This window comes from Cryptomeria japonica, chromosome 5 (genome assembly GCF_030272615.1).
Source record: "Cryptomeria japonica chromosome 5, Sugi_1.0, whole genome shotgun sequence".
NCBI classification, from domain to species: domain Eukaryota; kingdom Viridiplantae; phylum Streptophyta; class Pinopsida; order Cupressales; family Cupressaceae; genus Cryptomeria; species Cryptomeria japonica.
The window spans coordinates 426382588-426454676 of record NC_081409.1 but is presented as its reverse complement, the minus strand read 5'-3'; positions in this window follow the sequence as shown (position 1 = coordinate 426454676).

Sequence of the window (72089 nt, the reverse complement as noted above, 5' to 3'; positions counted from 1 at the left end):
CCGATTAAAGACTTTACAATAGGTTCTGTTAGGAACCGATCTTTCTAGGGATCACTCGGTTAAGGGATGGCTAAAATACCCGGTTAAGGGTTAAACCATGTTAAAGGTTACCTTGTTAGAGGATTTTAAGAACTCAACGATTTTGAGTCACCCTGTTAAAGGATATACAACAAGCCGGTTAAAGCTACCTTGTTAAGGGATTTTCCAACTGTTGAAGTGGTTAGAGATAAATAGGTATTATAATAATCTGGTAACAACAATTCAATGCCAATGCAGATCCGCTTTAGTTCCTTCCTTCTGCAATCACACTCTGCAGGTATCTATTCTCTTATCTGGTCTGGCAAGAATCACGTATCTCTGCACTTAGATACACACACAACATTTGCCAACAACCTCAACATGAAAAACAACATCAACCTTATAGGAAGCAGATAGGTCGGTAGCATAAACCCTAAACCATAAACATTTAGGTTAAGCAATTAAGTCGGTTCAATCCTAACCATTGAACATATTACATTGATTACAACAGTCTTGAACAGATCTCAAGATGTTCTCCATCATTCATTCTTCACCACTTCTGGGAGGCTGATAACCCATCACACATTCTCCACCATTTACAGAGACTTCGCACATTCCTGAGGTAGATAGGATCAACCTCCTTCATGCAATATCCTTCACGCGCACAGGGCTGACATGGCAACACAGTCTGTTCTTCATTACAATGCTAACTCATCACATGATATCATCGGTTGAATCACATAGGCATAGAATGCTACAATCGGAAACCCTGAAGCTTAGACTACCAACTGGTAGTCATACCATATGAAACCTTGATACAAAACATTCCATATACCGGTTCACATTTTGACATATTGGTTCACTTGGACAAACATACTGCTTCACTTTTTCACATAATTCGGTTCACATTCCAATATACTGGTTCACTTGGACAAACATACTGCTTCACTTTTTCACATATACTGGTTCACAACATCATACCAATTCTCTTGCAAGTTGATTGCTTCAATATACCAGTTCACTCTTTAGCATATTGACATCAATGACAACATACAATATCATCATGTCATCATACTCTGCACATATGCCAACAATCTCCCCCTTTGGCATTGATGGCAATATACAAAGATATCTCTCTGCTTCACATCTTCTCCCCCAATGCTACAAAACTCTTCTTCGCTTCACATCTTCTCCTCCTTTGACAACAATGCCAAAGTGAAGGCATAAACATCTATGTTCTACTATGTTGCTCCCCTAAGGAGTAGCATCCTTCAACACACCAATCCTTAAAAAAAAAATATCAGTGTAAGTCCTGAGTGCTGTGGAGCACACACCTTTAGTTTAACTCTTGAAGGGGCAACACCCCTAATTCACCTCTCAAATAGGTAAAGGTAGCCTTTGGTAGAGGCTTGGTGAATATGTCTGCTAACTGCTCCTTACTGGAAATATGTTCCAGTACAACTTCTTTGTTCTGAACCTTTTTCCCTTAAGAAATGATACTTAAGCTCAAAGTTCTTGGTTGTAGAATGTAAAACCGGATTCTTGGAGATGTTAATCGCACTTGTGTTGTCACAAAATATACTTATCGGTTCAGATACAGGAGCTTTGAAGCCATTTAATACATGCTTCATCCAAATTTTTTGGGTGCAGTTCATAAATGCTGCAACATACTCCGCTTCAGCCATAGACTGAGAGATATAGCTCTACTTCTTACTCATCCATGAGACTAGTCTACCACCAAGAAAGAATGCACCACCAGTTGTTCTCTTTTGGTCATCCACATTACCAGCCTAGTTAGCATCTGTAAACACATTCAAGTTGAAATCATTACTATATGGATACCATAATCCATAGACAATAGTTCCCTTCAGATATCTCAGAATCTGCTTGACTGCTACCAAGTGGGATTCTCTTGGGCTTTTATGGAACCATGCAGTAATTCCCACTGCATGTGCAATGTCCGGTCTGCTATGTCCTACATAGTGCAATTTACCAATCATTAATTGGTATTCCTTCTCATTTACCAACCTTGAGTCATCCTCTTTTGATAATTTACAACTAGTCACCATCGGTGTACCAACCAGTTTGTTGTCTTCCATGCCAAAGGTCTTCAAAACCTCTTTGACATATTTGGACTAAGTGATAAAGATTCCATCTTTCATTTGTTGAATTTTATCCAATGAAGAACTTAATCTCCCCTATAAGTGACATCTCAAACTCCTTTTTCATCTCATCTGCAAAATCATGACTCATCTTGTCATCTCGTCCAAATATTATGTCATCAACAAATACCTCATAGATTAGAATCTAATCTCCTTCTGACTTTAGGTAGATATTACTATCCTCACTTGTTCTCTCAAATCCAATCTTCACAAGATGGGAGTGCAAGCATTCATACCATGCTCTAGGTGTCTTCTTTAGTCCATACAAGGCCTTATGTAGCCTACACACTATGTCATTGTCTTCTGATAGGGAAAACCCATCTGGTTGCTCTATATACACCTCCTCTTCTACTATTCCATTCAGGAATGCAAACTTTACATCCATTTGATATACTTTGAATCCCTTGAATGTTGCAAATGCAAGAAGCATATGAACTCCTTCCAATCTAGCTACTGGAGCAAAGGTTTCTCCATAGTCTTCTCCTTCTTCTTGGGCATATCCTTTACACACCAATCTGGCTTTGTTTCTAACCACTGAGCCATCTTCATTCAGCTTGTTTCTGAAAACCCATTTGGTGCCAATGACATTTTTATGCTTTGGTCTGGGTACCAAAGACCATGTACCATTCTTTTCTATTTGGTCAATTTCCTCTTCCATTGCCTTGATCCAGTCTTCATCTTTATGAGCCTCTTTGAATGTTTTAGGCTCAAATTCAAAGATCATGCAAGAGTTTTCTCTGACCTTTCTTCTTGTAAGAATTTTTGCATCCTTGTTTCATATTATTTGCTTTGGATCATGATTTAGCTTTACATACCTAGGAATGATCTTGGTTGTTCCCTCTTTATTTTCTTCTTCATTCTCATCTTCATCAGCATCAGCATCTACCGGTGTAGGAGCACTATTACCGGTGCTAGGCTACTTTGTAACTGGTTCCCAGAAGGTTACTACTAGTTCAACTCCTACTTGCTCACTATCAGTTTCCTCAGATTTCTCAGAGTTTTCATCAATTCTAACATTGATGCTTTCAACAATTCTTTGAGTCCTATTGTTGAAAGATTTGAGAGCTTTTCTCTTTGTGGAATACCCTAGAAATATTCCCTCATCACATTTAGCATCAAAATTTCTTTGATGTTCACTCCTCTTGATATAACATTTACTACCAAACACTCTGAAGTAACTTACCACTAGTGTCTTACTAGTCCAATACTCATAAGGTGTTTTATCCTTACTCTTTTTGATGAGTACCCGGTTCATTGTGTAGACTGCAGTGCTCACCGCTTCTCTCCAAAAGGTGTGAGCAACCTTCCCTTGGATCAACATAGTTCTAGCTGCTTCAACCACAGTCTGGTTGTTCCTTTCTGCTAGGCCATTCTATTGTGGAGTCTGGGGGGCAGACAGTTGCCTCTTGATGCCATTCTCTTCACAGTATTTGTTGAATTCACTGGAAGTGAATTCTCCTCCTTGATCAGTTCTTAAGCACTTAATCCTCTTATCACTTTCTTTTTCTACTAGTGCTCTGAAGGCTTTGAAATTTCCAAAGGCTTCAGACTTGTCCTTCAAGAATGTGACCCACATCATTCTTGAGCAATCATTAGTAAGAATCATAAAATACCTATCTCCCTACACACTCCTAGTTTTCATAGGACCACACAAATCAGTATGCACAAGATCAAGTAAATTGTCTATAGTGAAAGGTTTACCTTTGAAGGTTGAGGAAGATATTTCCCCCCATTAACACTCTCTACACAAAGGATTATCTAGTTTGCTCAGCATAGGTAGTCCTCTAACTGCCTTGTTCTTACTGGCCTTCACAATATTATCAAAGTTTACATGGCAGAGTCTCCTATGCCATATCCAGCTATCCTCAAACTTAGCCATTAGACAAGTACTGACATTATCATTTAGCTAAAATAGGTTAACTTTGGTCTACATACCAGTAGCCATCAGTTCACCATTCTTTCCTTTGATTTTGCACACTCCATTTTTGAATTCCAGAGTGATTTCATTATCATTCAGTTGAGAAACACTCAAAAGGTTGTGTCTAAGACCTTCTACCCAATACACATTGTCAGCACTGCTTCTTCCATTCAGAGAGATGGACCCTCTACCTTTTACCATACATGGTGCATCATTACCAAAATGAACCACACCACCATCATACTCTTCCAGAGATAGAAACTTACTTCGGTCACCAGTCATATGGTGAGAACAACCACTGTCAATAATCCACTCATTGGAATTATCAAAGCAGGAGACAAGAGCCTTATTGTTTGACACATCTTGCTTAACTGCTACAAACACAATAACTTCATTTTCTTCATCTTTTGATTCCTCATCAATGACACCTTCATCAACTACTACAAAGCAGTTTCTCCAGTTTCCTCCTTTGAACTTCTTGAACCTCTCTGGTTTGTCCTTGTTGTCACCATTAGGGCAGTTTACAACAATCTGTCCTATCTCATTACAAGAAAAGCATTTCAAAGGAAGCTTACCTCTATATTTACCGGTTCCCTTGGGAAGTCTCTTAGCAAGAAGAGCTTCAAATTCCATCAGGATCTCCTCATCATCCATTTCTCTACTTTGTCTTGGTTCACCACTGGTACTAGCTTCTTTGCCTTTTCTAGATGGTGCAGTAGATGCTGTGAAGGTTGATTCCATCTTTTGAATACTGCCATCATAATTATTTATCTCATACACTATTAACTTTGCAATGATGGAGTCCAAGGATACCTTTGTCTTGCCTACAGACCTCAACTCCTGAATAGCAGCAACCCTTATTGCATAGACCAGTAATAAGGATCTCAAAACGTTGCTAACAACAGTGGAATCTTCCATTTTGCCACCTACACTCTTGATATCTCCAACAACAGTTTTGATTCTTATTCCATATTTCCGAATGGTCTCTCCTTGAACCATCCGCATGTCTTAAAACTTTCCCCTAAGGCTTTCTTCCTTAGCTTGTTTCACATGCTCATCACCGCCATAGATATTCTCAAGGGAATCCCATACTTCTTTGGGGTTCTCTTTATCCTGAACATCAATAAACTCAATGTTAGATAAAATACTGATTAGGGCTTCCATGACTTTCCCATTCTCCTGAATCTTTCTTTTTTGATCATCGGTGAGAGTACCGGTGGGGATAACATAAGCATTCTCAACATAGCTCCAGTATTGAGCACCCATGCTTCTGATGTTATCTTCATTATGTCCTTCCATATTTTAAATTTATCTTTGTTGAACTTTGGACCTTCCCTCTTCATTATTAGAGTAGGATCTTTACCTCAAGCAGTTAAGCTTACAACACAGAGGACCTGGAGGATGCTCTGATACCAATTGATGAATCAATGATGAACAATTAGTACCAAACTGGTAGTGAGAGGGGGGGGGTGAATCAGTACTGACAAAAACACTTTTCCTTGAATCGGTTTGACTGAGAACACTGCACTTGACTGGCAAGCAATAGCACTAGTCTTAACTAGATTACTACCGGTTCAACATAGTAAGAATGTGAAAGACATAAACCAGTAACTCTTGGCTTTCTACACAATCTAACATCATATTTCCACTTCACCCATATGCATACACTTGTAACACATCAACAGAAATGTAAATACTTATTGGTTCAACATGCTTTACCACTTGATAGAGAATAACAAAGCATCACATGAAAAGTATCACACATAACACACATATTTTTCACATGGAAACCCAACTGGGAAAAGCCAGAGTGGGGATGAATACCCACAAGCCATTCTTTGAACCCTTTTGAAGTTCGCTCTGTTAGGAGCCTAGTCCGGTTAAAGAATTTACAATATGTTCTGTTAGGAACCAATCCTTCTAGGGATCACCCTGTTAAGGGATGGCTAAAATACTCGGTTAAGGGTTAAACCCTGTTAAAGGTTACCTTGTTAGAGGATTTTAAGAACTCAATGATTTTGAGTCACCCTGTTAAAGGATTTATAGCAAGCTGGTTAAAGCTACCCTGTTAAGGGATTTTCCAACTATTGAAGTGGTTAGAGATCAATAGGTATTACAATGATCTGGTTACAGTACTTCAATGCTAATGTAGATCAACTTCAGTTCCTTCCTTCTGCAATCACACTCTGCAAGTATCTATTCTCTTATTTGGTCTGGCAAGAATCATGTATCTCTGCACTTAGATACACACACAACTTTTTCCAACAACCTCAACATGAAAAACAACATTAACCTTATAGGAAATAGATAGGTCGGTAGCACAAACCCTAAATCCTAAACATTTAGGTTAAGCAATTCAGTCAGTTCAATCCTAATTGTTGAACATATTGCATTGATTACAACAATCTTGAATAGATCTCAAGATGTTCTCCATCATTCATTCTTCACTACTTTTGGGAGGTTGATAACCCATCACATGTTCTCCACCATTTACAGAGACTTCGCACATTCCCGAGGTAGATAGGATCAATATCCTTCATGCAAGATCTTTCACGTGCATAGGGCTGATGTGGAAACACAATATGTTCTTCATTATAATGCTAACTCATCACACGATGTCATCAGTTGAATCACATAGGCATAGAACACTTCAACCAGAAACCTTGAAGCTAAGACTACCAACCGGTAGTCATACCATATGAAACCTTGATACAAAACATTCCATATATTGGTTCACATTCCAACATACCGGTTCACTTGGACAAACATACCGCTTCACTTTTTCACATATGCTAGTTCACAACATCATACTAGTTCTCTTGCAAGTTGTTTGCTTCAATATACTAGTTCACTCTTTAGCATATTGACATCAATGACAACATACAATATCATCATGTCATCATTCTCTGCACATATGCCAACAATACATCCACTGCACTCTTGAGGATCTGGGTACTGAAGACATAAAAAGCATGTATCAATCAGTTATGCTGGGAGACACCAGAAACATTAAACCAAAATTTAAAGCAATTGAGGATCTAGGGTTAACTGGTATTCTGTACATACTAGAATTCAAGGATGAGATGATCAGATATGCCCTGAGCAGGGTTCACAACAAATTCATTTGGTTAGAGAGACCCTACATGATCACAAAGGAAGACATACAAGTTGTCACTGACTTACTTAGGGTTGGACAAGAACCTGGTAAGAAAGTCTCCAACACAGAAGTTCAAAAACTCACTGGTTCCACACCAGATAACAAATCAATGAGGATAAGCACAATCACCAACTCAGACATAAAATTCACAAGCATGATCATAGGATATAAGGTAACTCAATCAAACTGATTGAATTTTGTTGCAATTTCATGCATTCATGCCGCATATCAAATGTTAAGAAATAATGTGAAGTATGAATTATGTGAATGGATGAGGAGTGAGTTAATGTTAAACCTTAAAAAGATCAAAGGAACCAAAAAAAGGCACATTCAGATATGGAAACTTTATTGTTTGTTTGATGCTTTATTTCCTAAATGAGCTACCCAGTTTAGGAAAGAAGCAATGGGCTCATGACATATCAGTAGGTATGCAAATCAAAATGGCTATCACTGGTCTTGGTACCAGCAGGGATGAGAAGCACTGGGGTTACTTCAAAACATTTCAGGAGAACATGAGGCAAAGGGAAAGAATTTCTAAGAATATTATGGAGAAGTATTCCACTGACATATGTTTCATGGTGAAAACTGATGAAACACTCATGGAAGTAGTTTAACCCAGGAAAATCTAGATCACTGAGCTTGGATATGAGGTAGATGATAATATTTTTGAGCTTTATGCAAAAATGTTGTTAGATGCCCCTTCAGATGACAAGACATAGTGCTTCAGTACAACAGGAGAAAAGGCTCTTGAAGTGAAAACAACTTTCAATATAAAAAGGAGAGAGAAGAAAATTGATAAAATGTTTGCATAAGTGCATAATGTGATTTACAAGATAGATACTTAGCTAGGTTCCAAATCTAAATAGGCAGTCAAACTAGTAGAGGTTGCTACTAAAGAAGTGAAGAAACCACAAGTTTACATTTCCCCAATCAATTTTGACTTTGACCCTGAGCATAATGAGCCTTTGGCTTTCAGAAGGGTACAAAGGAAGGATGTGGTAAAACCATCGGTAGAGAAACAAAAGGAAGAACCAAGGAGGAGACTTGTCAGAAAGGCAGCTCAGCCTATTGCACCTCCACCACCAGTAAGGAAGCCTATATAGAAGAGGAAACCAGTCACACTGCCAACAACAAGAAAAAAGAAGAAGGGTGATGATACCAGATCTGGTAAGACAACTATGACCTGTGTTAAAATTATTGATGAAGTTACAAAAGATGGAATGTTGAAGAATATATCTAAGTATTATGAATATTTTGAAGAGAGTGAGCAAAATGAATTAGAGGAAGCTATTTTATTGTATATAGATATCTATAAGAAGGCATTAATTGAAATTTTGAAAGAGATACCTTTATCTCTATACAATAAACTTGAAGCTAGGAGACTTGATTCTATTAAGAGGGATAGGTAAATCAAGGAAGTTGCACTTTTGGAACAATGTGGCACTATAAATAATGAAGAGATGAAAAGATGTATAGATACTACTAATAGGAAACATTTTAGTAGTAAAAACCGACAGATAAGTCTTATGTTGGGTAGAGTGAATGAGGTGGTAAATGAGACAAGGGGCGGACTAAATTCTTTCAGAAAAACCCAGACTTACTCACATCTCAAGAAGAATTTGCAAAGGCAACATCCCCTACAATTCCTGACAAAACAAAAGGAAAGGTCATTTTAGGTAGTTCTACTCCAATTTTGACACAATCACAACCAGCTGTAACTAACACTAATACATTTGGACTAGATTTTTTACTGAGCTTTCCAATGAAGAAGGTATATTGTGGCCAAATTTGATTTTTTTTGAAAAAATGCCTGCATTAGTTGTAATTCTGATAGAAATTACCCATTTGGTTTCGACGAAGAAGGCATTAGCAATGAGAATTTTCTTTTTTTCAAAAAAGTGCTCGAGTTCATCGTAATTATGATGACAGTAGCCATTACAAAATAGAAAAAGAGGCGGGGAATTCATTTGTGAATTGCAATCCCGCGTAGGTGTCCATGGTGACTTCAACCCCCAAGAACATCAAACCCATGTCGAAGGCAATCCCATGCAGGAGGTAGATTCAAATTGCCCTAGTTTTTAATTTCATGTTGCAAAAAATATACATATGGTGGTTAATTGTCCTAGTTTAATCTCGTAAAACAATAGAACTATGATTGAGGAGTGAGCATTCAATTTTGTATCAGTAATCCCTTCCTCCTGTATACGTGCGTGTTGATTGTTCACATGAGATCACATCTCTTTGCGGAATCGTATCAAACAATTCACGAGACTTGTCCATGTTTCCACATTTTGCATTCATGTCAAGCAGGGCATTTGCAAGTACAACACCTAACAAAATTCCTCTATCCTTTATGCTTTGATGGATGTCCATACCCTATTCCAAAGCTCTCATTTTTGCATAGGCAGGGAGGATGCTGGCAAAGGTTGTGGAATTTGGCTTTATGCCTTCCAATTTCATTTGCTTGAAAGTGTCTAAAGCCTTTTTCGACAAATCCATTTTGTTCATATCCAACAATCGTTGCAGTCCATGAGACAACATTTCTTTCAGGCATTCTATCAAATAGTTCATGTGCCTTGTCTATGATTCCACATTTTGCATACATGTCTACCAAGGTAGTTACAACTACAACATCTGACAAAATTTCTCTATCCTTTATGCTTAGATGAATGTCCATACCTTGTTCCAAATCTCCCATTTTGGCACAGGCAGGGAGGATAGTAGCAATGGTCATGGAATTTGGCTTTACACCTGCCAATTGCATTTGCTTGAAAGTTTCTAAAGCCTTCTCAACAAATCCATTTTGTGCAATTGCAACTACATCTGACAAAATTCCTCTATCTTTTATGCTTTTATGGATGTCCATACCCTATTCCAAAGCTCCCATTTTGGCACAGGCTGGGAGTAGGCTAGCAAACGTAACTAAAGAAATGCAATGATCAGCTCCAAAGACATCAAACCACTACTAACAAAACCAAGAGTCTAAAATATGATAGGGAATAGTGTGAGCTATCTTGAAATAAAATATTTTATTTTCAATTTCAACTAAAACATAATTACTCAGCCATTTAATGTTATTAATAAGTATTTAATTTATGAAAGAGATAAATGGTTGGCCATAAGTACATGAGTTACTAAATGCACACAAATAAGTGAATTTGATATTCAAAACTATCTACAATGAATTCAATTCTTGTCCATTAGTCATTTATGTTTGCAATAAGCATCTTTCTTTGTTTTTCTTAATCTTTATTCATAGTTATGTGCATATTTCACATTCTATAATTAGGATATCAATTGCTATGGCTGAACACTAGCATGATGTTTGTGTTGTGGTATAGATGCATGGAAACATAATTATGGGATTGTTATATTATAGAGATCATAAATCTAGATATCACATATTAGTTATAGCTCTTCTTGGATTGAGTCTAAAGTTGACATACAGTCATAAAGCCATTATTAGCAGATCTATCCATTTCCAGTAAAGACAATTGAGAAAATCATTTTGATATTGAGAGTTTCTTATCTGTTTACCTATTGATCATTATTAAGCCATAATATTTAGGTCTATTTATCTCTCTTGCAAAACCTTTGTAAGTGTCCTAGATTGTCCCTACTACTCACTCTTCAATTCAAAAAAATGGATTTCTAAAGATTTGTTGCACAAGATGGTGTTGAACATATCAACAAGGCTAGCATGGAAGGCATGTTCAAGCTTCCACTTGTACAACTTACAACAAATGATTTGTTGATAGAAGAAATTCTTGAAATAGGGATACAATCAAAAGACAAGTAAGTACATACAAACCTCCTCAGTTGAAAGTAAAATCTATGTATAAAAAGAGTACATTGAATCCCAATCCATAAACATAATAGAGATACTGATGGAGACTTAATTGGATGTAGCATGTCACACCAAAGTTGTTAGAGTATGCTAAGCTAGTACATAATGTTTCGTAAAGCCACATTAGTATTTTACCCAGATCATTATCTACCAAAACTAACTATAGTAGTCCTTTTGAGGATTAATTTCATGGTGCTAGATCTTTATTTAGTTCCACTTCTTGTTGGAGAAAAGAATAGTTATTTCTTGAGGTAGATGAATATCCCATCAACAAAGGACAAGACCCTTTCTAGAATATAACAAATTCTACTCCAACAAAAGATCATGGGGGTTTCATTAGAGATATTGAATAAGAGATAGACTTCTACTGGTGCATTAAAAGCATTGGCATGTTCTTCATTTATTGATGCAAACTCTTTGTGATGCCACCACAACCAACAAAGGTGTAAAAAGTTGTTTGCAATGCATGGTTTTTTAGGATTGTCCTTTGAGAAAATAGAATTAAAGTATGGAAGCAATATCTACCAACTCCTGAGGGAAAGACCATGTCAGACAATATCAATGAACAACAAAATAAGGAGACAATTGCTAGATTGTGGTCTAACTTGAAAAGAAAAGGTGATGGAAAATGTTATTGTCTGTGAAAAATTTGTAAGGGGTTAAAGGCTAGAAGAATTCTAATCAAAACAACAAAGAAAAATTGTAGGTTGCATGGTCACATTGAAGGTGGAGATGATTATCATCCATTGGTAAGTTTTTCATTATATCATTTTGGCAATTTATATACATAATAAATCACGTGATGATGAGATCATGATCAAGGTTTATTTATGTATATCAATTTTATATAGGTCAAGCACCCCAGAGCATATGGTATGAATCAACACAACCCTGAGAATATGGTTTTCAAAGTGGATGAACATGGAGTTGTGAATATCGAAGCTGAAGATAATGATCCCATAGAAGATGACGATCATGAGCCAGAAAACACAATTGAAGATGATGGTACAAATGCATTGATCCATGACTCATTTAGTACTCGCGTAGCTGATCATGATGATGATGATGACCTTGATGTTGTTCATGATGTCCCTCTACTTGAGAAGGCATCTGAGGCCCTTTACGAAGGCTCGTAGGCAACTCTTCTCTCTATTGTATTGTTGTTGGTGAACTTGAAGGTTATGAATGGTTTATCGAACATAACAATGTCACGTATGTTAAGGCATGTCATATATGTCATAATAAATTATGAATCATGTTGTACCATTAATATTCTTTATTATAACAAATTATATTTTGTTGTTGTACATTGATAGGTGATTTTTTGTTACCACCATCAATTATTCTACCTCGCTCATACCGAGAATTATCTGCCGTTATGAAAGATATTGGAATGGAGTATCAAGCAATAGATGCTTGTCCCAATGATCATATTATATATCACAAACAACATGAATTTCGAACTGAATGCCCTGAATGTCATATCAGTAGATATCGAACAGATCAAATAACAAAAAGGGTTACTCGCAAGGTTCTTCACTATATTCCCATTATTCCATGTATGCAACGATTATTCAAGTGCACTAGCTTGGCACAATTTATGGATTACCATGCATGCAATAGAAGTCAAGATGACATTATTTGAATGCCTATGGATGGTTCAGCATTTATGGACATAGAGGAAAAGTAGCCACACTTTAAAGAAGAACCTCGTAATCTCAGGCTTTCATTGGTAGCGAATGGTGTCAATCCATTTGGAGAGATGAGATCTGTTTACTCAGTGTGGCCTGTTTTTGTTATCAAAAAAAACATTCCTCCATGGATGTCAATAAAGAGGGAGCACATAATGTTGGCAATGATTGTTCCAGGTATTTTATCATTTAAATATAGTCGTCTAAATTTAATTATAAATATTGCAGTAAAATGGTCATAATAATTATGTAATGTTTTTGTTCATTCGATTAGGTAAGTACCAAGTTAAAGATATGAATGTATATATCGAGCCTCTTATCGATGAGTTGTTGGAGTTACGGAATGGTGTCACTATGTATGATGTCTCTAGACCAATAGGACAAAGACAATTTCAATTCCATGTGATGCTTCTATGGACAATACACGATGCCTCAGGGTTAACACATTTTTGTGGTATGTTATAGTGTTTAAGTTGTGCATGAACATTATAATTCAAAAAATTATCATATTAATCCAATTATACATTATCTTGTAGGTCTTCAAACAAAGGGAAAATTTGCATGTCCTGTTTGTGGTCCAAAGATGAAATCTTATCATTCAAAAAGTTTAGGAAAGCAGGTGTTTGATGAGTATAGGCACTTTCTCCACAAAAATCATAAGTATCAAAATACTGAAAAACATCTTTTCAATGGGAAAGAAGAGAATACATTAAAGCCACAAAGAGTGACACCTCACCTATGGAAGTTGGAATATAATAGAATTAATCATCAAGGTAATGTCATTCCATCTATTGGTTTTTCATAAAACATCTTTTCTATTTTGTTTTGTTTACTGATGATGTGATTGATGATCATGAAGGCCGTGAAGGCATAAATGACCACCTTCCTAAGGGAATAAAAAGTTATCCTCGACAATTTAGTAGGTTTCCCTACTACAAGAAGTTACAAATTGTTCATTTGTTTGATAGTATGCATATTGGAAAGAATATAACAGAGACATTGTGGAAAATATTGGATGGAAGGCGTGACAAAGAAAAAATTGTCAAAATATGTAGTGACATTCAGGATTCCAATCATGCAATGATAAATGTCATTCAATCAAATAGCCATGGAGACCAGATTAATATAAGTGAGCTTCCTTGGTTATTAACAGACTAGCAACGCAATGCTATAAAAGAAGTCATACAAAAAATTTGATTTCCCATAGGATTTGCTGCAAACATAAACAATCTCATATCAAAGAAAAGTGAATTTGGGCCAGGGATGAAAACGCATGATTGACATACCTTCATTAAGGTAATTCATGTTCTTGTGTTTTTAGTATGTATTTAAGTACTGAGCGTACGTGTACTTTTCATTATGTTACAAAAAAATGAAAAGATATTTTTATAATTGTTGTAGTACATTCTACCTCTATCTCTCACAGATGACTTCAACAATAATATCAAGCAAGTCATATATGATCTTGGAAAATACATGAGGTAAGTAGTGATATTTGTTTAGTTCATTGTATAGATATTATATTTGCGATTTGTTTTACTTCTTATGTAATATATTTTTTTGCGTCTTGAATACCTTGTAGGTGGTTGTCATGTAAAGAAATCCATAAAGATGATATAAAATATTGGAAGAGAAAAATTCCTCATTTAATGTGTGAAATGCAAAAGTGTCTACCTCCAGCTTTTTTCAATGCACAAGAACACTACCTCATACACCAAGTTGAGGAGATTGAATTGTGTGGACCTTTACACACTAGGTCAATGTGGATGGTTGAGAGGCACCTGAAATTTTTGAAGGCTTTGGTTCGACAAAGAGCACATCCTGAGGGTTCTATGGTGGAGGGATATATGGTATACTAGACTATGGCATACATTTCGGAATATCTTCCTAAGTTTGCAGCAAAGATCCACATGGATCACATTTGGGATCCCAACACCATTAACAAATTCAAAGGGGAGTACTTGACAGGGAAAGGTAGATTGAGGAAAGTGAGAGGTAATTATAAGATGATATTGTAGTTAATTAATTCTTAATCTTCAAAATAAATCGATTGTAAGATGTCTATTTATTTTTTGTACAGTTGGTCGAGAGTGAGATGCACTACATTTGTATATTGCAAACAATCTTGATTGGATGATGGTATGGATTGAACGTTGTCAACATTCTGGATGCATGTTAACATGGGAAGGTGTGGCTTCATTGGTTAAAGAAGCACATCGTAATGGAGATTCCAATGTTACGCAAAGGGAAATTGATTTAGCATATGGTTTAAGAGATAAACAGGTACGTATAAATTTATTAATCACCCATATGTTTATCAACTCACAATGCAATAAATTTTACATGTTTGACATATCGTAGGTCAAACAGCACAACGCTATGTGCTGCAATGGTCATAAATTTCGCATAAAAAAGTTGGATGACACGAAGAAAACTTGTGATTATAGCATCACTGCAGTCTTTGAGGTGACAAATATCTCATCGAGAAATGACATTCATCCTCAGCAGTCTCAAAATCGATACTATGGTATTTTGGATGATATACTTGAGTGTGACTTTAATTCCTTCAAATTAGTTTTGTTCGTCGTCAAATGGTACAAGCTACGATTGAATAAAAATGATCCTGATAGAACTGTTATTGAACATGATAATGGTTTTATAATGCTAAATACAAGGTCATTTGAACCAATTGGGGATGAGCCCTATGTTCTTCCAAGCCAATATGAGCAAGTATTTTACTCAGAGGTTCCACATAAACCGGGTTAGTCATTTGTTGTTAGACATGATCCAAGAGGAAGGCCGATAAAGTATAATGTGATGGAAGAAGAAGATACCGAAGAAGTAGAAGATGAAGTGGATGATGATCATGTCATGCCCAAAATTTAGGGCAAGAACGGGATAAATTTTTTTTTTAAATCACAACTTAAATCTTAAATTGACAAATATGAAATGCTATAACATGTTTTGTCTTAACTATGTTTAGAGTTAACTTTATCTACTAGCTCAAGTATTCAAAAATAATTAAAATTAAATGCGCAATTCTAATTGAATAGTTTTACTGTCGCATCGCTCTTAATCAATAATTAAATCGATTAATTACGTAGCAGAAGATTAATCTCCAATATCCATACATTGATCTTAGGATCTAATTATACTAGTCCTAGCACTTAGTTTTATAAGTGTCTTTATTTTACTTAGCAATAATTAATTTGTGGATTAAACTAAATCAACTAAAGGGTCGATTATATTCGCAAATGAATATTTTTCTATAAAGTTTAATCACATGCATCTATGCCTAGTAGAGTTAAAAATTAAACCCTTAAGCCCAATAATTTACATTTAAAATAAAATTCCCTAATTGTTTAATTTAAAACGTTTAAATTTATTCAATTGAATTTAAATATTATATCTCAAATATTCAATCTACAAATGTCACCATCTATTTAAATTTAAAACTAAATATTAACTTTGCTAATATTTAATTTGAAACATTTCCCCCTATCTAAATATATTCGAATATATATACAACTATATATATATATATATATATATATATGTAATACATATATTAAATCAAAAGGTTTAACCCATGCAAACCCTAACCCTTATTTATGTTATAAAATAAGCCTTTCATAATTTATTTTATCTCTTTTTATTAACCACTTTCTACCCTAGCCCTAATCGGGCTAGGGTTTCTTCCCATTTTTTTTGTGTCTGGGTTTGTGCAAGGCCGAATGGCGTCCATGGCGGCGGCCATTGCAAAAAGGGTAGCAGTTTTGGGAAGGGCCAGGCATGGTGGTGCACGTAGCTCCACTAGTGGGTCACCCCACTACGGGGGTCGCGACCCACACAGTGGCCTTGGCCGTTGTGTGAGTCATGGCCCGCGTAGTGGCACAACCCACTGTGCGGAGCACGGCCCGCACAGGGAGTCGTGACCTCCTGTGAGGGTCGTGGCCCACACAGAGGCTGAGGCCTCTGTGAGAGTCACGACCCGCACAGGGGCTGTGCCCCCTGCGGGAGGTCCTAAAAATCCCCAATGCATACTACGTTTTTTTTTTTTTTCCTTTTGCTAAGTTTTTTTTTTTTTTAAATATAAAATATATTTATATATATATATATATATTTATATACATATACATATATATGTATATAAATATATATATATATGTATATTTATTTTCATAGGTATTTGTTTATATATATATATATAAATAAAAGTATATACATGTAATTTGCATGTATATAATTATAGATTTATATATATCTATATTTTATATAACAGAAAATATAATGAATAGACGAAAGTATTTTAATTACAAGTATTCAATCACAGAATCTTACTATGCAAAATACTGAAATTTTTATATATTTTTTTTTTGTCTTTAAAAATTCTATAAGTCAAGGATAAACTATGTGACTTTAGATGAAATTTATTGAATAGATGATTGATAGAATCTAATATACTTAAAACAGTAACTCTAGAACTATTTAATTCCTTTCATTAATCTCCTAATTGCTAAAGGAAATAATTAGGCTAACTAAATATGTATTTTATATTTTGCAAGAAGTAAATGACAGAGTTTTAAAAAAATTTAACAGCAAATATATACAAATGCGATTATTTAAATTAAATAGACCATCTAGTTTCTAATATTCAAATCTATGCAATTAAATAAGTGATTTTATTTTCTGCAACTTTATTTATCTAAAATCAATTCAACTTATCTTGAGAGATACCCACATAGGAAATAAACTAAATATTTACATTCAAAACAACATGCATGCAATTATTAAATCATTTCTTTGCAATAGGATATGAACTGAAACATTTATTTTTCAAAACAACATGCATGCAAGCATTAATTCATTTCTTTATTTCCTTGAATAATTTTATATACATAAAAAGGGGTAACATAAATTTTATAGCTTTTCCAAATAATATTATTTACTAAACAAATATTAAAATTAGAAGAACTTTTAAGGAACTAAACCCAGATTTATTCATTTCCTTTTTTCTTGCATTATAGCAAATAACAGATTGCATCTCTTTAAATAACGTTTAAAAGACACTATCGTCATTTTACAAATAGGTCTCTCATTATTAAAAATGAGGACTTTTAAAAACAAGATAATAAAAATATTTCAAATCAGATTTCTGCAACAAATAACTCCAGCCATATCCACATGTCCTATTCCTTTCTTCCAACAACCTACATTAGATCAAAAGCTATGACCATGGAGAGCTCACCTCCCAGTCTAAGCTAATTGATAGCCACCCCCGAGTTTGGAGAACCAAGCCTTAGACATGTAACACACATGAAAACACAAAAGACAAGGGAAAACACAATCTCAAACGCAATCCCAAACCCAGGCTACACTGCACCACACATTGTGATGTCTTTTCAAGGGTGGTAGTGGACCAAGTACCCTGAGGAGACTGCAAGTATGGTAAAACATATAGCCACCTCTGTTACTAATTATCAAATTGCCATTAGTTTTTTGAATTCAAAGTCATACTATATTGTAGTTGGTTAGTATTACTGAATCATCCAGTCAGTACACACAGAGAAGTTGGTACGAATAGTCTAGTCGGTTACAGAAGAAAGCAGTCATAAAACGCAGTATTTACCGAGCTGTTTACCAAGTATTGTTTCATGGCTACCGAGCAGTAAAGTTAAATCACTAAGTTGATATTCACCAAGTGAAACATTTTACCAGATACACTGAACCTGGACATGCACATGAAAACATGTTACAAGATCAAGGCACATCTAACCATTATTACATTGGAAATTGCACTAGAAGATTGTGTATGATTTCAAGGTCAATCTAACCAATGAAATATTTTGTTTAGTTATTCATTCAAGGAATCTTTTTTGTAAGATTGAAGCAATGAATTAGATCACTGCTGTAAGAGATCTATTTATACAGCATGGGAAGAGAGAAGTGAATATATATGTGTGTATGTATGAAGGAAGACTATTACAGAGACACAAAGAGGTCACCGAGAAGGTTATCAGTGAACAGTCGAAGAATAGAGTAAACAAAAGGATTTACCGAGTTACTTTATGAGTTACCAAGGTATGCTATAAGCAAGGTAATCTTATTCTGAGCACATAGAATCTGCTATAGCATTTCAGATGTAAAGTTACAGATATTTGTAAAGTCTTATTGTAATATTTTGAAGTTGTAAGAGAAACCTTTAACAGGGTAAAAGACTCTAAGGAAGTCTATAAATTGTAAATCCTCTAACCAGGTGCAACAGTTATATAGTGTTGTAAAATCCTTTAACGAGGTAGATCTAACAGATCTTGTTACTCCTAACAGGGTAAGCTAACAGAAATAGCTAAATGTAGCTCTAATCGAGCAATCTTTATTATTGCAGTAGTGAAGTTGTGGGTGCCATCTCCACCACAGTTTTTCTCTCTAACCAAGAGTTTTTGTGTGACCAAAATATATGTGTTATGGAGTGAATCATGCATGATTGTTATCTATTTGTTTTAACTTTATTTTATGTTATTGCACTATTTTGTTTATGCATAACAGTAAGGTTATTATTGAAGAAAAGTTTTGGAGTACTGATTCACCCCTCCCCTCTCAGTACATTAGCTTTCCATATTAGGCCTAACAATTGGTATCAGAGCTCGAATCTTGGAAAAGGGTTTAACTACCTAAAGAGAAAGATCTTATCAATGGAAGGCTACAAACAATCTCAGAGGATTGTGTATCTACAAGAAGAGCTGGATAATGCAAATCAAGTGATTGCATACATGCAAAGGCAAATGCAAAAATCTCTAAAAGTAAGGAGAAGATTATCTAATGACTTGTAGGATTCTCAAGAGTTAGTGGAACAAATCGAGACATCATCTGAGAACAGTATATCTGAAGAGACTGAAGAAATGATTGGAATGTTGAAAGAAAAGAACAAGGCATTGGCTGATCAACTAAAAACAATGAAAAGGGAACATGAACATTTTAGTACACAGATGACTAAAAATATAGATGCATTAAGGATAGCTGAGGACAAAGCAAGAGATCTACAAATAGAGAAACATCAACTTGAAGCTCTAGTATCTGATAAGAATGATGAAATCATAAGGCTAATTAGTATTCAACAAAATATGACAGATCAACTAGGTTATGCACATCATGGAGCAATTCTAAAGAATGATGAAAATCAATCATTGAAACTTGAAGTATCAAGGTTGACTAGTGAACTTGAAATAGAGAAGAAATCCAAGGAAACACTGAAGAAGAGTTATGAAGCATCAAAGATGTTGGATAAGCAACTGAACACAAGACGACCCTGCAAAGAAGGAGGACTTGGTTACAAAGGAAAAGAATCAACTGAGAAAGGAATTCATACTACCGAGAGAGGAGAATCATCAAAACAAGCTGTAAACAGGAATAACATCAAAAGGAAGAAGCCTATTTGCTACTACTGTGGAAATTAAGGTCATACTCCCAACATATGCCAGATCAGAAAAGGTAAGCAACCGAATATCTCTAAGTCCAATGGATATTGTTACAATTGCAATAAATATGGTCACACATCTAATCAATGTAGGACAAAGTCTGTTAACAACTATCGGAAGGCAAAATTCAAAGGGTTTTGTAGAAACTGCAATAGATATGGACATAGTACCAAGAAGTGCTGGTCTAAGCAAAAGAACTACATGTGGTATCCACACCGAGCAAACACTAGAGGTTACCGAACTCACACAGATCCTTACCGACAATATGCAGTAATACCATGGGATTACAATACAAGGATATGGTGCGAATGTTGTGGAAGATATGGACATATTAGTGCCAATTGTTTTATAAGGTTTGGAATGAACAACCGAAGATCATGGAGAAATCTTGGTATGGCATGTTTTCATTGTCACAAAGTTGGACATTTAGCTGGAGATTGCAGAGATCAACCTAGAAGAGACACTAAAGAAATAAAAGGAAAATTCAAGATGATTTGGAAAAAGAAGGAAATTATGTCAAATGAAGAAAGCACCTTACCTACCAAGTTAGGTGCACCTATTTCAAATTAGTCAGGAAAAGGTATGAAGGGACTACATTCTCTAAAGGTTAAATCATAATAGTTCCTATTCTATTATGTACAAAATTCAAAATCTGCATAGTGAAGATGCAATTAGTCAGTTTGAAATTCTATTAAAAATACTTTACAGGAAACCTATCAAGTCGGCTAATAAAGGAAATTTGGTTACTCAGTTAAAATGAAAAAAAAAGAGTCAATCGGTAAAAGGTGAACCGAGTGCATTTAATGTTTTTACCTAACTTGCATGGAGCCCGATAAGGTATTTTTGAGTACTTAAAAGTATTTTCGTGGTCATTTTCATTCACCAAGTTTTCGAGAAGTAGAGCAGAGCGAAATCAAGGTGATCAAACTTCATTTAAAGCGAATTTCAAGGTATTTACATCAAATCTATTCACACTGTTAAGCTGGTTTCTGATCTAGTCAAATTGCTATTATCTACCAAGTGTGAAGCATCATTTGTTTGGCAACCCTAAGGATAATTTGCTAAATTTTACCTGAACCCTTCAATGGTGCCCAAGATCCAAGATCCAGTAGTTGTCAAAAATGTGGAGAAGCCCTCACTGAAATATTCTTTAACTCCCAAAGTTGCCTCTGAACCGGATGACAAAACTGCATTTTCAATCATCTCAGATCGAGTCTTGTTAGTTGAAGATGTTAGATTCTTCACCAAATGCCATGTTGAGGAACTCGGTCATGTCAAGATTAGTGACACATATGATGAACTTTGCACTAATGGCAAATTGGATAGAAAATTTGAGCATATCAAAATCAAGGGATTAACTGAAGCTTTAGTCTATCCCCATGTGTTCAAACCCAAGTGGGTTAAGTTTGTCTTGAGCAAAGTACATGATGATTTCATGTGGCTACAAGAGCAACCATTTAAGATCACTAAGGAAATCATTCATTTGATCACCGGGTATCCTATCTATGAGCATGCATGAGCACAGAAAATGATATCACAAAAAGAGCTAATCAGTCTAACTGGAGTAGAATCTGATTACCAAGGACTGAAATTGAATAATGTCACTGATGCAGAACTCAAGTTTGCAATTAGAGTAATTGGTTACTATTTCTTCCAATCTGCAAGGGAAAATAGTGTACCATGTGCTGCAGTTGACTTGGCCTACAAAATAGTGAAGAAGGGAATGAAAGTAGATTTATGTGAAGTGCTACTAAAGAACTTGTTTGAGAACCTGAACACAATAAGGAAGTTGAAGAATAACAACTTGGCAAATACACTAAAGTTTGGTTCACTTCTTGTATGCATGTTTTTCTACTTTGAAAAGTTCTTTCCCTCAGTCGGTAAAGTAGTATGGGAGCTATACCGACCTATCACCCATCAAATCAATGACTTTATCAAGAAATTGGGAGATAACTTTAATGATATCATGGATGACTATTTCTGCAAATTTCAAGAGAAGATGCACAATAGGTACAGGATTCCACCATAGCTGGTAGAAAAATATAAGGATAATATATGTTTTTAGGTAGACACTGATTATTGTTATGTGAATGCTATTGAATCAAGGACTCAATATTTGCCACCAATGGGTTATGAGATTGATTATGATATAACACAATAGCAAATTGATGCCTATCTATCATTGCTAAGGCATACTACCAAGCTGAGGTATGGAACCTATGAAGAGGTGAAGGAAAAAGTAAAAATGAGCATTGTAGTACCTAAGGCTACAAGAAAAGCTACAAAAATGATAAAGGTTTTATCTGAGAAATTTGGAGAAGAATCCTCCTCTACACCTGTCAAAGGCAATCTTGCCATTACCAAAGAGGAATCAGAAGCTCAAGAGGTAGCAATAACATTAAGTACAGAGTTGCCTAAGGGTAAAGTTTTGAAAAGAAAGAAACAAGACATTTCAAAGGCCCTACCGACTCCACCAACAAAGAGACCCAACACTAGAGCATCAACTGCATCACCAAGTAAGAAACAAAAGAGTTTTACTGCACCCAAGGTAACCAAGACCTATAAGAAATCTACTTGGAGACCCATTTTGGCAAAAGAGTCAAGTGATATAGAATCTGATGATGCGAACAAATTTCAGATTGTAAAAAGAAAAAGGTAAATATTCATAGTGTTGAAAATTTTTGTGCCAATCTTAAAGAATATAGTGGATTTGTAGGATTTAGATATGTTAAGTATGAGACTAGGAATAATGATGAGAAGTGACAAATTGAAGAAGTTGTCATTTGTACACTTCTAAAGTTTCGGCTAGCTCCATTAGAACTAGTAAAGTCACTTTCGAGTGAATTATACTTACATAGTGATAACAGATGGAAATATGCAATGGACTCAGAGAGACAAATAAGAGAAAGAAGTCTAGTCCATCTATTCCCTGATATGTCTATAGCAGAAATCAAGGAGCATTTGACCACATACAATTCTAAATTTCTTGTCAAACAAAGAGCCTTAAAATTGATGAATGGGCTATACATAGATGTGGAAAATGAGACAAAAGCCAAGTGGCAGGAGATCTTCAAATAAAAGGATGTTAGTGAACAATCTCAAATTGAAATTGTTGATGTCACCGAGCAAGATCCAGATGTCACTGAGCAAAGTCCAGACCTGGCTGACACTGTTCAAATTGATGAAGATGTAATGGATGAAGCAGCACCAGAGCAGGAAATGATTGAAGGCACTACCTATGCAAAACTTGTATCTAGTGAATCTATTTTAGAATAAGTTCAGCCTTATCCACTGGTGAAGCCACCTGTCTCAACCAAAGCTCCTAAGGACATAGAGCAAGGTACCAAAGGTAACAAATCTGAAGCAGCAGAAGATACAGCCAAAGATCAGACGTCTCAAGCACCATCGAGCACTACCAATGTTATAGCTGAGACCCCTTGTACTGAGACACCCAAGGACACTACAATGGCTACAAGAACCGACCAAAGTGTTGCATCTACCGAGCAACCTACCGAGGGTCAGCAAGCCTCACAAGCACTTGCCTTAGTGAAACCGACCAAAAGAAAAGAGAGGAAGGTGAGAAAGCATAGTTTCAAATTTGATTTGACTAAACCAATAGTGTTGCCCAATGTAGACATCTCCAAATTGAAAGGGCAAGCACTACTGAATTTGGTGAACTATGCAAAGCAAAGGCCGAACCGGAGAAGCAACTAGCCATACAGAAGAAGAATAAAGTACTTCAAAAGGTTAAGACACTACTAATAGAAATGCTACCTTCAGCTACAGTATCAACTGATGCAGCCATCCATATTCAATTGGATGAACTCCTAAATCAGATTGAGACATCTGGAGTAGATGCATCCAAATACTTGAGCAAACTAAAAGACAAGGAACTAACTGCTAAAATGATAGAGGAATTACAGAAATCCATCGCTATTGGCAAGGTAAAACTTGTCAAATTCATTGTTGAGTTGTCCCCTCAACTCAAGCATATTCTTTATTTATTTTAGAAACTATGTACATTTTCCTTATTCATTAAAGATATCAAGAATAAAATTGATGCAATTGAGAAAGAGATCACCGATCTCTCAACTAGGTTGACCACCAAGCCTAATTCAATTCAAAAATTTTATACAAAGCTTCAATAGCTCATGGCTCAACAGTTAGAACTTAGTAATGAAGATCATAAAATCAGGATGGACATAATGACCCTTCAGACATTATTCCTTCCTCATCTCTCATCAGTACAGGAACAGATCCACAAAGCTACATGCCTATCAACTACACAAGAGGGAAGCACTCTTGATGGCTTAATATCACTATTAGCTAATATTCAGGCACAAAATTCATTAATGGAAAGTGTAAAAGATTCACTCTCAGTCGCCCTCACCAATGCCCGGACCAAGTATAAGTCTATTTTTTATCAGTTACCACCTCCGGATGGAAATTAAGTTTTTGATGTTTGTCAAAAAGGGGGAGTAATATTATAATACTACATAGAGGAAGTAATACCCGACAAAGGGGGAGTAATACTATATTTGGAGAGTGATACAGTTTTGGTAACATAGTTTTGAGTATTGTATACAAGGGGAGTATACCAAGCAAAATATACAGAGCATTCAACGCACAAGCATAGAACAGAACTGAACATGCAAAATTTAGAGTTATGTATAGAATAATGATAAGGGGAGTATATCTACATATACTATTTCATTGACTATTGTATATATTGTCAAGTGTAGTCATTTTGCAAGTATATAGTTTTTGAGTTATGACTTTGAAAGTAGTTTTTGTCAAACATCTCAACTAATGTCAAAAGGGGAGATTGTTACTACTTATCAATTTGCCATTAGTTTTTTATATTCAAAGTCATACTATATTCTAGTCGGTTACTATTACCGAATCATGGAGTCGGTACATACAGAGAAGTCGGTACGAACAGTCTAGCCGGTTATAGAAGAAAGCAGTCACAGAACGCAATATTCACCGAGCTGTTTATCGAGTATTATTTCATGGCTACCGAGCAGTAAAGTTAAATCACCGAGTTGATATTCACCGAGTGAAACATTTTACTAGATACATTGAACCTGGACATGCACATGAAGATGTGTTACAAGATCGAGGCACATCTAACCATTATTACATTGGAAATTGCACTAGAAGATTGTGTATGATTGCAAGGTCAATCTAACCAATGAAATATTTTGTTTAGTTATTCATTCGAGGAATCTTTTTTGTAAGATCGAAGCAATGAATTAGATCACCACTATAAGAGATCTATTTATACAGCATGGGAAGAGAGAAGTGAATATATGTGTGTGTATGTATGAAGGAAGACTGTTACAAAGACATAGAGAGGTCACCGAGAAGGTTATCAGTGAACAGTCGAAGAACAGAGTAAACAGAAGGATTTACTGAGTTACTTTATGAGTTACCGAGGTATGCTATAAGCAAGGTAATCTTATTCTGAGCACATAGAATCTGCTATAGCATTTCAGATGTAAAGTTGCAGATATTTGTAAAGTCTTATTGTAATATTTTGAAGTTGTAAGAGAAACCTTTAACAGGGTAAAAGACTCTACCCAAGTCTATAAATTGTAAATCCTCTAACCAGGTGCAACATTTATATAGTGTTGTAAAATCCTTTAGCAAGGTAGATCTAATAGATCTTGTTACTCCTAACAGGGTAAGCTATCAGAAATAGCTAAATGTAGCTCTAACCAAGCAATCTTTATTATTGCAGTAGTGAAGTTGTGGGTGCCATCCCCACCATAGTTTTTCTCTCTAACCAAGAGTTTCTGCATGACCAAAATATATGTGTTATGGAGTGAATCATGTATGATTGTTATCTGTTTGTTTTAACTTTATTTTATGTTACTGCACTATTCTGTTTATGCATAACAGTAAGGTTATTATTGAAGAAAAGTTTTGGAGTACTGATTCACCCCTCCCCTCTCAGTACATTAGCTTTCCATATTGGGCCTAACAACCTCATGGCAAACCAAATACATCAAGAATAACAACCCCACATTCCTTATGCCCCCCAAGGCATTCATGCCTTATTTCCCCCTTATGACCCCCAATGCATAAACAAGCCATGCAGCAAGGGTCACATAAAATCCCTTGTGATCACTCTCATAATGAGAGCCTCTCACTCGAGGGTTGTCACTTCTACCACCCGCAAGACCATCCTCTCTCCCAAGAGTAGGAGGTCCTGATTAATCCCAAAAGACAAAAATTGCATAAGCACAAAACACCAAATAAATTTCCAATGAATACATGCAAGGAAAACTAGCCTTTAACACAAGCAATTCTTTCAATACAACATGCAATAAGAAAACATTACAAGAAAGGTAGAACCAACCTTAAACTGCCCAAATGTATGCTAGTTCTGTTGAGAATGAGCAGCCCAATTCCACAAATCTTTCCTTTCTACTCTTAGCCAAAATCTTAATCCCAAATCTATCTTTTTCCTTTGAAAATTCTTTGTCTCCAAAAATAGAGAGTGGGTGATTACCCACTAATTTTCTAATTCTTGCTTAAGAAGCCCTTTGTGAGAGTTCTCACAAGTTTCTAAAACCTGAAAAGGAAGGTAAGGTAAAATGGGAAAGGGAACTCTCATTTGAAAAGGAAGGTTCACAACTTAGTTCAAGTCTTCTAATTTCAATTTTCGCACAACTTAGAAAAGTCACTTTTTAGGGTGTCTAAAAGGTCACATGGGAGTAGAAACTTGCTTAAAATTACCCCTAACCCTTAGGTATACCTTATGGGCTTTAGGAAACCCTATTAAACTACCCCTAGGTGTCCATTTAACCCTTTTTTAACCCCTCTAAAGTTTATTTTCGGGTCAAACCTATGTTGACCATCCCAAAGATTCTTTACCCAAGGCATTTATGGAATCATATTTAATTAATTGAAAAAGCTATAGTTAAACAACTCCCCCCAAGAGACAAATTTAAAAACTCAAACATAAATCAAAACATGTGTCAAGTGACACAAAGAAATACTTTTACACAATTATACATGAAATCTTGTCTCTTGTTGGATTTACACAAATAATCAAAATTCAATTTAACATTCATGCAACAATCACTTTCATGAATAAAATATGATACAAATGGGGTGTTGTCTCTCCAAATAGACAAACCCTGGTTTTACGAATGCACATATGTCTAGGTTTGGTTCTCCATAATATTTCCATGGTCACATGGATAATTTTCTTGCGCGTCTCAATTACACATTAGTAATTTCAAATAACCTCATATAATGTAAAACACATGATTAAGAATACACATCAAGCACTCTGCATACAATATACATTTAAATCAATACATCTGGCATCCAAATAACTCAACATAAGCAATTTTCATAATTCTCATAATTTTGATCCACACATAAAACATACATCCTATTTCTATCATCATAGTAAAGTCCTGCAAATCCAATAATGACATATATCATTGCAAATTCATCCTATTCAAAAATCATGTAGAGTTCTATATCATAAAGCATATAAATGAAGCATCAACATATAGCAATGTTATCCAAATCATGGAATCATATAAGTTCTAAATCCATAATGCATAAAAATAAAGCATCCATAATAGTCTCAACATAAAAAATCACTGAAATGCTAGACTGAGTCAGGGTAGGGCCTCATAGATCATGATCGATAGTTTCACAATGACGAAGAAGAAGAAGAAGAAGAAGAAGAAGAAGAAGAAGAAGAAGAAGATGATGATGATGGTGGTGGTGGTGGTGGTAATGGTGATGATGGTGATGATGATGGTGAAGGCGTTGATGATGATGATGATGACGACGATGACGATGATGATGATGATGATGATGATGATGATGATGATGATGGTGATGATGACCTTGATGTTCATGATGATGAGGAATGAAATGTATGAGGAATGCGATTAGTTTATTATCTATTGAATATTGACTTCTTAATAGAATTTTTTTTACATAATTAATTCATTCTATTTTGAATTCTAATGCTATTACATAATTAATTCATGATGCACCTTTTAATATGGAGATGGAGATAGGGGGTGTGACTATTTATGTGACAATTTTTAAACTGTGTTTATTTATGGAAATTGGATTGTTTATTAGCTGTGTGACTATTTATGTGACCATTTAGTTGAGGATCTTGCATAGTCTACATAAAGTAAAGGTAAGGAATTACAAAATTTACAATGATTTTGATGACAACATCTTTTTATTATTTAATACTCTTTTTGTCTACAAAGTTCATGTTGTTCATGTTGTGTATGATGTAATTTCGCTAACGTTTTTTATATTTTTTCTTTGTCACAAGTCGACATGGATCCATCACATATCGTAGACAGAGATGTACCTTGTGACACTTCTACCGAGCAGGTAAACCTCATTGTAATTGTATAAATTAGGTAGAAGCAAACTGTTACATTATTATGTTCTTTTTTTTAGTGATTTATACTAATTTTGTAATTGTTAATGATATTCTTGACACAGACGGATGTTCGGGGAAAGGGAAAGGGAGTTGTAGTACCTGAGAACCTTTCTATGGATGTGGAATTGTTAGGGTTAAGCAATGATGACCCTTAAGATCCCATAGACCTTGTGAAATTCTTTAAAATGCCTCTTATAAAAATTAGAAAAGAGATTGTTGCTTTGGCAGCCGTGCATCCTACCATTGATGAGATACGACAGAGGGTGGAATTATTGTATAAGACAGCAGAAAACTTGCAATTAAGCAGTAATGAAAGCTTTAATTATAACAAAAGTTCAATAATGGTTTATATTTTATTCTCTTTTTATGTCATTAACTAAAATATGTACGTATTGTTTTTACAACAATTTATTCGCCCTCATGAAAATCGTTCCTACAATCAGGGTGTTACAGGATCAGGTGATGATGATTTTCTTATATTATCACTTGCTTGGCTTATCACTCTGAGTACCCAAAACACATCATACTTGATACTGTCAATTTTCAAAATAAAAGTTCATCCTTGTTTACAATTCTTGCACTTTTCATATATTTAATGTTTGATATATTTAATGTATTATTCTTTAGGTGTTGTCAATGTTACTGTGCAAATGCCGATACCACCTCATCAGAGGTCACCCTCACCTGTATTGCCGAATGTAATATTGGCAACACATAGCATGCAGACATCCTCTAGTGCATGTCATATTGGGCCACCCACTATTGGTAGATCCCTCTTTTGTTCTATCTTCTATCATGTGTTTATTTCCCTTCACGCGTTCTTTCTTGAATTCTAATGCCATTTCATAGTGGATTCATTTTTTGCAGGAGGAGATGCACATGAGGATGTGCCATAGGAAACTACTACTGATAACATAGCATCATTTCTTGGATCTTCTCGTATTGCTAGTAGGGGAACATTGCAGGCCACATTCATGGTGAGCGACGAAGAAATGCTTCCCTTATAGATACAAAAGGTTCCAGGTACTTTAAAATTATTATTATATATACTCTAATTGTAATTTACTTTATGATCACTCATTTTGGACTAATATTGATCCCATGAATTTTTTGCAGGCAATGATATTCTCTATAAACATCTTAGTGACATTGCATTGCAAATATTTGGGCCCACCATACGTAAAAGGTGGTACATCATATGTGAACTAACTCTTATCCACTTTTGATTTCATATCATTGCTATAATACTTTTCTTTTGATCCATTTCTTAAAGTGTAATAAATGTAGCTTCAGTTCATTTCTGATTCTAACAGGTTTGTTTTTGCTTTAAAAGGTGGAATGACCAAGAAAAAAGGTTAATAGATGAATTGACAAACCAAATAGTTGAGTGGTTTGGAAATGACACCTTTGACAAAACCAAGCTCCTTGAAAAAGCTGGCACATATCTAAAGTATGTGAGAGACCAATATAGGACCCATTTGGAGAGGAACCTAAAGTACGAGCATCCCCTCATGATTCCAGAGAGGGAGTGGAAGGACCTGATTTTGGATGCCAAGGAGAGAATTGAAAGGAAAAAAGGAAATACACCAGTAGATGCCAGAAGAAGGTATGGGATACTATTAAGAATGTAATTATGCACTAATTAATTACTCTTTATATTTATATAATCTAACATATTTCAAACTTTTTATAGACTGAGTGACACATCAAAGGCAACCAAGGCAAGGCAAGAAAAGCACGGGCAACACAAACTCGGCTCTGGTGGTCACATGAAACTTGCTACACGAATTGTAAGTATCTCATGTAAACTCCCATATTGTCTCAAAATATTAATAAATTGCAAACATTTTTTTTTTATCAAACAATGCAAGCAAAATTCACTATACCAAGCAAAAATGCAGGGCTCTAAATTCAATAGAGTGCCCATAGAAGATGACAAGAGAATTGCCTACCAGCAAGGCTATTCAACCATGGCTGATCGACTACAAGAATTAAGTGGGCATACACAACATTCGAGTGCATCCATCACACAGGTAAATATGCTAAATGGAAGTTGTTTCAAATTGAATACTTTACCAATAATCTAATTGATATTGAGTTCCAACATAAAGTGACTATATTTGTTTTAAATAAGAAAGCAATGATAGCAATGTGCATGTCATTGGAATGCAACTTGCTAATTGTGAAACACCACCGGCACATGAAGGTCCAGATGTGCATCCCAGTAGTGGAGGTATTCATTTTCTATTCAAATTTATTTATTTAGCTATTAGTACAATTAAACATCTTAATTTGTAATTAGAGTAGTAATTAATGTAACCTTTCTTGTTAATATTTTAGAGCATGTAGTCGGTGGTGAGCAAGTGGAGCATAATCTGGGTACACAACCTCAAGAACATGATGTTCCCCACTCAGGTGAAGAGGACTGTGGTGTTCAACATGTTGAGGTTGAGGCTACACAAAATGATGTGGCCCCATCAGGTAAAGAGCACAACAATTATGTTCTCTAAATTAATGAAATACTTGTAACAATAATATTTTTTTTTTTGAATTTAACCCATTTCTTTGTTATTGTAGAGGACCCCCCTTTGCTTTAGTGTCCTCATCCTCAGTATAGGACTAGGCATACATTAAGATCACGAGCAGTTGGCGGAACATCTACAGAGGGGGGAAATGATGAAGACACCGATGTTCCACTTAGTCTTTTCATAGCTTCAAAGAAAAAACAAAGAAAGAAATGATTGTAATCTAACTTATTTGATAATGACTGATTTTTATGTGTTAGTGAATGTAATTATATGCTAATTAATGGTTATGGATGATATGTATTAATTAATATTGTTGAATGTTGCATGTTAATTAATGTTAATCAATGTTATGTGTTAATGAACGTCATGTGATATTAATGAATGAATGCTATATTTTATTAATGGTAGAAAGAATTAATGAATGAATGTTATAAGATGTTAACGGGGAATTTAGAGTGATGTTAGGGAGGGGAGGGGCCAAATGAGCTTCCACCTTCATGTGGTTGACCCTTTTAAGTAGAGAATATTAAACTATTCTCAAAACCAAGAGAAGCTAAACAAGGTAACACACTTTTCAATATTTCATTATGTTGCACAGTTAATCTTATTGAATAATGTATATTGAATCTTAATTGTAGGGTCCAATAGAGCCAACATGAACAACAACACCATGAGTTGCTGGGTATAATGAACTCCCATATTGTCTTGTTTGTACATGAACAATATGAGTTGCTTCTAGTGTTGATATCCAAGGTGGGACTGCAAAAGTTATGAATATGCCTCATCCTTGTAAGTTTTTTTATTACAACTCCTAACTCTTGAGACTAAACTTTTTGTTCTTGATGTTTTTCACTAGTTGTCATAACCTCTGACTTTGATGCTTGTGCCTTAATATAACTAGATGTTTCTTGTATGCATACTTGGTCAAGGACTGCATTATGATGCTATAGGGCTACAAACTAAGATTATTTATTGTATTGAGTTGCACATTTGACATGAGTTTCCCTATGACTGTTATGCACATATATGTATATACACTATTTCTAGTCTATATATTGATATTAATTTTGAGAAAATATTACAAAACTCAGATAAATTTCTGCAGCATTTTCTTACAATTACTTGCAATCATTTTTTTAGGAGTCCTGGTATCCATTTATAATAGTATGGATGCATACAAGCTTTGGACCCTTCAAAAGAAAGTTTGTTACAAACAACCGGTCATTTTCAAGAAGCGGTTATAAGTCCTTTTCAGCATCTGCGGCTTCCTCTACTTGTTGTTCGATTGCAACCTCCTGTAACTGCTCTCAATCATCTTCTTTCTATCCCATATACTTATCTTTCCACTCCTGATACACATCATCACTAGGCCAAGTAAAACTAGCAATCTTCTATTTCATATCTTCTAGCCACTTCCAAGTGACTCGTACATGCCCAATCTCTGTTTCTATGAAATCATAATGAGATTTCACTTTTTCACTTTCCTCAATTGTTTGGACAAATAAGGATGTGTCATCAGTACTAATAATCTGATTGATCCTTAGGGACAAATTGTGGTCCACCTCCTTTAACCAGGTCTTCTCTTCCTTTAGCTGGACAGGACCAATGAAACCTCCTGGAAACATTTCAAATTTATGATTTGAATATTCTTTCCTATAAAGTTGGGCTTTTCTTTTTATACCTGCTCCTTCCACTGAAAGAATATTCATCTCTTTTATAAACTCACATGTGGACCTTAGATTGTCATTCTCTTCTGCATCTGCATGGGAAGAACACATGAGCTCTAACTCTTTACCTCTAGGCACCCACTTATTCAAGATTGGTTCCAAAGTGGCTTCTTCTTCTCTCAATTTGATCAAAATCTCAATAATCCTCTTCATATTTATGTATACATTGGAGGTTTTGATTGAGTCAGCAAACTTCAAGATGGTGGCTTTCACCTTCTCCTCATATTTGTTTGCATACAATGTCTGAGCTTGTTTCAATTTTTCCAACTCATGTTGGACATTTTCAGGTAATTGGGAACTAGAAGGCATAGGAGAGGGGGGATATTAAATGATGGGACTAGTAGGAGGGGGTCTTGCTGATGAGTGTAGAAGATTCATTAGGATGATATTGACCTACCAGTTGACTCTGGAGTCTAGCAATTATGTTGTCTCTGTTGGCTATTCCTTCTTTAGCATCATTGTAAGCTTTTAAAATAGTCTCCAACTTCAATTGGAGATTAGTGTTTTCTTGTTCCTCTTTCTCTACCACCGCAACACTGAATTTTGCAGTCTCTAGGACTGTGCTTGTAGCTTCCACTACCCCTATGTCTTGGACTCTTTTAACTATCATGCCTCCTAAGAGGTTAGAATCTGATGCATCCTTCCTTCTTTTGTTTTCATCCTTCTTTAAAGACCACATGACAAGAGCAGCATTATCTTTGCTGAATGTCACTTCTTCCATAGGCTTTGTTTCTTTCCTCACTACATCAAGCACTAAGGCATCAACTATATCCCACTCAGGGAGAATCAACACACCAGCCTTTGCTACCATTTCTCTTCCTTTCTCAGGGGTGATTTCTTTGAAATCCTCCATCATTTCTTGCTTAACCTCTTCTTCTACTTGAGTTGTATTTTTAAGAGGCTATTCACTTTTCCTCTGTTCACATCTAGTCTTGAATTGATCAATATTTTTCTTCCATAGAAACTATATAAAAGCTCCTGATGTGACAAAATTACTATCAGCTAGGAATTATTCACTAGCTTGGTTAATAGTAGGGTCCATTTCTTGGCCCTTTAACTCACCATCAGTCAAATCCATTTTAGCATTAGGTGGCTCTTCGGGCATCCCCTCTTGAGTCTCCTCATAGGTATAGGCAATCCCACTAAGACTCCCTAACTGCAATAATTGTTCAGCCATAGCTTGTTCATCTCCAATGTGGATAGGAGACTGAGATGGGAATATTGAGGCTCGTCAATTTCAATTTCCTTTCCCACTCTCTGCTTCTTAGGGCAATCCTGGATGTCAATGACATCTTCAATTTTCCTCTTCCCTTTTGAAGTGGAAGGCTCACCTATCATTGGCATTATCACAGTGTACTTTGACCTTTTGTGCATTACATAGTCACCATGTGGGATATCTCTAGCAAAGGTAGGCTTAGCTAATACCATCTTAGTCTTATCAGGCTCATTTTGCATTATGGCCTCCTTCTTTTCTTTTAAGGTCTGCATGAGATCTTCAAAATAAAGAATCAAGAATTTTATTTTCTCCTCAAATGGATTGAAGCTAGAAAGGGGGTCATAGCCAGTGTCAAATTGATGGATAAAATCAAGGGTTTTCTTATATGCCACCGAGTTCTCCTTCCTCAATTCTTTCTCATCTAAGCTAAATTCATTTCTAATTAGATCTTCTAGGAACTAAAATTGATGTGGCCTACCTCTGCACACTGCTCTTTTTCTGAACATGCCATTGAAAAAGTCCTTGGGGTTTGCACATCTTGACACTGCAGTAGATAGCCAATATGGCTTAAATAATTCTTCAAAAAATCTCCATCCACCCTTAGCAATCACAAAATGGTGAGCCATGGTAATAGTTGGGAAAATAGTCCCTTTACCTTTATTGGTTAGCTCTACTTCTTGTACTCCCCCAATTTGTCTCAGGACTTTTGCAATCTCTATCTTCAATGGGACCTGATAAGGTAGTAAAAAGGGGGTGCCTCTAAATCCAAACACTCTAAAAACAATAGACACAGGGTCCAAATATATGTCTCCCCAATTATGAACAATCTTGATATCCTCTGCAAACTCCTTTGGTCTGAGAAACTCCAAAAGAGCCTTAGGAATTCTAGGGTTTTCTCTGCATAGAAGAATCCTAATTTTAGATGCAAAGCATCTATCAAACTTTAAATAACTTGCATCTTCTCTATCCCAAGATAGAACAGTACTCCACAATTGCACTGGCATCTCCTCTTTATCCTTGACCTTAATCAGGTCCATCTCCTTTCCAAAATAATCAACCCCTTTGAACAAAAACATATGCATTAACATGGAGTACCATCCAAATGGCCTATCCACCTTACCATTTTTTATTCCTACTAGCCCTTTATGAATTGCATTAGCAAGGTATGAGGCATAATCAAATGTTATTGCTAGGGAGGGGTTTAGAATTTGTGCAATCATTAACATATAATGGGTTGGCATATTCTTTTTAGCATCCTCTCCAAAAATATGGCATAATGCCCAATACATACCCTTAGCTCTCAGAGTTAATAGATTGAGAGAGAATGGTTCCATTGTGCTAGGGCCTACAACTATTAACCCCCCTATCTTTACAAAGAATTCTTTCAATGGGCCACTTCTAAGATGATCCCTTTGTGTGTTGTAAACCTAGGCTAATGACTCAAAGTCAATAGGTTCTAACAAATTGGAGGACTCACTAAGTTTAAACACTTTCCTAAATTCATCTTCATTTATCTCAATCAAGAATGATCCCTTTATGTTCCTGATGCATCTTGCCACATAGTCATAATTCTATGCAATTAGGGCTAATAGATCTACATCCATAAAAACACCTGGGGCCACAAGCTTTCCTACATCTTGCTCCCATATGATATTCAAAGGAGCTAGGGAATTCCTCTGCCCAAAACCAACTTTGAAGAGTCCTAAGCTTGACAATCCTATTTCAGGGTCCCTCAACCAATTACCCTTATCATAAAGGCCATCTCCAATTTTTAGATGAGGGTTCTTAGGTACTGTGTGTGTGAAAAAGTGAACATGTAGCTGCAAGCACAACACTTCAATTAAGTCATTATATGCATGGTTAGTAATCAATAATCAATAATCAATAATCAATAAAAATAAACCATAGCAAAGTGACCCATTGCCTTCTAAATGATGTGAGTATAAGATTGCTCTCAATTTGTTATAAGGAATACCAGTGACTAGACTACACCAAGATGAAGGATTTAATCTATATGATATTAAGCTATGGATGCAAGATGGAATAATAATACAAGCAATAATAACCAATTCAAGCAATAATGGATGCAAGCAATAATGAATGTAAAATGGATGCAAGTAATCTAAAAAAGAACAATGATTCAATGACTCCAGAGTGAAATTAGCATGATAATAATCTCCAAGTGTGTTCTCAAAAATCTCTGGGGTGAATTGGAATGAGAGCTGATGACTAAATTTATAGAGAATTACAAAAAGATGATGAAAAAGCTCAATTTAGGATTAATTGAAAATAATTGAGAAACCAGGTTGAGTTAACCTTGAGATAGATTCCAATTATAGTTTAATTGAAATGCATTCAAATTAGAAGTCCAAGTTGCATTGGAAAATAATAATAAATTAATTCCATGCATTTGTGATAAAAATAGATAATTCTATGCACATATTTGATTCATTCAAGAAAAAGGTCTTTTCAATGCAACTGAACTTCTTTTTTTTGAAAAGCTTTGAGTTCCAATTTTAGAGAATAATTCCATAATTCAATTAAATTGCTTTTCTGATTTCAAGTTCTAAATTTAGAAAAAGAAATAATATCTCAAGTTTGATTTTTCTCTTAATTCAATTCTTTTTTTTTTTATGTTGTTTTGTTTCAATTCAACTCTTTGTAATAAATTAATTCATCTTTTGTAATAAATTAATCCTTTCACATGATTGAATGGCAAATTTATTAATTTAATTAAATATGCAAAGATATTTAATAAATTAAGATAGGATAATTGATCAAAATGAATATTCTTGGAATGATTCAATTAATTAAATAAATATTTAATTAATTAATATTGAGTAATTGATTTTGCCATGTGATATTTGATAATTAAAGAATTAATTATGTGCTCAAGATTGATTTAATTGCCTTTTGGTTAGGACCTTGGTGATGTTGTTGAGATTAGGGGCCCATGGTTTAGATGACCATTTTTAGGGTATTACATTTTCCCCTCTTTGAATTAATGTGCGAGCAGCGCGTTAGTTCAAAGAATGTGTGATGTCTAGGAGATGCTAGTTCTGAACTTGATTGATCACGAACTAGATGAAAGCAAGGTGTTTGGCTTGATTCGAAGTGACAAAGCTAAATGAGGTCTAATTAAAGCGATACCGATCTCGAACTTGATTGAACTAAGGAACGATAGAAAACAAAGATACCAAACTTGAACTTGATTGATCTTAGATACAGTGAATGATGATAAAAAAAATCGATCTTGAACTTGATTGATCAAGACATAATGAGCAAAGAATAAACCATCCAGCTTGATCAAGAAACGAATATTGAACACCTGCTTAGATTTAGAGTGATCAAAGAAACTCTTTAAACTTTTGATTGAGTTTAAACAAATAATCAGTTTGATTTGAAGTGATGAAACTGACTAATGTTAAGAGATTAATTTAGATGAAAGACAAATATCAGCTTGATTTGAAGCGATGAAACTGATATGCCCCTAGCGATTGATTCTATTCAGATGATCGAGAGATCTCAACTTGATGTGAAGTGATGAAGCTAAGATGCCCCTTAGCGATAAGGATTGATTTTCTTTAATTGAAAAAATTTTGCTCGACTTTTGATGAAGATTTGAAAAATTTCTCGACATTTTGAAGAATGTGAAGTCATAAGGTCACAAGTATGCCCCCTCAGGAGTGAAATTGAAAGATAGCGAGGGTAGTTGATTTTAGGCAATTGTGTGATGAGTAGTCATTTGAGTGCAAATTGATTCTGAGGATTTTTCTAAAAATTTTGGCATTGATTGATGAGAAATTAAGTGTAGAGTTGATTGTAATGTTGAGCATGGAATGAAATTGAATTAAGATTCAATGTTTGAAATTGAGCACAATTTGAAGAAAAAAATGAGCATTTGATGAAAAGAGCGCTAAGTGGTCAAAATTTTGAAATTGACTAGCAAGATGATCTTGAATTTCGATTTCGATCTCGAAAATGGAATCAGAGCAGGCACATTAGCCAAGGGTACAATTTTTGTGTCCATCGGAGAAAGTTGAAAAATTAGGTTTTAGGCTATATCTAGGACGAAAGTGTCATTTTCAATTCATTTTAACCCTCCAAGTTTGAAAATTCAAAAAGCCTTCTGTGAAGAAAAATGGTGGTCCCTACTCATCAGCATTGATTTGAGCACTAGAGAAGACATAATCGACCCCGAAACTATGAGCCAGCAGTAAGTGGTCAATCATTAGCCTCTTTATGTTTCCAATTTTGAATTTTTTTGTTTATTTTTCACATTTTTGACGGGTTTTGGGTTAGGGTTCTCAGTTTATCGTGCGAGACAGGATCCTGTCTCATACGAGAAACTGGCAAATTTTCTTTATCATTTAAACCCATTAGTTTTGTCGTACAAGAGTAACCCTTGTGTCGTACGACAGGTTGGTTAAAAAACCATTTTGTCGTGCATTATATAAAACTTTGTCATTTGAGGCTATTTTCTCGTACGAGAGCCATTCCTGACTCGTACGAGATGTTGTCTAACTATGTTTTGTCATTCGGAAAACAATGACCATTTTTTAAAGTGTAAACATGAAATTTTGGTTTTGCATTTGACTTATTTGGATTTGCGTGATGTTTAACTTCTCTCGTAGGATTATTTGAAATGTTTTCTGATGTTTCATTGTTGGATTATTGCAGGTTTGCTTACCTCCTATGCTCTTCAGATGTGTATATCCTCCCACTATAGCTTTAGTTCAAGATTTGTTTGAGGTTGAGCAGGCCCATATTGATATGTGTGGCTCTACTCACTTGATGCAGTTACCTGATATCTGTGTGAACCATGGGATGCTCACAACATTGGTAGAATGATTTCATTCGGAGCATAATACCTTTCATTTGCTAGTTGGGGAGTTGACCATCACTCCCGAGGATGTGTACAGGATTCTTCGTATCCCTTTTGCTGGGGATAAGGTGGACTATGATACCGCATTATTACCTGGACTGCAAGCACTGAGGAACATATTCAGGGATCCTAATATCTTGACTCATTCTATGAGCTGGGATATACTAATGAGCAGGTATAGTGAGGAGTATCCATTGGCATGTGTTCTAGCAGGTTTTATTGGGTTCTTTTTTATGCCAGACCAAGGGCAGTAGGGTTTTCAAAGCGGATGGGGCCAGATGCTTGAGCGATTGATAGAGTCCCCTCAGAGACTTGGTTGGGGTTCTTGTTTACTGGCCCACATGTATCGAGAGATGCATGAGATCATTTACAAAGAGGGGTGTAGCATGGCTGCTGGGGTATATATTTTGTAGGTGTGGGCTTGGGAGCACCTTCCCGTGTGTCAACTGATAGTGATAGATAGCAGGGAGCCACGACAGCCAATCATTTATAGATATGTTGGATATATCATGCAGCCCCATCTGGGCAAGACAGACTTCTGGAGACAACAACTCGATGACTTGATAGCTATCATATGGTGACCATATAGAGGGCTGGAGCTGTGGGATGACTGGTGGGTAGTGCAGAGAGATTTATTTGTCACACAGTCACTGATTGGGAGATCGCAGACTATTGTGGAGCAATTCATCATTTAATGAGTGATGAGGCAGTATGGTCAGCCTCAGGGGATCTCATAGGAGTTTATAGCATATGCTAGGTATGCTGACGAGGAGAGGCAGGGTTGGGCACCTAGGCTATCTTATGCCTTGGCTATGCAGGAGCTGATAGGTTTACATTGCCTAAGGTGGGATTACCTGGATGATATAGCAGATGTGGGGGTATTGCCCTAGTATAGGGATTATTTTTAGCAGCATCCATTCCCTCGGTTTATAGATCCTGGAGAGCATGCTCCTCATATTGAGGATGTGGAGGATGATGCCTCTGCATTGGCACAGGGACAGGCACAAAGATAGGGTCATAGGTAGGGGCAGGGCCAGAGACCAGATGCTCCACAATGAACTAGTGGTGATCCTGGTGCCAGCAGCAGTGGAGTGCGAACCAACATTGGATAGCAGAGGGGTGAGGGTGGATCCCTTGGGAGAGTAGGCATGAGGGTGGGTGGGGGAGAGGAGGAGCAAGCAACTCTGAGGCAGGTCTGTCAGCGGTGAGAGGAGCAGGGTGGAGCCATAGGTGGAGATGGTGGCGGAGAGCCTGCCAGAGAGTAGGGGGTTGACCTGGGTCAGTCGATGAGAGCACGCCTTGTAGAGTTGTAGTCACAGTTGATAGTGGCGTAGACTCAGCTGGTGGAGTGAGACTGACAGCTGGCCGAGGTGAGAGCTGAGCATGATCACCAGATTGTGGCTTTGAGAGTAGAATCCAGAGCAAAGATAGAGTCTCTATGATAGGAGGTCCTTCTCCAGAGCAATAGGACATCTTATTATGTAGCAACGTATAGTGTTGTAGTTTCTGTTGCACAGTAGGTGAAACCTTATTCCTAGTATATGGCTAGATTGGAGGGGGTACGAGCACCGTGCCAAGATCCCGAGCATCAGGCTCCTCCTCCTCCACTAGGCGATGAGGGAGAGGGCACCAGCTAGATGATTCTTTTTGTAGCTAGGATATTTTTTTGTAGACGCACCCATATTTTTGTAGCCTATATGATTCTTGCTCCGATGGGAGTTTGTACATGTCATTGGACATCATTTTGTACCCTTAGACTTGAGATGATATATATATATATATGAGATCCAATTTGACTTCATTGTACTTGTGTCAATTCGATTATGAGATGTTTCTATATGCTTTATTCTACATGTATGCATTTCTTTTTCAACATGAATGTATGTATTGCAAATGATTATGGATGTCTATGTTTTTGTTTCTTTTCATATGCAAATAAATGAATGCAAATGAGTAATAATGAAATGAATGAATCTATATAAGATGATTATGTATGTAGCTAACATCTCAAAACACAAGTACTCGATCGGAGAAATAATGATAAATAGACCACTTAGCATAAGAAATAATGATGCTCTCAGTTCTCATTCTGAAGATAAAGAGATTATTATTATCACACCAAAATCACCCTAGATTCACTAAAATGCAGAATGAAATGCAAAATGATGTGCAAAATGCAACCTAAACCTAGTCACTAGATTTAAAATACTTAAGATTCATCACTGAGCATAATGAACACAATAGGCAGGTTAGAGTTCCTTTCTTTTTCAATGTGCAATATTAATTATCTTTTCCGCAATGACCCTTTTTTCATTCATATCCTTAGACAGATTCCACAGGGACCCAAATTGCATCATAAAGAAATTCCTTCAAAACAAACAAAGAAATGATATGGACCTCCCTATAGCATACAAATAAGTGGAGTTGAGGTATGTGAGGTGATTTCACCTTAATGTGAAGGCTCTTATCATAGACACCCATCTAATTTATATGTTTCCAGATCATCAGGATCATTCCTACAAGCAGAAAACAAAGAAAATATTATGCCCCCAATCCTTGCTCCTCTTAGTCAATACAGACTTCCTCGAGTTACTCAGGGGGATAATAATTGAAAACCAACATAAAAGACAACATACAAAGAAAATTTTCATGCATAGCTCAAACTATTTAGTGATTGTTTTCCATTATGTTGTTTTGCTTGTTAATTCAGTGATAAAAACTCTATAATAGTTAGGAGACAGATGACTAACTCGGAGTGGATGACCAGTTTTCACTGATGGAAAAATGACTTGTTTGATACTACTTAGGACATGGGATGTGCTCTATTGATTTTCCTAAGACTAGGTCATTGATTAGTTTCAAGTCATGTGGGTTCCAATGAACCAGGGTGTCATGAAAGTGACTGCAAAATATGTACAAGCGAAAGCAAAGATGTATGAAAGCGAGAAATGACAACGTTGCATTGACAGATGGAGCACTTGAGTACAAGAGGCGCCTGTTTACTAGGTTTTCACCTGCTTGGCAGAGAATTAAAAAAAAAAAAATTTACCAAGGGGCATTTTCTTTTTTACATTTTTTTTTCAGACTTTTCCAATTTTTAGGATTTTTTTCAGGACTTTTTCAACTATACAGTTTGCTAGAGTAGAGAATGCTAAGTAAAGAATCTTTTTAGGTGGATGGTGTTAATTGGTTCTTGGAGCTATTCTCCTTCTGATGTTGAGAGCTGATAGGCACCAGAGCCGAAGACTGCAGTAATGATATAGGGACCCAACCAGTTGGGTTCAAACTTCCCTTTGTTGTCTCGAAACTGTTGATTTTTTGGATTTTCTCTTAGTACTAGGTCTCCAACCTAAAATTCTCTTTGTCTAACCTTCTTGTTATATCCTCTAGACATTCTATTTTGGTGCACTCTGAGATGATCAAACACCACTTGCCGACGTTCATCTAGCAATTTGAGTTCTTGCAATCTAGATATTTTGTGATCTTCATCAGTAACAAGACCTTGCAATGAAACTCTTAGAGATGGTATTTCTAATTCAATAGGTAATACTGCTTCAGACCCATACACCAAAGAGAAAGGTGTATCCCCAGTAGGTGTTTTGATACTGATTCTGTAAGCCCATAATGCAGGATTGAGCTGCAGATGCCAATCCTTCCCGGATTTGTTCACTGTTTTGTGCAAGATAGTCAGTAGGTTTTTGATAGATGCCTCAGCTTGTCCATTACCGTGAGGGTAATATACTGATGACCAATGTTGCTTTATTTTGAATTTCTCACAAAGTTCATCCAAGTCTTTATTCTTGAACTGTCCTCTATTATCAGTCACGATGGACGAAGGTATCCCATACCTGCAAATTATATAGTTTAGGATGAATAAGGAGACTTGTTTACCAGTTGCTTTGATGAGTAGAACTGCCTCTACCCAGTTGGTGAAATACTCAGTGGCCATTATGATGAATTTATGTCCATTGGATGATGTAGGATATATCTGACCAATTAGATCAAAGGCCCATTGCTGAAAAGGCCAGTGTGTAATGAATGGTATGAGATCCCTCGCTGGGGCGTGTATGAGATTTCCATGAAGCTGACATTTCTCAGAAGTCTTAGCAAATTTTATGGCATCTTTTTCCATATTGGGCCAGTAGTAGCCAGCTTGTAATAGTTTCTAAGCTAAAGTAAAACCATTTGAATGAGATCCACAAATACCTTCATGGACTTCCGATAATATACATTTAGACTCTTCAGTTTCTAGACATCTAAGCAATGTACCATCCAAACCTTGTCTAAATAAATCATTAGCTATGATAACATACCATGAAGCATTTCAAGTTAGGTTTCTTTTCTCATTTTGGGTAATATTTTCAAGAATAACTTGGTCATGTAGATAGGAGTAGATGTGGCTATATCTGGATGAGTCATATCCAATAATAGAACAGACTATTTGGGTTTCCGGGGAATCATAAGCTGGGTAACTTAACTCTTCCACCAGGAATTCAAAGTGAGCATTGAACTCTTATAATTGAGGTATGGATGCTAGAGTGGCCATAGCATCTACTACTTTGTTAGCAAACCTTGGGATCTGTTGGAATGACACAAAAGCAAAGTACTTCTTGAGATCATCCACCATTCTTTTGTAAGGCATCAACTTCTCATCTCGAGTCTGATATGTGTCATTGATTTGATTGATGACCAGCTGAGAATCTCCATAAATATGTAATTAAACAACCTTCCATTCAATAGCTAGCTTTATCCCATTTACCAAGGCTTCATATTCTGCAATATTATTTGTGTAGGGGAATAAAATCTTGTAAGATTTTGGGATGGAGTACTTCTGAGGAGTAATGAATAATATGCCAGCACCTGAACCATTTTGAGTAAAGGACCCATCAAAGAACATCTTCCAAGGTTGTTGAGTAAGATGCATTATTGATTCATCTGGAAACTCAGTATGTAGTGGTTGAGTATCCTCAGGTGGAGCTTCAGCAAGTTGATCAGCAATTACTTGTCCTTTTATGGCTTTGCGTTCCACATATTCAATGTCAAACTCTGTAAGGACCATTACCCACTTTGCCAATCGTCTGGTGAGTGTTGCTTTATTAAGAAGATACTTGAGTGGATCAATTTTGGCCACCAACTTGACTGAATGTGCTAACATATAGTGCCTTAATTTTTGTGATGCAAAGACTAATGCCAAGCATGCTCTTTCTATTATACTATAGATCATTTCATAAGACACCAATGTCCTACTGATGTAATAAATAGCTCTTTCCTTTTTGTTGTCATCCTATTGTGCTAGAAGTGCCCCTAGTGATGAATCAGTTGCTGATATATATAAGATTAGTGGTTTACCTTGAATAGGTGGCATTAAGATTGGTGGATTTGACAAGTACTCTTTTATCTGCTGAAGATGTTGTTCACACTGCTATTCCCAGTTGTATATTATTCCTTTTCTCAATACTTTTGTAAAAGGTTGATCCTTGTCTGCTAATTGAGAAATGAATCTTCTAGTGGATTGGAGACATCCTTATAGACTTCTCATTTGATTGATGTTCTTTGGAGGTGGCATTTCCATTATAGCTTGGACCTTCTCAAGATCAACCTCAATGCCCTACTTTGAAATGATGTAGCCAAGTAGTTTACCAGATGTCACTTCGAGTGCACACTTCTTTGGATTTAATCGGAGCTTGAACTTTTCCATTTTGTCAAGGATAGGACCTAACTCTTGAATATGCATTGATCTTTTCATAGTCTTCACTAAGGTGTCATCAACATAATCTTCCATATTCTTATGCATCATATCATGAAAAATTGTAGTAACTGCTCTCTGATAGGTCGCTCCTATGTTCTTTAACCCAAATGGCATAACATTGCAGCAAAAGCTTCCCCATGCACAGGTGAAGGTTGTCTTTTCTTGATCTCCAGGAGCAATTTTAATCTGATTGTAGCCAGAAAATCCATCCATTAGTGAGTACATCTCATACCCAACTGTCATGTCGACTATCATATCAATATTTGGCAATGGAAAGTCATCTTTTGGACATGCTTTATTGAGATCTCTAAAATCTATACAAACTCTGATAGATTTATCTTCCTTTGACATAGGTACTATGTTGGAAATCCATTCAGCATAATCTATTGCTCTAATAAATCTAGCTTTGAGTAGTTTCTCTAGTTCAGCTTTGACCAATAGTGTGACATGCGGGTGCATCTTACGGATTTTTTGTTTAACTAGTTTTACTCCTGGTGTGATTGAGAGATGGTGCATAATGAGATCAAAATCCAAGCTTGGCATATTAGAGTACATCCATGCAAAATTTATTTTCTTCTCTAAGAATAGCTAAGTGAAATCCTTCAATTCCTTTGCTGATAGTGATTGAGCTACATGAATAATTTGTGGTGTCTCTTGATTCTCAACATTCACTGGCTAGGTTGGCTCGATCAATATGGAAGACTGCTCTTGAAAATGACTGGGCAGTATACCAAGTATCTCACCTTCAGGTGCCTTAAAGAGGTTTTCACCTTTAGGTACATCCTTTATTTTCTCTTTTTTAGATTTTGACACCGCCACTATATGGTTTTTGCCATCAGATCTTTTATTTTTATTTTTCTTGTTTTTGCGACTAAGATACTTGATATCCTCTTCAGTCATATTTTCACTCCATTCACTGGTGGAAGAGTTAATAGGTTCAACTGCATTGAGATAATAGGATAATGTATAGTCATTGGCAAAAGTAGGTATATCCATGGGTTGATTCTGTAAAGTACAGTCAATCAATTCGGGAGTTATTAAGGACAAATTTTGGATAGGTTCAAGAGCATTCACGATATTGTTATCACAGCTGTGGATCAAAAAGTCAAGTTCCAGAATGATACCTTGCGTAAGTGTCTTGAGACCAGGAAGAGTCAAATCATGATTATTAAAGTTCACATTAATATTTAATCGATCTAATCCAATAGACATACTTGTAACATCATTTACTATGCCAGACTAGACGTCATGTCATGGTTTAACAGCAATAAGACTAGTAGACAACTTTTCATTATTTGTATCAGATGATTCAGAATTTAAGGATGAGTGGATATCATCATGAACAGGACTGTCATCAGAGTCATCAGAATCATCAGAGTTATCGGATGAAGTTTCCAAGTCTCTTTCAGGTGATTTAGTAAGCATATGTATGGTATCAATACTAACATCTTTAATGCTACAAATTCCTTCATATTGTAGTTCATTTCTCATTTGTATCTAACACACCTGGTGACATGATCTCATTATTTTTGTGACTTTTTTTCGTCTACTCCATTCAGCTTCTTCTGGACTGATAACTAGTTCTTGTTCTTCAGCTTCTAACTCTTCCTATGTAGTGCTATAACTAATTTGTTCTATTTTAGGATAAGGATACATAGATGAGAAGCTTTCTGGTATTGTTCCTTCTTTCAATGCTTGTTCATAATTTTCTTTCCTCTTTTGTCTAATTTCTTGTATTTCCCTCTCTAGTTTTATGCGCATTAGCTCTTGAGTATCATCTATGACACCACTAGATTCTTCTAGAGTTTTTGTAGCAGATGTGTCTGAAAGATAGTCAAGACCCCATTCATACTCGTTTGAATCAGTCTCTGAATCATCTACTTGTTGCCTGCTAGTATATGTGACTGAAACTTTTAATGGTGCAAACAATTCTCTGATTCTTACAAATTCATCTCTTATATCCTCAGGAACCTTGACTTCTTGTATTATCGTAGTTGATACCATCGAAGCTTGAGCACTGACTATTTCTTCTTTCTTGACTATTGATTCCTCTTTCTCTTTTCTACACTCTTCTTTTTTTTAATTAGTGTTTGCTTCATGTAATGTTAAAGGCAATATCTTTTTCAAGCCTTTAGACTTAGAAACATGTTTTTGTTCTGATGTCTTTTAGGATTGTATCCCAGTCCAACTTTATCATGTGTGGATTTTGTTTGTAGCTGAATTGGTTTAGTAATACCTTTTTTTTGTTTGCCCAAAGAACAAGTACCTAAGTATCCCATGCATTGAATCATTTTGTAACCATGACCATATTGGTTTGAGGAAATCTCACAATGTCGTACCTCCTCATTTGGACTATCTTCCTTGAAGAGCCAGTTAAGCACAACATCCTCTTCTATTTCATCTGCTAAGGAGGTAGAAGACTGTATGAAGAGACCATCATATATAGTATTTGGAGCTGAAGTTTGTGTTCTCATAGCCTCTGATGGCTTGCCCAACTATTTTGGTGATGGAGGGAGAGAAACTAATAGATTTATCTAACTGCATTTTTCTTTCATTTTAAAATGCTAATAGTTAACCATAGGAAAAGATAAATTTGTCTACCTTAACTTTCTGCATTTTTGAAATGGATAAATGACATAAATAATAAAATTACAGTAGCTTTAAATAGTTTGTAAAACACTTAAAAATGTTATCATTTTATAGAATGTAAAATTGTTATACTTCTAAAGCCTATTTAACCATATTTGCATTTGGAATAAATAAATAACTAGGACTAAATATTTATTTCCCACTTTTCTACTTCATAATATTTCCATTTTACTTTCTGCATTTTCTTTTTAAGTAAATGACACAGATAAATAGATGACAGATTTCAAATAAATGACAGATTTCAGATAAATGACAGATTTCAAATAAATGACAGATTTCAAATAAAAGACAGTAGCATTAACATTATAGAATTTATTCAAAATGCTTTCTCCTTACAAAAAAAATCAACATCTTTAGTAAATACACTACATTACATGGTAAGCCTTTTTTAATAGTACATTTCCTTTTCAAAGTAAATACAACATAAAGCTCTTCTCTTTCATTTCTGCAACTGAAATACAATATTATAATCCCTATTCTTTTTCTGCAACTAAAATAGAACCAGCAAGACCATATCCAAGCTTTTCCTTCAATCCCTTCCCCAAGCAACCTGCAATACAAAATCTTAAGGCTATGACCATGGAGAGATCACCTCCCAGCCTAGGCTTACTAGAAGCCACCCCCAAGCTTGGAGAACCAAGACCCAGATGGGTTACACTCAAGTAATACAAAACAAGCAGGGAAAAGCTCACTGCAAACACATTCCCATCCCAAGGTTGAACTTCATCACATAATGTGATGTTTACATGGGTGGAAGTGGACCAAGTACCTTGAGGAGAACTACAAGATAGTAGATCACAACCAACTCATAGCAACCAAGAAAACAACATAAGTCCATCTTAACCCAACATCCTTATGACCCCCGAATGCATAAACAAAACTATGTATCAAGGGTCACATAAACAAACCCTTGAGATCACTCTCTTGAAGAGAACCTCTCACTCTAAGGTTGTCAAACACCTTCCACCCCTAAGACCATTCTACCCTCCCAAGGGTAAGATGGCCTTAGATACTCCTTAAACATAAGAAAATGCATAACAAAATGGAAGAAGAATCACATAATATTTTCACAAATAAAATACAAGGGAAGGAACATCCACATTCAAGCAATCTTTTACAAACAAGTTTTCAGCATACAAGAAAGAAAAAGAACCAACCTTGAATCTGCCAAGGGTTTACTAGGGATAGCTTGGAGAAGAGCATCCCAATTCCACACATCTTTTCTTTAACACTTAGCCAAAAATTCCATTCTAAAACTAGTTTTCAAAACTGCAAGATATCATCTCCAAAGATGGAGAGTGGGTGATTAACTTCCTAAGTCTCAATCTCTTTCCTAAGAAGGCTTCTCTCACTCTTTCCAAGCTCTTGGATAGAGTGAGAGTCTCCCATTGGTTGGTATTCCCTAGGTCTTACACACTCCCTAACCAAGGAACCTCAAGAAGAGGAATGGCACATACCAAGAAGGTTATCTAACCAAGAATGGCTCTCCTAAAGATGAAATTCGGCCATCTTGGGAAATCCACCTTTTTGGGAGGTTAAACAAGTCCTAGGGGGTGGACACATGGCCAAATTTGGCCTTCACCCATATGTACCCCATGAGGCCCATTAAAAATGATCCAAAACTGACTCTAGGAGTTGGTTTAACCCTTTGAAAGTCCACCTAAAGTTTACCTACGGGTCAACTCTGAGTTGCCCCTCCTAATGGCTCACTATCCTAGATTTACCTGGGTGCTTCAAGGATAATTTGGAAATATATCATTGGTAAAAAAATAAATCTCTCAAAAGGTGACATGACAATGCCAACACAACATACAACATATGTGTCAAGTGGCACTACAAAAATAATTCCACATCACAAATACACACATGACAATTGTCCTCATGTATGATTTAAACAAATTAATAAATACAATTTAACACACATGCAAACATTTACATTTACGAATAAAATACGATACATATGGGGTGTTGTCTCCCCAAATAGACAATCCTTGGTTTTACAAATGTACATAGGTCTAGGCTTGATTATCCATAATGTTTCCATGGATAATTTTCCTGCACATCTCAATTACACATTAGTACTTCCCAGTAGCCTCATATAATATTAAACACATAAATAAGAATACAAATCAATCACCCTGCATACAATTGACATCACACAAATCAATTTACCATATAACAAAGCAATCCACATATGCAACTTATCTTAATCCTCATAAATTTAATCCATTCATAAGATATGCATCATATTTCTAACATCATAATAAAGTCCTACAAATCAAAATAAATGACATACACCATCTTAGTGTTATCCTATTCTAAAATCATATAAATTTTATATCCATAATGCATAGAAATGAGACATCAATATGATAACTCAATGATGAACGAATAGTACCAAACCGGTACTGAGAGGGGGGGGTAAATCAGTATAGATAAAAATACAGTCCAAAACTGGTTTGACAACAAATACTCCAAATGACTGGCAAATAGTGACACTAGTTGAAATAGAGTGCAACTAGTAAGACCCAGAACAACTGAAACAATCATAAACTGGTTACTCTCTTAGCTTTCCCCTTACCTCAATACAATAGTACCATTCACCCTCATGCATGAATAGGTAAACTATCATCAGATCTTCACAATAGTTAGTTCAATATGTTTTATAGACAGGCATAAAACACAGAACCATCATATGCTTAATAGCTAATAACAAAGCATCACAAGATAAAAGCATCACACATGACACACATATTTTCACGTGGAAACCCAACTGGGAAAAACCACGATGGGGATGAATACCCACAAGCTTCTTTTTGAACTCTTTAGAAGTCCACTCTGTTAGGAGCCTTGTCCGGTTAAAGACATTACAATAGGTTCTGCTAGGAACCGATCCTGTTAGGGATCACCCAATTAAGGGATGCCTACACTACCCGATTAAGGGTTAAACTCGGTTAGGGTTACCTTGTTAGAGGATTTCAAGAACTCAATAGCTAAAGGATCTCCAGAGCTCTATAGCTTCCCAGAAATTAGTAACTTTGAGTTACCCTATTAAAGGATTTGTATCAAGCTGGTTAAGGCTACCCTGTTAAGGGATTTCACAACTATTGAAGTGGTTAAAGATCAACAGGAATTACAATGATCTGGTAACAACACTCAATGTTAATGCAGATCCATTTTGGCTCCTCTTCACCTTCTGCACATTCACTTTACAAGTATCTCTTCTCTCCTTTGGTTTGGCAATAATCATGTATCACTTCCCTTGGATACACACATACAACTTTTGCCAACAACTTTAGAAAGAAACACAACATCGACCTTATAGGAAACAGATAGGTTGGTAACAAAAACCCTAAACCCTAAACCTGTTAGGTTAAGCAATTCAAATGGTTCAATCCTGACCGTTGAATCATACTACATTAAATGCAACAATCTTGAATTGATCTCAAGACATTCTCCATCGTCCATTATCCACTGATTTCATGGTGGTTGATAACCCATCACATGTTATCACCGTTTAACAAACTTCGCACATTCCCAAGGTAGATAGGGATAGTCTTCTTCATGCAAGATCCTTCACGTGCACAAGGCTTACATGGCAACATGATCTATTTTCCATTATACTTCTAACTCATCACACAAAGATCACCGATTGAGTCACATAGGCTTGAGGTACTCCAACCAAAAATACTGAAGTGGAAACTACCTACTAACCAGTAGTCATACAATGCTTCCATGTGTCGGTTCCCATAACTACATGCCGGTTCACCTTGAACAAATATACCGCTTCACTTTGGCATATATACCAGTTCACACATATGCCAGTTCTCTCTTCTCACATATCACATATGTTGGTTCACTTCATATCACATATTGTCATCAATGACAACATACAATATCATTATGTCCTTAAATCCTTATACCGGTTCACATAATGCCAACAATCTCCCCCTTTGGCATTGATGGCAATATACAAAGATATCTCTCTGCTTCACATCTTCTCCCCCATTTTCTATAGATATCTTTTCCACTTCACTTCTTCTCCCCCTTTGACAACAATGCCAAAGTGGAGGCATGAGCTTCTCGGTTCCATTGTGTTGTTCCCCCTGAGGAGTGTAAGGAAGTAAAGTAGCGGAAACAACTTCCTACACTAACCTTGAGAGGAGGGTAATGCAAAACTTTTTCAGATCATTACAATAGTTACAGAAAATAGAAATAGATATAATATCATTCATACCACAACACAATGATTTACGTGGGGAAAACCCTTTCGGGAGAAAAACCCCACCCTCCAAAAGCAGCTCAATATTTTATTCAGCAATCAAAAACAGATTACAAAATACTTGCAGAGCAAGCTCTTCGCAGGAGTAGCACTAATCAGAGATTCAGAGGCAACTCAATAGCCATAAGACTCTTACACACAACCTCTATCTCACACACATCATAAATAGGAGATACAATACAAGAAACCATCAAACGGTATTACAAAACCATGGGCTAAAACCACCCAATAAGGTGTAGCCGACCTTATCTCCCTTCTATGACATGTTAAAGCACACATCAACACGTTTCGCTCCCTTTTACAGCTCACTTATGTATCCGATACAAATTATTTTTCCTATTTCAGGAGTACAAACTTCCGGAGGCCATAACTTGAGAACCGGGTGTCCGATTGACGAACCGTTTGAAGCGCCGGAAAGCTCGCGAAGTGCTCTATCACCTCGTAACCGGCTTCGCCGGTTACGGCCACTTTTCAGGGCGTTTCGGAGCCTCTAAAGTCCCCAAAACTAAGTTTAAATATTTTATTGCACCCCTCCAAGATGAAAACTTTAATATCTTCAAAACTAGCTGTGACCTTGCGACGAAACTTTACCGGAATGCTTATCTAGCCAACCAGAAGCTTCAGGGAGAGTTTCGCACCATTTCGTGCTCAAATGAAAACTTACTATAAATAGTAACCTCGCATAAATGCAAGGTTGAGACACCATTTTTCCCAACAAGGAGTAGCATCCTTCAACACATCAATCCTGAAGAAAGATATGACTATGCAATACATGACTGATGTGGAGAATATACCTTTAGTTCACCTCTTGAAGGGGTAGTACCCCTAATTCACCTCTTAAGTGTGTAAATGTATTCTTTGGAAGAGGCTTGGTGAATATGTCTGCTAACTACTCCTTACTGGACACATGCTCTAGTGCAATCTCTTTGTTCTGAACCTTTTCCCTTAAGAAATGATACTTAAGCTCAAAGTGCTTGGTTCTAGAATGTAAAACCGGATTCTTTGAAATATTGATAGCACTTGTGTTATCACAGAATATACTTACCGGTTCAGATACAGGGATTTTGAAGCCTTTCAGTACATGCTTCATCCAAATTGTCTGAGTGCAGTTCATGAAAGCTGCAACATACTCCACTTCCACTGTAGACTGAGAGATACAACTCTGCTTTTTACTCATCCATGAGACCAGTCTACCACCAAGAAAGATTGCACCACCGGTTGTGCTTTTCTGATCATCCACATTACTTGCCCAATCAGCATCTGTGAATACTTTCAGAATGAAATCATTGATGTATGGGTACCACAATCCATAGTCAATTGTTCCCTTTAGATACCTAAGAATCCGCTTGACTGCAACCAAGTGGGATTCTCTTGGACTTTTCTGGAACCTTGCAGTAATGCCAACTACATGTGCAATATCCAATCTGCTATGCACTACATAATGTAACTTACCAATCATTGATCGGTATTCCTTCTCATCAACCAGTGTGGAATCATCCTCTTTTGACAATTTGCAACTGGTTACCATTAGTGTACCAACCCGTTTGCTATCTTCCATGCCAAAGGTCTTCAACACCTCTTTGACATATTTGGACTAAGTGATAAAGATTCCATCTTTCATTTGCTGGATCTACAGTCCAATGAAGAACTTAATCTCCCCTATGAGTGACATCTCAAACTCTTTCTTCATCTCATCAGCAAACTCATGACTCATCTTGTCATTTCCACCATATAAGGCTTTATGTAGCCTGCACACCATATAACTATCTTCAGATAGGGAAAACCCATCTGGTTGCTCTATATACACCTCCTCTTCAAGTACACCATTTAGGAATGTAGATTTTACATCCATTTGATATACCTTGAATCCTTTAAAAGCTTCATATGCAAGAAGCATACGAACTCCTTCCAATCTGGCTACAAGAGAAAAGGTTTCTCCATAGTCTTCTCCTTCTTCTTGAGCATATCCTTTGCACACCAATTTGGCTTTATTCCTAATCACTATGCCATCCTCATTCAGCTTGTTTCTGAAAACCCATTTGGTACCAATGACATTTTTATGCTACGGTCTGGGTACTAAGGACCATGTACCATTTTTCTCTATCTGGTCAAGTTCCTCTTCCATTGCCTTGATCCAGTCTTCATGTTTATGAGCCTCTTCGAATGATTTAGGCTCAAATTTAGAGATCATACATGAGTTTTCTCTGATCTTTCTTCTTGTAAGGATTCCTGCATCCTTATCTCCTATGATCTTCTTAGGATCATGATTTAGCTTGACATACCGAAGAATGGTCTTGACTTGTTCTTCTTGCTTTTCCTCTTCATCCTCATCTTCATCAGTATCAACATTCATGGGTTCAGGAACACTGTTACTGGTACTTGGTTGACTGACAACCGGTTCCCAGAAGATTGCAACCAGTTCATTTACAGCTTGCTCACTGCCAGTTTCCTTAGTTTTCATAGAGGATTCATCAACTCTTACATTGATACTTTCCATAATTCTCTGAGTCCTATTGTTGTAACACTTGAGAGCTTTACTCTTGGTGGAATATCCTAGGAATATTCCCTCATCACATTTAGCTTCAAATTTGTCCTGATGTTCACTCCTCTTGATGTAACATTTGTTACCAAATACCCTAGAGTAGCTAACCACAGGTGTCTTACCGGTCCAATACTCATAAGGAGTTTTGTCCTTACCTTTCTTGATGAGTACCCGGTTCATTGTGTAGACTGCAGTGATCACTGGTTCTCTCCAAAAGGTGTGAGCTACCTTTCCTTGAATCAACATGGTTCTAGCTGCTTCAACCACAATTCGGTTATTCCTCTCTACTAGGCCATTCTGCTATGGAGTCTAGGGAGCAGACAGTTGCCTCTTGATGCCAAATTCTTCACAATACTTGTTGAATTCACTGGAAGTGAATTCCCCTCCTTGATTAGTTCTGAGACACTTGATCCTTTTACTACTTTCCTTCTCCACTAATGCTCTGAAAGCTTTGAATTTCACAAAGGCTTCAGACTTGTCTTTCAAGAATGTGACCCACATCATTCTTGAGCAGTTATTAGTGAGAATCGTGAAGTACCTATCACCCTGCACACTTCTAGTTTTCATAGGACCACACAAATCAGTATGCACAAGATCAAGCAAGTTGTCAGGAGTGAAAGATTTACCTTTAAAGGTTGAGGAAGACATTTTCCCCAATTGACACTCTCTGCACAGGGTATTATCTAGTTTGCTTAGCACTAGCAACCCTCTAACTGCCTTGATCTTACTAGCCTTCACAATGCTATCAAAGTTTACATGGTAGAGTCTCCTATGCCATATCCAACTATCATCAAACTTAGCCATAAGACATGTACTTATATTTGTATTCAGATGAAATAGGTTACCTTTGGTCTGCATGTCGGTGGCCACCAATTCACCATCTTTTCCTTTGATCCTGCAGACTCCATTCTTGAATTCTAGAGTGAGGCCACTGTCATTTAGCTAGGCAACACTCAGAAGGTTGTGTTTGAGACCATCAACCTAGTACACATTATCAGCACTACTCTTTCCATTCAGAGAGATGGACCCTCTACCTTTGACCGTGCATGGTGCATCATTGCCAAAGTGAACCACACCTCCATCATACTCCTTCAAGGATAGAAACTTGCTCCGGTCACCAGTCATATGGTGAGAACAGCCATTGTCAATGATCCACTCATTGGAATTATCAAACCGAGAGACAAGAGCCTTCTTGTCTGACACATCTTCTTTGACAGCAACAAACACAATATCTTCTTTTTCTTCATCCTCTTATTCTTCATCTGTGCCACCTTCATCAACTACCACAAAATGGTTTCTCCGGTTTCCTCCTCTGAATTTCCTGAACCTTTTTGGTTTGTCCTTGTTATCACCATTAGGATAGTTTATAGCAATATGTCCTATCTAGTTACAAGAAAAGCATTTCAAAGGTAGCTTACCTTTTTATTTACCGGTTCCTTTAGGAATCTTCTTGGCAAGGAGAGCTTCAAATGCCATTAGAATCTCCTCATCATTCATTTCTCTACTCTGTCTAGGTTCACCACTAGTGCTAGCTTCTTTTCCTTTTCTGGATGGTATAGCAGAGGCTTTAAATGTTGATTCAGTCTTTTGAACACTACCATCAAAACTATTTAGCTCATAGGCTATCAACTTGGATATGATGGAGTCCAAGGATACATTAGTCTTATCTATTGATCTTAGCTCCTGAATAGTAGCAACCCTTATCGCATAGACCGGCAACAGGGATCTCAGGACTTTGCTTACTACAGTGGAATCTTTTATTTTACCACCTGTGCTCTTGATTTCTCCAACAACTGTTTTGATTCTTATTCCATACTGCTGAATGGTCTCACCTTCAAGCATCTGCATATCTTCAAAATTCCCTCTTAGGCTTTCTTCCTTAGCCTGTTTTACATGTTCATCACCACCATAGATATTTTCAAGAGCATCCCATACCTATTTGGGATTTACCTTGTCCTGAACATCAATAAACTCAATGTCAGATAAACTACTAATAAGGGCTTCCATGACTTGCTCATTTTCTTGTATCTCTCTCTTTTGGTCATCGGTGATAGTACCAGTAGGGAAAACATAGACATTCTCAACATAACTCTAGTGTTGAGCACCCATGCTTCTAATGAATATCTTCATCCTATCTATCCATATACCAAAATTTTCCCTATTAAACTTTGGACCTTCCCTCTTCATCATTTGACTGGGATCTTTACCTCAAGCAGTTAAGCTTAAAACACAGAGGACCTAGGGGAAGCTCTGATACCAATTGATAGCTCAATGATGAATGAATAGTACCAAACCGGTACTGAGAGGGGGGGTGAATCAATACAGACAAAAATATAGTCCAAAACCAGTTTGACAACAAATACTCCAAATGACTAGCAAATAGTGACACTGGTTGAAACAGAGTGCAACCGGTAAGACACAAAACAACTGAAACAATCATAAACCAGTTACTCTCTTAGCTTTCCTCTTAGCTCAATACTATAGTACCATTCACCCTCATGCATGAATAGGTAAACTATCATTAGATCTTCACAATAGTTAGTTCAATATGTTTTATAGACAGGCATAAAACACAGAACCATCATATGCTTAATAGGTAATAACAAAGCATCACAAGATAAAAGCATCAAACATGACACACATATTTTCACATGGAAACCCAACTGGGAAAAACCATGGTGGGGATGAATACCCACAAGCTTCTTTTTGAACTCTTTAGAAGTCTGCTCTGTTAGGAGCCTTGTCTGGTTAAACACATTACAATAGGTTCTGCTATGAACCGATCCTGTTAGGGATCACTTGATTAAGGGATGGCTACAATACCCGGTTAAGGGTTAAACTAGGTTAGGGTTACCTTGTTAGAGGATTTCAAGAACTCAATAGCTAAAGGATCTCCAGAGCTCTTTAGCTTCTTAGAACTTAATAACTTTGAGTTACACTGTTAAAGGATTTGTATCAAGTCGGTTAAGGCTACCCTGTTAAGGGATTTCACAACTATTGAAGTGGTTAAAGATCAACAAGATTTGAAATGATCTGGTAAAAACACTCAATGCTAATGCAGATCCGTTTTGGCTCTTCTTCACCTTCTGCACATTCACTTTGCAGGTATCTCTTCTCTCCTTTGGTCTAGCAGGAATCACGTATCACTTCCCTTGGATACACACATACAACTTTTTCCAACAACTTTAGAAAGAAACACAACATCAACCTTATAGGAAACAGACAGGTTGGTAGCAAAAACCCTAAACCCTAAACCTGTTAGGTTAAGCAATTCAAATGGTTCAATCCTGACCATTGTATCATACTGCATTAAATGCAACAATCTTGAATCGATCTCAAGACATTCTCCATCGTCCATTATCCACTGATTTCATGGTGGTTGATAGCCCATCATGAATTATCACCGTTTAACAAACTTCACACATTCCCAAGGTAGATAGGGATAGTCTTCTTCATGCAAGATCCTTCATGTTCACAGGTCTTATGTGGCAACATGATCTATTCTCTGTTATACTGCTAACTCATCACACAAAGATCGCCGATTGAGTCACACAAGCTTGAGGTACTCCAACCATAAATCCTGAAGTGGAAACTACCTACCAACTGGTAGTCATACAATGCTTCCATGTGTCAGTTCCCATAACTATATGCTGGTTCACCTTGAACAAATATACCGCTTCACTTTGGCATATATACCGGTTCACACATATGTCGGTTCTCTCTTCTCACATATCACATATGTCGGTTCACTTCATATCACATATTGTCATCAATGACAACATACAATATCATTATGTCCTTAAATCCTTATACCGGTTCACATAATGCCAACACAATATATCAATGTTATCCAGTCCTAGAATCATATAAAGTTCTATATCCATAATGCATAAAATAAAGCATCCATAATAGTTCCAACATGAAAATCACTGAAATGCTAGGATGGGTCGGGGTAGGGCCTCATAATGTACATGCATTTAGGCACACTGCCTGGAGCTTACTGCTCAAAATATAGTGACCTAGAAGGCTACAACCCTTAGGGAAGGTTCACTACCTTACAAAGATATTTGGACTACAATTCGATAAGATGAACTAAAAAAATCACATATGCTAATGCTTGATGATAGTTCTTGTTAAGCTCATATGTATGCCCTGCAACACTCTTTTCTCAATACACCACACCAAAAGATAAATCTACTTATTCATGCATACACCACTCTCTAATAATCTAGACTCAACACAATCAACCAAAATACAAATATAACATGTATTTATACAAATCATCAACCTTGACTACAAGGTTGACCAAAACCCTCAACACCTAATTACAAAATTACATCACAAGATACATAAATCAACCATTGGACCATTACAATGTCATAGAAAACATAACATATACCTAACTCAACTCCTTGAATGCACACAATCATCAAAGATCTCACCAAGATCAACTGCAACATATTACATCACCAAAATTACTGCATAACATGAAGAATATCACTAGACCCATAAGATCTTCAAGAACACACACAATGATCAATGTGGACCACCAAAACAAATAGGAAATGATTAGGAAACACCAACAGGCATGTTAGAACCATCTATAATATTTGCACCTACACCACTTAATCAAATCTTCATCAATCAACACGCTAACACTCAAGAACTCTTATTAGCAACAACTCAGACAATAAAGATAGATTGCGAAGCATCAAATCATTAACCATCTGAAATGAAGATACACATGAACATCCCAAAGACTCTCCCAAATATGCAACATGAGACATGATCATACTAGGGTACAAAAAATCAAACGCCAAAACACTGCAACACTGAAAACCAATCTCCATACTGGAATCCTCAACTCGATCAAATCATCACATAGCATCATGAAATCAATAATTAATGAAGTATCTCTAGCTGATTTCAGCATAGAAAATAAATAAACCAACCAGATCAACTCACTGCAATCATCTGAATATCAAACAACTCTTCGCAACATAAAAACATAGGAATATGTTGACATCAATGACAACATATCCTAGCAGCAACAATATCCAGCAATCTTTGGATTTGGCATTGATGGAAACATATAAATGAATGTGAAAAAGAATCAATGAAAAGGAATAAATCAACACCAACAAACTCCAACAAACTCCCCCTAAGATCATGCACACAAAGCTCCAAAGATAAGATAGTTTTTCACATGCTTCTCTCCACCTTTGACAATAATGCCAAAGACATAAACAGATCAAGCTTCTCTCCCCAATAGAAGATAGTCTCCCTCTAAGAAGGATAATCTCTCTCCCTTAGGATAGACTCACAAATTTGAACAACACAGTGACTACCCTGACTTGATGCATCTCCATGCACCTAGTTCTCATTAGGAGGGGTAGAGATCCCTAAATTGTCTCTCAAATAGACAAATGTATTTGTAGGAAAAGGATCAGTAAAGATATCTACAATCTGATCCTTTGTAGATACATTCTCTAATTTTACTTCCTCATCACTAACTTTCTCCCTCAAGAAGTGATACTTAATTGATATATGATTTGTTTTAGAGTGCATTACCAGATTCTCAAAAATATTAATAGCACTTGAATTATCATAGTAAATAATAGTAGGCTCATCATATACAACTCTAATCTCTTTCAACATCTTCTTAATCCAAACTACCTAAGTAAATTTGCTAGCAACAACAATGTATTTATCTTCAACAATAGATAGAGATATAGCATATTGTTTCTTACTTTCCCATGAAACCAACTTCTTCCCCAAAAAGAAAGCTCTAGGTAGTACTCTTCTGGTCATTTACATCACCTATCCAATCAAGATCAGTATAAGCACATAACATGAAATCATCATTCTTTGGATACCACAAACCATAATCAACAGTCCTCTTCAAATATCTGAAAATCATTTTCACAAAAATAACATGACTCTCTTTAGGATCAGCTTGAAATCTAGCACAAAGACAAATAACAAGCATAATATCCAATATAGTCTGAGTTAGCTACAAAAGTCCACCAACCATAGGTATGTACAAGGTCTGATTAACTTAATGAGATTCATCTTGCTTAGGCAACTTGCATCCAGTCACCATAGGACTTCCAACATGTTTAGAATTAGCTAACCCAAATTTCTTCAACTGTTCCTTCACATACTTAGACTGAGAAATGAAAATACCTATACTAGTCTATGTAATCTACAATCTTAATAAGAATTTCATCTCACCTGTCATAGACATCTCAAATTCCTTTTGCATATCATCAACAAACTTCATGCTCAAATCATCATCTCCTCCAAAAACAATGTCATCCACAAACACTTCAATAATCAAAATTTTATCATTCTCAACCTTAAAGTATTAATTAATGTCATCACTACCTTTACAAAATCCCAACTGACATTGTTTACATACCATATTAGAAGGATTTATAATTTTAGGCAATTCTCTAACAACTTGAGTAGTACTTATCCTTACCATATAGTCAAAATTAACATGACACATCCTCCTATGCCACAACCAACTTTCATCTATCTGAGCAATCAAACAACTTTTCTCACCGACATGTGAGTGAAAGATATTACATTTTGTCTTAGTCCTTGATGCAATCTCTATACCAGAGGCATTTAGAATCTTGCATTTACCATTCTTGAATTGTAAATCATATCCCTTGTCAACCACTTGTCCAACACTCAAAAGATTATGCTTCAAACCTTTAACATATAAGACATCATTAGTATTATTCTTACCATCAAAATATATAGAACCTCTACCATGAATCACACAAGCTTTATCATCTCCAAATCTCACTATACCACCATCGTACCTTTCTATATTCACAAATTTAATTTTATCACTTGTCATATGATGTGAACAACCATTGTCAATTACCCATTCATCTTTCTCTTCAATCTTTGTAGCCACATCTTTCTCCTCAACAATTCAACTTGTAGGATTCACTAGTACTTGATCATCTTCCTTGATAGAAATAAATACAAATTTGTCTCCTAAATGCTCATTCTTAGATTCCTCATCTATCACACCTTCACCAACATCATAATAACATCTTTTATGATATATGTACTTCTGGTTAAGATTATAAGTCTTATCATACTTATCATGTTTCTCATATCTATCATGCTTATCATACTTAAACATTCTTTTAGGACACCTAGAAGCAAAATGTCCTATCTTATTACAAGAGAAAAATTTCAAAGGTAAATTTCCATCATACTTACCAGCTCCCTTAGGCAATCTTTGAGAAATAAGTGCTTCCTGTTCTTCCATCTCTCTCATTTCTCTTTCATATTTTGACACCCTAGATGAATTCTCTCCTGGATCATGCTTTAGCTTCTGAGATATAGAGCCTTTAAATGCAGTCTCATATTTACCATGTGACTCACCAAATTCTCTCAACTCAAATGCAACTAACTTACCTATGAACATGTCTCTTGTCACAGTAGTCACACTTAAGATCTCATCAATAGCAGCAACTTTAGCTTTGTAAGCAGAAGGCAAGGATCGCAATACCTTAGCAACAATCTCATCTTACTCAAGAGTTCCACCAGCACATTTGATTCATAACAAGTTCATTCACTTTAGCCATAAATGATGTTATGTTATCATCTTCTCCCATCTTCAATGTCTCATACTTTAATTTCCTTTCAAACTCTACAACTTAGCAACTTTAACTTGTGTATCTCCTTCATACAAGATCTCTAACTTTTTCCAAATCTCATGTGAAGTTGAAAGTCCCATCACATTATTCATATCTAAATTCTTCAAGGTACTCAGCAATGCTTCTTTAGCTTTTATGTTATGTTTAGCTTCCTTGATTTCATCAACAATAATCAGTCCATTCAGAGGAACATTGTAAGCATTTTTTGTAATCTTCCAATAAACTTTAAGTGGACCTCCATCTAATCCTTCCATACAATATAGTTATTTCCATCAAATCAAAGACTCTCCTTCTTGAACACATAGGTTTCCATCCTAGATCTTCTCAAGCATTCAAGCTTCTTCTAAAGGATCTAGCTCCAGTACAACTTGATGGCAACAACAAGGAAGTAAAACTGAGAGGGGGGGTTGAATCAATTTTCACCGGATTAAATAATTTAAGCACTATCTTAGATCTAATCAACTATAGAAAAAAAGAAAGATAACAACAATAACAACAACACACATAACACCAATATTTTTGATGTGGAAAACTTGGTCAAGGGAGAAAGCACGGTGGGAACCTACCCACAATGAGATGATACACTGTAGTAGTATGTTTAAATATTACAATGGGGAATGTAGATGCATTCAGGCACTTTGCCTAAAGCTCACTTCCTAGAGCTCATTGCTCAAAATATAATGACCCAGAAGGCTACAACCCTTAGGGAAGGTTCACTACTTTACAAAGATATTTGTACTACAATCTGGCAAAGATGAAATGCAAAAATAGCATCTGCTAATGCTTGATAACAGTTCTAGTTAAGCTCATATGTCTGCCCTACAACACTCTCTTCTCAATACACCACACCGAAAGATAAATTCACATATTCACACATCCATCACTCTCTGATAATGCAAACTCAACACCATCAACCAAATTACAAATATAACACCTATTTATACAAATCATCAACCTTGACTACAAGGTCGGCCAAAATCCTCAACACCTAATTACAAAATTACATCACATGATACATAAAACAACCACCAAACTAGTATAATGTCATATACAACATAGCATAGACCTAAATAAACTCCTCAAACATACACCATCACCAGAATTCTCACCAAGATCAACTGCAACACGTTACATCACCAAAATTACTGCATAACATGAAGAATATCACTAGACCCATAAGATCTTCAAGAACATGCACAATGATCAATGCGAACCACCAAAACAAATAGGGCATGATTGGGAAACACCAACAAGCTCGTTAGAACCATCTCCAATAGCTGCACCAACACCACAATAAAATTTTCATTAATCAACACGCTAAAACTCAAGAACTCTTATCATCAATAACTCGGACAAGAAATATAGATTGCAGAGAATCAAATCATGAACCATCTGAAATGAAGATACACATGAACATACCAAACACTCTCCCAAATCCACAACATGAGATATGATCATACCAAAGCACAATAAATCAAACACCAGAATAGTGCAACATTGAACACTGAAAACCAATCTCCATACCATAATCCTCAACTCGATAAAATCATCACATAGCATCATGGAATCAATAAAGAATGAAGTATATCTGGTTGATCCAGCACAGAAAATAGATAAACCAACTATATCAACTCACTGCAATCACTAGATCAACAAACAACTCTCTACAACATCAAAACATAGGAATATGTTGACATCAATGACAACAACATATCCTAGCAACAACAATATCCAACAATATGGTTTATCCATAAGAAAATATTACTTTATTACCCAAATATTCTTCTAGTCTATCTTATTAAGAGATCTATATCCTTGACATCCTTCTGTAATCGAAATCCCCTTTTTTGGAACTCATTTATGTATTTTTGTACAATTTTCCCTTTCCTTTTCTTAAATTAATTTCATTACATCACACACTTATGTCATATAGGATAAAAATGTTTATTTGATGGCCCTTTGAATGCCTCCCATCAATAAATTAGAGGTACCTTTCTACAATTCAAGAATAATGTTTATTGTTCATACTGTAGACGTATAAAAATGACCACTTTCTTAAGTGAATATTTAATATTTATTTTAACCCCATTCCTCTATTTAATTAAATTCTATTTTAATTAAATTATTCACATTCATCTATTTAATTAAATAAATTACTCAATTTATTTAATTAAGTTCACCTAAGCCTTTTCTAACCTTTAATTAAATAAATTACTTTATTTAATTAATTCCCTTTTCTCCCTTTTTAATTAAATTTACATTTAATTAAATTGTTCATTGCAAGTAAATAAATATAATTTATTTATTTAAATCCCCCACTTGTATTTATGCAAGTTGCTTTTATTTTGTTGAAATAAAGTAATTTATTTTAATTAAAATTACCCTCCACCCACTTGCACTTTTCTACATATCCCATTTGCCTATCTAAGCCCCCTTCTAGATTCTTATAATCCCTTCCAATTTAGCCTAACCCATCTCCTAAATTTTGTTACATCCCTAAACAAAGGGAAGTCACTTCTCAAACCCTCAAAGTCTTTGAAAACCATTAAAGGCTTTATGTCTTCAACAAGTTAACCTTGAAAGTCTTTCAAACCATTAATGGTTAACTCAACCCTCTTACATGATTAGAGACTTTCTATCTAACTTAACCTTCATCTAACCCAAGGGTCTCATCAAGAATTCATTACTTTGACCATAGTTATCCCTTTAACCCTTGCACAAGAGTTTATCCTTTGGGTAAAATCTTTATCCAATGGATAAACCTAACCTAACCTTAACCCTTACCTCCTAAGGTAACCATGAGGTCTTCTCAAGTATTTAATGCTTCTTACATCTCCTCTCAAGCAGTCTCTTGTTGACAATTGTCACCATTTCATTGGTGAAAATTGTAAACATGGATTGATAGCTTTCAATCTTGGCCCTTGATAAGATTATCCAATCTTGACCATTCATTGCCCTATTTTTCCTATAAATAGAGCCCTTCTTCTCTCATTTTCATATCCAAGTCTTTAGTATCCAACTTATAGACATTTTATTAAGCATCTAATCTGATCATTTTTAAATCAAGCATTTAGCCTCTTTTGAATAGAAATCATCTTGATAATCATTTTAGGAAGCATTTCTATTATCATTGCATTCTCATATTAGACTAGTATATCATGTTAGGATAGATTTTACTAATCTTTCATGTTATCATCATATCCATGCTAGTTTAATTCATACTAGATTTAATATCATGCACAACTAGGAATGCACTCAAGTTAAGTTGATCAACATCCCTCGTTCTCATGGTTGTCATCCCTAAGTCACTTTGCTCGGTGGTCTGAGAGAAAAGGAATTGGCTTGAGGGGTTTTGTGAGATAGAGAACAACGAAACATCCCTTGGGAAGTTAAGTTATTCAATATAACTCCATAACTTGCACCAAGAGTCCCATTGGTGTGTAGACTTGTCAAGAAACCAAAATTCAAGTTTCATCCCCCCACTTCTCTCACACACATTTTTGGTACCCATCATGTGGCAATACCCCATAAATAACATCATTTTTGATACAGGAATAATATTGCATGTACGTGGAAAAGCTAAGTTAGCGCGTTGGTACCTTCTTGTAGTGCATCTGTGTCATTTGTCAGTACATCTTGCTTACTATTTAGCGCATCAGACCGAAACCTTAGCACATCCAGTAGTCAGACTAGTGCTTAACACTTCCTCTTGTAATTGATAAATCTTAGCTCATTGAAATATCAGTTCAGCGCATCCAAGCAATAGTTTAGTGCATCGGGCCCACTTATTAGCTCATAGGTAGTTTTCTGTAGCGCATAGGTTCTACAGTCTAGTACATAGCTGTAACAGGTAGAAAAACACAATTTCTAACTGAGGCAAAAAGTTAGGCTTGTATAAGCTCACATTAAAATCTAAATCTTTCACTAACTGATATTTGGCTGCACGTTACTAATCTCTATTTTTGCAGGTTGGAGGAGTTCATTTTTTTTAAGCATTTGATTATTTTTGTTTCTAACTTTTTCTAAGTTAGTTATTAAAAATATTCCATTTCCTTGTTAGTAAAGAGAGTAAACTCATTTTCATTTGGTGTTACTTAAAAAGAACAAAAGTCATTTTTTTTGCTTTCTTAGGAAAACACACTTCAATTTTGGGCTATAAAAAGAACAAGGAAAAATTTACTTTCTTACAAAAAGTTTAAAATGAACTTCACCATCCTTTGGTGTTTAAAAGGATCCACTTTATTTTGTAAAGGTAAAAGAACCTCAATTTTAAATTCTATGAAAAGCAAAAGAAGGAAATATTTTCCCTATTCGAATTTACTTTTGTTGACCAGATCTCAATTTGCTTTGTTGACCAGGTTAATTCAAGAGTTTATTTTGGAAATACACACTTTTGCTATGGGGAATTAAAAAGAACACCATGCTTTTTGGAGCAAAATCTCCAAGTAGAAGTTAGAAAATCCTTGCCTTGAAGGATAAAAAGAATCTTTTTTGATTTGCCTCGAATGTGGAAGGTATATGCTCTCCTCTTAACTGGGTGATGAAAAAGACAAACCACTCTTATGCTTTATTCATTTCAAGTACTTAATTTCTTTAGCAGGCCTGCCCTCCCGAGTTGCTCTTAGAGTGTCATTTAAATGGTCAGTGAAAGGGGAATGACCTAAGTGGGAAATGACTTTATCGCCAAGTGTTCCAACCCACTATAATCAAAAGTGGAGGTTGACGAAAGTCCCTTCAATGGTTTTGCTTAGCGATTAGCCTTCCCCCAGTATCTTTAAGATACGTAAAGCCTTTGTTCTAAAGGTTGGGAATCCTCCCAAGGGATTTTATCACTAAAAACTGAACATGAAGCCTAATTATGAACTTTAGCAATAGAAACTTTGAGCCAAGTTAGTCACCAAACATCTTCAATATCACAGTGCAAGGGTGGGGAAGAATCCGCCCCCAAGATCACTCACCATATATCTCCCAAGATAACTACCCAATTGTGAAGCAATTCGCTTTGGGTTAATTTCTAGAAAAAAGCAAAAATACAGGCACTCTCTAGGGAGTGACATGACTGTTTGAGCTGACAGAGTATCGAGACTAGTGGGCTATGGTATTGATAATGACCCTTGAATAAAGAGTCTGTTTGATTTGTCTTCTTTGTATCCAAACATGTAAAAACATTGGGGATTTGAACACATCCTTACAGAGCATACACTATCTATTTAGCATAAGCAAAATTGGTTGTCTCTTTCATGCTGTGTTTTCAATTTATATTTTTAGAAAATCATCCATCAAAATCAAACAGGTGTTGAAAATTCCAAGAAAATAAAAAACAGAGCAATCAAGGTAGTTTAGCGCATAAGAGAAACCTCTTAGTGAATATGAAACATTCTCTAGCGCATATAAACCACATCTCAGTGCTTTTATTGATCAAGTTAGCGCATAACAATTGTCTTCTTGGTAGACATTTCACTAGCACTTTTTGATACCATATTAATGCTTTAGAGCATCAACCTACCGCATTGGGGGGAAAATTTAGCGCTTATTCAGGACATATCAAAGCATAATCATCCCAATTAAAACAAATTTCAAAATCATGAGTTAGCACGTAACATAGGCAGCTTAGCGCATAGGGAACTTTTGGTAGCGCATCTAGGTCATACCTTAGCGCATCTGGTCTCTATTTTAGCGCATAGTTAAAACACAAAAAATAGAGAGTGAACCAAATAGTTTTGGAAAATTTTATCATCAGTCCTAGATACCCTTTTTGACCTTTTGCCAAACTCACCAATCAGAATTTGAACCAAAACATCAGAGAAAATATTCCAACAATCAAGCAAACATCCTTAGAGAAAAATTGTCAAGTCTAAAACTAGCTACAGATAAGACTTTATCCAAACAAAATCAGGTACTACCATCACATTGATCAAAAGGTCCACCATCTAAATGGATTCTATCAAACAATCATACCTAGTTTAAACTTAAGTCATCAAATCAAGTCCCCATATCGTGAGATTCTTATCCATATCATTTGATGCACTTTGTCATGGAGGTGAATCTAACTAAACCTCTACTCGATAAAGTAGGCTTAAGTTTTCAAATGAAGTATCCTAATCCAAACAATCAAAGGAAACCATTGATCACTCGTGTATGACCACTCCTCATATTTTGAGAAGAAAAAGTCTTCATCACAAAACTAAGTTGAAGAAACGACAACTTAGTTCCAAAACACTTGTCAAACAGAACAAATTTTTCTACATAAATCATCAACTCTTCAAATCACATCACACCTTTCTCTATCATATGTGGTTGTATCTTCAAGGTAAATCAAATTAATTTGACAAAGAACCCTTAATAAGCAGAGCTTACATTCAGAAAGTGACATTTAGTCAACATCTATATCGAGGAGGAAGAATCAACCCCGCTTTCTTTCCACAAGTTTCAATCACTTATAACGTAGCTCGACCCAAACCACCAACCCCTGAACAAGTAGAAGAGAAGTTTGTTCCTTTTGTCACAGAAAGATTCTACTAGATGTCCATTGTCACTCACTCTCAACAAAACAAGCAAAGTGAACTGCAACCAGAGTCAAGTATAAGTCATCGATTATCAAACCCTTTCGATTATACTGATCTGGGAGAAACAGAGATCACTGAGGAACTTCTCCAAGAATTTCAAGAAAAACCCTCATTCCAAAAACTTATGGAGAGACTCATAGAAGCTGACAAAGAAAAATATATGCTCATGTTAACAAGCAAAGGAGTTAGACTTCCTAAAGACTTCGATACTTAAATATTTAGAACAAGGTCTCAAAATTATGCTTATCAAGAACAACAGAGAGAAGAGGAAACACGTGATCTTGAAAACATACCCGAACAACAAAACATACCTGAACAACAAAACATACCCGAACAAAAAAACATACTCTTTCGAACCCATGTGTCTATCCAAATTACCAGCATCACCAAAATCTCATGAACAACCTTCTGCATTGACACATCAAGCAACACAGCCCATCACCAAGTTTGATGGCAAGTTTATTCAATTGGGCACACTAGCACATGAATCACAAGAGAAAGACATCCTTAGCTGGCTATACAAGGATGAGGGAGAAGACAAAGCTGCTACTATGGAGGTAGCCATACCAACACAATAGTATGGAAAAGGATTCCTAATTATATAACGGATGGGATACAATGACAAGGGACCCATAAGCAAGTGTGAAGAAGGCATTAGAGAACCATTGGACCCTCCTTCACAATTTTCTTGAGACAAAACAGGACTGGGATATGGACACAACATACCCCCAAGGCAAAAACAAAATAAATATCAAAAATCTCAGTGGAAACCAAAGAAGAAATGCAATGAGGACTGATGGCAAGAGGAACTACACCAAGTAGCAGAAACAATAAGGAAAGAGCAAGAACACCAAAAAAAGAAATGATAGGAGGAGCTAATCATTCAAGGAGAAGAAGCCTCTTATGAGGAAGTGCACCATGTTTAGGAACCTATTCAAAACAAGGTAGAATCACCTCCTAAAGAAATCACTACTCCCTAAGGAGAAATAGTGTATGAACAAATGCAAAAAGTACAAGCAATTTCTGATTTGGAATCAGAGAAACCTACTAGACTGGTATCAATTATCAAGGATCTCTTTTCACCTTACAACATACCAGTCAGCAACACTGAAAGACTCTGGGACAATACTTCTGAAACTAATTCTAATGACTATGAATGGGGCAGGTGTTCAAATGTTACTGAAGATGTCCCTAAAGGTGCTATACATACACCCCTTTCTTAGGAAGGACAAGGCACAAAGTCTAGATTTCTTGAATTTGGTCCACAACATATCTACGAAGCTAAGGAAAATGAGCAGCGACACTACGAGCAAGTCTACGTGGAAGATGATACCATCAAAGACCTTGACAATATCATTAACTTACCCAATATCCTAGATAATCTTAATGATACCTCTATCATGACACATACCGCAACCGACCTCGACCCACCAAATGATTCTTTACCGCTAGTATTTCCTGATTTAATAGACTGGAATGAACCTGAACACCATGACATACCTATTTTACCAGATGATGAATTCATTGTCCACTACCTATGTATTGTCAACCCAGAAATAGACTCTACCAGTGAACAAAATAATAATATCTACAATCAAGAGGGTGCCAAGTCTCTCAATCACAAAAATGAAAGAAATAAAGGATCTAATGTTGAAAACCAGTCAATGGCAACACTAGATCGCAAAAAAGTCAAAATAAAGGATGCATCTAAGGGTGAAAACCTTTTTAAGGCACCTAAGGATGGGAGACTTGACACTTTTCCTAAACACTATCAGGAGAGATCACCAATATTGATTGAGCTCAATCAATCAATCAACATTGGTACAAAAGAAGTAGCTAGAAACATACACCTGGCAGAATCTCTAACAGAAGAAGAAAAACCAGAGTTTATCAGATTCTTCAAAGAAAAGAAAATCAATTTTGCTTGGTCCTATGCTGATATGCTCAGAATAGATCCAAACTTAATCATGCATCATTTATCTATTTCTCCAGGAGCTAAGCCAGTCAAATAAAAGTTAAGAAAGATGAATCCACATGTAGCATTAATGGTCAAAGTTGAACTAAAGAAGTTGTTAGATGTCAGATTCATTTGACCTATAGACTATGTTGAATGGAATTCAAACATTGTACCAGTTTCAAAACTAGATGGAAGCATCAGAATATGCACATATTTTAGAGATGTTAACAAAGCCTATCCAAAGGATGACTTTCCTTTGCCCAACATAGACATAATTGTAGACCTCACAGTAGGACATGCAATACTATCATTAATGGATGGTTTCTCTGGCTATAATCAAATCAAGATAGCCCCAGAGGATCAAGATAAAACAACATTCACCTATCCTTGGGGGACCTATTGTTGGAATGTTATGCCTTTTGGCTTGAAGAATGCTGGGGCAACTTATCAAAGAGCAATGATGACAATATTTCATGATATGATGCATACCTTCATGGAGGACTATGTAGATGATTTACTGGCTAAGTCATTCACCCAAGAAGAACATCTAGGCATATTAGATAAAATCTTTCAAAGATTGGAAAAATTCCAAGTCAGGATAAACCCTAAGAAGTGTGTCTTCGGGGTAACATCAGGCAAGTTATTTAGGCTACATTGTGTCCACAAAGGGTATTAAAGTAGATCCAGCAAAGGTATAGGCCATCATGGAGCTTCCACCTCCTAATAAAATTAGTCAACTCAGATCTCTACAAGGATTACTACAATCAATCAGGCGATTCATAGCCCAACTAGCAGATAAAAGTTTACCATTCAATCATCTGATACATAAGAACATACCATTCAGATGGGAAGCCAAGTGTGCAGAATCATTCTATCAAGTCAAGCAATATCTAATGAACCCACCAGTTTTGGTACCACCAATAGCAAGGAAGCTACTCATTCTCTACACATCAACAATGAACATATCATTGGGGGCACTATTAGCACAAGAAGATCAAGAAGGCAAGGAACGAGCTATTTATTACATCAGCAGAACATTAAATGGATATGAGCTAAATTACACATTCATTGAGAAGGCTTGTTTAGTTGTAGTCTTTGCCTCTCAAAAGTTATGACATTACATGCTAGCTCACACAATTAAGATGGTAGCAAAAATTGATCCTCTCAAGTATTTACTCAGCAAAGTAGCTCTCACTGTCCAACTGGCTAAATGGGTCATGATTCTCAATGAGTTTGATATCCAATACAAAGAGCGTCGAGCTATCAAGGGACAAGTAATTGCATATCAATTAGCTAAAGCACCAATACCAGATAAGCAACCAATGAGGATAGAATTTCTGGACAGGGATGTCCTTACTATTACACCCAAACAATAGACCCTATACTTTGACGGTTCCTATACACAACTTGGCTCAGGTGTCGGCATCTTGTTCATTACTCCTGAAGGGCACACCATTCCAAGATCATATAGACCCATGTTTCCATGCACCAATAACATCACTGAGTATGAAGCCCTAGTCAAAGGAATCAAAATGGTTGTAGAATCGAGAATTATGGAATTGAAAGTCTATGGAGATTCCCAACTAGTTATAAAT